We start from the raw sequence: 53,471 nt of genomic DNA, 5'->3' as shown, positions 1-53,471 counted from the left end.
GTGGGAGGACATTCTCAGCATCCTTCAGGGACCGTCCACTGTGTCTGTGTAATCAAGTCGGAGAGCTGTTTTCACCTGACACTGTCTCGCTTTACGCTGTGAATACACGAGTGGGTATATAAGTAATGCTTCACTGAGTTTCCCCGACCACATACAGAGAAATCATGCCTACATTTATGTTTTCTCATATACGAGCGCTGCACCGAACACTCTTCTCATGTACAGTTATCATTGTTTCATTGGGTTCCCGCTTTGAATTATCGAGTCGAGATGCTAGGTTCACTGAGGCTTTTGTACATAAATTGGGATCTTGACTGATCTGATTGATTTTCTGTTTCCTCAAGTTGTACACTGAACACTCTTCATTTGAACATTATTTTATTTCCGTTTGTAATACATTGTGATTTTATTTGTATGTGTTGAGAATAAATGCTTTTAATAAATAGCTGTGATGCCTTTTGTAATAACTTGACTTTCTGTCTCTTGTGATATTTGAGGAAGAACTAGCGAGGGATGATTACATGCGCCCTAAACGTCATCCGTAATCCGAAAATCCGGAGACATAATTGCGTCTCACAATATGATTTGATTTTACAGTGTCCCGTCACGATTGAACAGTCAAAATATTTGTGTTATGTTGTTCCAAATGAGCGGTTTCTCTGTTGTCTCCCTATTTGGAACAATTTCACAAGGGTTTGCCGGTCGTAGAATCTTGCTGATTGATTATGGACGACAATTTGTGTTTTACTTTCTATAGTAGCTGTATTCTATTTGTAAGAATATTTCCTGGTTTGAAGTTTGCAAATACTGGTGATGGGCTGTAGTGGTTCTCAGGTACAAAATCACATAGAGATGATACCAGAAGTTCGCGAAAAGGTATCCTGTCCCACTCGTGGCACCCGTCACAGACAAAGAAATGGTTATCCTATCCAGTCCTCTACACTTTTACCATAAAACATTTCGACAACTATCGAAGGATAATATGTGAAAGCTTTTGCATGCTGACTGCAAAGTGATAGCGGAAAAAGATTGGCATAATGACGAAACATGTGTAAAAACAGTTGTGACTGCACTTATATCTATGCACCATTGCAACAGATTTGTAGTGGTGAAAAATCTAGTTGTTTCGAAAATCCGATTTTATGTATTCAATAATATACCCTTTTAGATTCTACAAATAGCTTGATAAAGAATTCGAATGAAATACTACTAATGCTGTACTTTTCGATAAAAAAATCTCCGCTTCAGAGTATTGGACAGGCGTAGTCGATCGCCAAGTCATTCAAGAGACGACAACAACGTTTAATTGTCTCGTGACTTAGCTAGTCCGAAAATCCGACATAGTCAATCAGAGATTCTCCGTTCCAACTACATTTATTCACATGTCACAATTCCATTCAAAAATATCAATGCATTTCAAAATAGTTATTCAATTGTCAGTTATTTAAGATCCAACACATGCTCTGCAATAACCAAAGAGCACTTCACCAACTGTAACGTTAGTATCTTATCTAAAACATAATATATTGAGTCTTTTTGGTATAACGTGACATTGTTGTACACTATAGCCATTTTTCTATATTCCTCTTTGTAACCAGTACATTCAATCCAACAGGATGAGAGTATAGCAGATATTCCTTTATCATCACGCATGTAACTTTAATCACAACTTGATGTGTAGGGCGTTGATGTGAGATGATTCAACTGCTGTCTGTTCACATCGAGGTCAATCAAACAGCAGAAGGTTCCGCCTTCACAATCAGTTCAAGTGAAGCTCTTCGCTATGTTGTTATATCCCATTGAGCTCTCAATGCGAACTGACTTACTCACCTATATATGTTTATCTTATATTATGTACTATTGAAAAGGACAACCTTCAAGTGTGTTGGTGCTCACTTACATGACGAGACAGCTTACTTTGGTTAACAACATGATTGTATCATTTCCACAGTATGCAAATCCACACCACCACTATTGTTCCCTCTTCTGTAGCTCTACGTGTTTTCAAGCCCATACAACTCGTAATTTTGTCCCATTAAGTATTTCCTGGATATAATACAATGTGGTCCTTTTCAAATTTCATTTTTGCGAAGGAAACATTCTGCAGAAAAATCTTCATGAAATGTTTGAAGTTGTTGTTGGTCATTTGTCACACACACACACACACACACACACACACACACACACACACACACACACACACACACACACACACACACACACACACACACACACACGCGCGCGCGCACATACTTATATCATTCATGTGACAATTATACTCACAGTATACAGGTAGTAGAGACAGCATGACCACACAACGCCACATGTTGACTACGAGGTATAGAATCTAATAAACTCTGTGTGTGTCAAGATATAGTATATAAGACACTTCCGTGTTGGGGGAATTCCCAAATTGCGATGTGACGCAGCGTGTTTTTTTGGAAATGTTTGAACAAAATTTCAGTTGTATTACGGCTCGTTTGTTGACACACACATGCATGCATAATACTGTTGTTTTGCCCTGGTCTAATCACTGCGAAACGAGCTAACTATGCCCAAAACAAGAGAATGCGGGATTACGAGATCGCGACATTGTTCAAGTATCGCGACCTCGCGTTCTCGCGTTTTGCTTCAATAAACGCCCGTGGAAAAAAACGCGGCGGTTTTGGTTTTCTGCAACAGAAATTATTGTCGACAAGTTTAGGGAAATCCCCTTCACAAAGCCTACATATAAATATCAAGCGATTGAACGGACAGCAGTTCAGTAAAGCAGAGGGTAAAACGTATGTACAGAGCGGATTTGGGTATCGGGTAAGTGAACTTTAATTATTAGAAACTAACGAGCTCATTGTTTGCATGTCGATGTGCGCGTTTGTGGTTGCATGGTCTCATACAGTCTGTCTTTATTTCTCTGTGTGTGCGTGCGTGTGTGCGTGCGTGCGTGCGTGCGTGCGTGCGTGCGTGCGTGCGTGCGTGCGTGCGTGCGTGCGTGTGTGTGTGTGTGTGTGTGTGTGTGTGTGTATGACAGCACGAAAAGTATATATGACATAAGCTTGCAACATTTAAGTTTATACATGACATGTGATGGTATAAACATCTCCTTCCAGAGACTTCACCAGCCCCACAACAAGATGATCCGTTCATATAATCCATTGGTCACATTGACAGGTTCGTTTATTTAATGTCATTCAATGTGTCCTTTTCATCTTTATCACTTTGATTATGTTAAATATACAATATGAACGTCGCATAATATCTTAAGTACACATATGCTATACTGTAGACGTGGAGAGAATATGTATTCTCCTCTGCATATATTAAGATGTACTATGTCTCGCAACATACTTTCCGTATCTGTTCTGATTTGTAAAGTGTTTGTTAAAATAAAATTTTGAAAAGTCAAAAACAAAATTAGACAAAACTCAAGACTCATCTATAATTTTCATTCACATTTGTTTTGTAGGAAATGAGGAAAGACTGAGAATCCCTGTTTCTCAGAAAGGTGTCGGCCTGGTGGCAAATCATATTGGGATCGGGTTTGAATCTATTGGAATCGAACTTGGACTCAATCTTGTGGCGGTCGAACAAGGCAAAGTTTCACACCCACATTCACTCTATATGCAGACCTTACACATGCTCACCAAGTGGAAGGAGAGGAATGGCAGATCTGCCACTGGCCTTGTGCTCGTCAGAGCGTTGTGGAGATGCAGAGGTAGATGTACGCTCGAAATGGATGCCATACTAAACATTCTCCAATCACCATCGACTTAGTGTGTCATTCGTACTGCACACCTGACCTAACAACAACACTGTCGACTCACTGCTCTAGTATATGTTAAGAATAACGTACATGTTTGATATTTCCTTATGTTTCACGAATAAATGTTGCTTTTTTAAAACTACAGGTTTTTGTGTTCATTTATACATTGCACATATGGATGTTTGTGTCTATGTTAGTCTATGTGGTGTTACTGACAGTCTGATAGTAGTTCCAAGCGTCCCAGCTTATGCTACTGATGATGATCATGTGATTATACTACATTGCATCTGCCCTGTGTATAATCCGGTGATGAATAAGGCACCAGTATCCTATGGTTGCTGCAAGAGCTGACTGGAGCGAATCAGGTTGTCAGAGTTGGTCACTTAGCTGTACGGGTGTCATCCGAACCCAACGGCGTCGTATGCTTTCAGATAAACCTTCATGTTGTTTGTAAGGGGGTTTCCTTCATCTCCATTACATTTAATACCACTTAGTTTTCATATATACCTCAGGGCCCAGCCTGTACATAATGCCTGATGAGCAGTATAACATGAGGTCCGTATCCTACCTAGAACTAACTGCTTGTCTCAACCACAGTGTTATGAACTGATTTTGACAAATAAACGAAACGTCATATGCTATGTCGGATTGTCGGATTGTCTTGTTCACATCTTGCATGAACTATCTGCCATATAGCTGCCCGAAGTGTGTTTCGTTTCGTTTCGTTTTATTGCGTAGTGCCCACAGACAACCCTCATTTCAGACAAACCAGAATTGTCCCTAGTTCGATAGATAGATTAGTATCTGCAGTGAGAGTATGCACAATTGGGTCATATTTTCGAATGAAATTGAAACGTTTATTCACTCCGGAAACGACAGGAGAACATCTGACAATCTAACACTAATATCATCATTATTACTGGAGAAAGTGAGGAAAGTGCAGAAATCCTGCATACGTGTCAGTGTGCCTGTCCACTTTACCGGATTCCCATGATAGGAGACAATTAATTGATACACCATAACTTATATTGATTGATATACTGCTCAACATCAACATATTGTGTTATCCCACACGAATTTAGGATTTTCGAGTACAATAAAACCTCATCACACATATATACAAAAGAAACAAATCATATATACGAGTTTTATTGGTAATAATATGGCGTCTCTCGTCTCAATACTATGATCAAACACGCTTTTACGGCATCTGAAGTAGACAGCTTACTCCACGTGGTGTTGACATTGAGAAGATTTGATAAGCAGCCTATAACCACTGAGTATGAATGAACACATCCCCCCCCCCCCCCCCCCCCCCCCCTCACCTCCCCGTTGTGACAACTATGTAACTGAATGACATGGCGATTCATAGCCGAAAATCCGGAAATCCGAAGTCCGTGATTTGGAGAAATGACAGCAATTTGTTGATTAGATACGTCTGAGATTTACAGTGTGCCGGTAAATTGTACAAGGGAGTCTCCCCCCCCCCCCCCCCCCCCCCCCATCAGTTATGCATGTATAAACTGGGCTGGCTACATTGTGTTAGCTGTGTCACAATATCACACGCTGCGGATTCGAAGATCATGGGGAATATTAGATAATGCTTGTCAGGATTTAGATATCGGGTATGCCTTCTTTATCAACTGCAGTGCATGTGAAAGAGACGGCCATCACAGTGTGACACATATAAGGGTCATACTTCGTGTCATGCATGTTAAGTGTCGTGGGACATACAAGGAACTATTATATGTAAAGACATGACGCTACGGTGGTGTCAGAAATACAATGTTTGGTGACCTACGTGTAGTATGCTGATAATACGGGCATAAGGTAAGGATGTGCTGAGATCAGAGAGGGACGTCAGGGGTTGCATCATATGTTTCCTGTGCATGAATGTGTTCGAATGTGTGCACATGTATATGTGAATGCACGACTTTCTCAATATTGTTGGTGTTTGTACATATGAAAGACTCGTAAAGATGCGATTACTGTTATATATTAACGGCTATCAAAAATGTTTACAAGTATACAACCTTTGAGTTCCACACACCAAGGAATGTGTTTGAGTCTTTTGTTCTTTCCCGAGAATTGGCACGAAAGATAACCCATCCTTCCTTATTAACCACCAGTGACCGGCACAGAGCGGTACAATGATTTCATTTGTGTTCAGCGTTTTCTTTTGCTTTCATTGAAGTTGAACACATTGAGCACATGCTTATGATGTGCGTATAGTCGAGATCTATTCCAATTACAGAAAGGGTTTTATTTAAAGATGACGTAATTGAAGAATTGTATTCCATGAGGTCAAGTACGTGTGTTTCCAAATGTCATTCCTTTACAATGCCACACAACTGATGATAAGCTGGTATTGGGAAAAGAACAAATGTCATATATAGTAACAGGATATATATATCGTTTCTTCACCTCGTGTGTGATATGATATGCGACGTTGACTGTAACCTACATGTAACAAATGTAGTAGAATTATAATTCTGTGTAGCTGACGATGGGTGGGTGCTTAGTTTTGGTCTGTGCAACGAAATTTATCTTTTCTGAGCGACTGAATAATAACATCAGCGAATCGAAGATTACATTTTCTGCATGCTACGTTTCACACTAATTATATAAGATACCGTCAGCATGCATGATTTACTGTCATCTGGGCTTCAGAGCTACACATTTTATCTGCCCTAGCTTAACATACATGTTCAGTTGTTTCACAGATATTCTACATATCAACAGCAATAGAAACGCTGTAGTGCAGCTCTGGCTGGAGACCACATTATAACAATTATCATCCCAGAGAGACATTAAAATTGAGCAACTGCTAATTATCCATCCGTCTTTCGAAACAACTAGTCACTCTGCCTCATATGTACACGGGGAAGAGAGAATGAGTGATGGTGTAATGTTTACGCAGCTTTTAGCAATATTTTAGCAATATCACGGCGGTGGGCACCAGAAATGGGCTTCACACATTAAACCCATGTGAGGATTCGAACCCGGGTCTGAGGCGTGACGAGCGAACACTGTAACCACTGGACTACCCTACCGCCCCTCACGGGGAAGAATGGGCAAGTGATAACTAATTGTGTTCTTCTGTCATTAGCCATCTGAAATTCCGGAAACTGAAATTGATGTAACGAACGAACTGTTAATAGAAATGTTGTTGATCATCACATTACCTGCGTTTGAAAGATGTTTTACAAGGCGTAGGAACAAAGAAAGTCAACGATTAGAATGTATGTGAAATTATTGTCAACAAAATTCATGATACGTGGACCTTGCAGTGGACATTTGGAAGAGGTATGATAGTGTGTCCGTCTGTCCGTGTGGACGACTTGACTACAGCTGAAGAAGATCCAATCATGATTATAGTCCAATCATGGACATTTTCGTATTGCTGACACGTCTAAAATCAATTTCTAATCCATTCTATGGTCTTGTTCTTTCAGTTTTTAGGCTGCTGATTGCAGTTTACAAAGCCTAAAATATATAGAAAATATCTGTAGACAGCAATATGTTCCTTAAACACGCTACCTATTTATGTTAGCCGGTATTCCATATCAATGCCAAAATAACGCCCACATATATCCTACACGTTGACCAGGTCACCCAGTACCCACAATGTACCACAGCTTTTGTACACAACATGTATTTAGTTTTGTCTTGCATTATCACAGATATTGTCATGATTTCTAGATACTTATTTAGATTGAGACCTATTATCCTTTTAAAAAGACTATTTTTGTGACAATAATCCCATGTCTATTGTCTTCGTTGCAAGACTAACATATAAGTCATGACACCTTGAAAGGGCTGGTTTGGTTATTGACTGAACAGCTGGACGTAGTGGAGAAAGGCATCTCAGTGAAGTTGTCACTGCTCTCTTATCTATATGTGTAAGAGGCATACTGAACCGCATGTTGCTTTTGTGACCACACGTGAATTATCGACACTGCTGTGATGTTATTTCTTTATTATTGTTGGTCATAGTGTGTGACAACAAACTTAAAATGCACGATAAGAGGTATAACCCCCACATAGGTCTATTATAATCTCTTTCACATACACACCATTTTGCCAAACTCCGCCTTTATATCAGTTTTGAAATCCGAAAATCCGAAATTCCTAAATCTTTGGTTGAAGCTATTGCGAGAGAGAGTGAGACGTTGTGTCCCCTCTAGTGCCGGGGCATCCCGCAGTGCTCACATATAGCCTAGAGTTTTTGATTTAGTCATACCAGTTGAACACACAGAGTGGTGTACGTCAGTGTCATATATGTATAGGCAGCATGGGGAATATTGCCTCGTGCTTCTCCGGACTTCAGTATCAGGTACGTCTTAATAACGCCCTTTTAGATCTGTTCATTAAGGTACACTAATGGTAGTAATATATGTACACATCATTTAACACTACACGTGTGGCTTTCTGTATGCTTAATAGTGGATATAAGGTAACGAAAATACTGTTCAAAGTCTTTATATACTCACTCCTGTTCCGGCAGACATTGTCTCTGTTTATCATTCCATATTCAGTGTTATTGTGTTGAAGTTTATCATTCCATATTAAGTGTTATTGTGTGGAAGTTTGATCCCACCTGAAAAATAATACTGTATTTGAGTTCAACGCCTTTCAGGAAATACTACAGCATATCATCTCAACACACAATTGATTGTGTGTGTTTTTCGTTCTAGAGAATGCACCAGTCAAGCAACGAGCTGATCGAACAGATCATAAGCAGAGGTGCGTTAATTATAACTGCCCATTAAATTGATAATTTTGTGTGACTTCTTTATCATGATTTGTTGATTTCATTTCAGAAATTTGGCAATATATGCCATATTTTGATCGTTATTTTGATGACATATATGTATATGGGACGATTTTGGCAACTTTTTTTTCTGTCAATTTGTATTGCTTATTTTGAATATCGATGAGCATTGGAGATGAATAAAGGTTAATTCGATACCACATGTCAATCACACAAAACAGAAAGAAACCTGTTTATGTGAGCCTTTGTGGTAGAATTGTTGTTACATCAAGTAATACAGATTTCTGTGTAGGTTCAAAACGCTGTGTGAACGAGAGACTGAAGACTCCTGTAACTCCACGACATCTCGGCCTTGTTGCGAGACATATCGGGATGGGATTTGAGCACGTCGGGATTGAACTTGGGCTCAGCGTTGTGGCTATCCAACAGGGCAGAGTTGCACACCCATGTTCAATGTATATGCAGATCTTGATTATGCTCACTAAATGGAAGCAGTGGAATGGAAATTCGGCCACCTATCTGGAACTGGTCAAAGCACTATGGACATGTAAAGAGAGATGCACGATCGAATGGGAGGACATTCTCAACATCCTGCAGTGACGGTCCTCCTTGTCAGTGTAATTGCACCTTGGTAGAAGAAATATTATATAAATATGAAAACAAACTGTGTTTTTATCATTCCGACCATACGTTTTTACCTTGTTCCGAAATATTGTAATCTCAGGTCTACTATACAGCAATCAGTAAACAGGGTCATATCAACAGTCATCATGTTTGGGAAATAAATATATTTATCAAATCACAGTTTCTTTGTGTTTTCTGCATTTGCAAGTTTACCCTAAGAACACGTGGAGTCAGATTGTACCAATGGCGGCTCCTACACGTGGAGTCAGATTGTACCAATGGCGGCTGCTACCTGTTGGGCAGGACATGCGTGCACTTTCACAAGACGTGGTTTCATCAGTGATTATCAGTTATCCATTCCTATAGTTTTCCCCCCTATTTTGCCTTTTACGCCCAATGGAATGTGTTTCGGTAGATAATTAAGACTGGTTATTCTCTGGCGCTGTATATTTATTAAGTTTAGAATGCTACGGATTGGGGCTTACATGGGAAATATCTCCCGGAAATAATGAAAGTCCGATCCATAGTGATGCTTTTAATAAAGTCAGAAACGTAAAATGGAGTCGGCTTACAACAGAGATTTCTTGTGATTATGCAAAGGGTTTTGTCGCTCTTATCCGTACAAACATCTCTGACGAATTCAAATACCTCCACCTCACAGTGATAATGATAAATTACTCAGAAATTCACAAACTTTCTAAATTAAATTGAATAAAAAACTGATTATTCAAGTCAGTAATCAGAACATATTCGTAATTCGTAGTTCGATCACAGTGCTATACAACCTTCATATCGTACATCGTTTCAAATATTCAAATCGTACCTCTGTTTATATCACTAGAGACCGCCTCCGTGGTCTTGTGGTAGAGCGTCCGCCCGGAGAGCGGAAGGTCCAGGGTTCGATCCCGGGCCGCGTCATACAAAAAGACGTTAAAAGATTGTACTTGTTGTTACCCTGTCTGGCGCTCGGCATTAAGGGGCTAAAGCAAGGACTGGTCGGCTCGGAGTCAGTATACTGTGTCTGAGTGGGGTATTCATGTTAAACTGCGGCATGGTATCTCAGTGAGCTAGCACTATAAATCGGCATTAGTCCGGACTAGAACAAGCAGCCACACACACACATACACGTGCATGCACGTCGCTATATAAGTGCGATAATCTTGGACGCGACGTTAAACCCAATTTCACCTCACCTTATATCACTAGAAATAGCATAAGTAAGCGTAAACGTTTTCTCTCCCTTTCTAACAACCTGAACAATAGGTAACAGGTACAATGGTTGTGGTGATCAAAAGATCCAAGTTTCATGTACATGAGATGAAGAACACATTTCGTTCATGGTATGATTTAAAACAGGAAAATACTATTTCAATTCTGGAAAATGAGTTCAACACAAAACAGAACATTTAGAGCTGTTAAAACATCAGTGCACTTCATTTCATTGAACCTTTCGTCATTATTACGTACATTTGCCACATTCAGACACAAAGACATATTAGCCCAGTACGAATAGCTACAGATGATGCCTCTATTGACAATACGCCTGTAAGCATTTTACCCACAGTATCCAGGTCTCGTCAGGATAACTTCCGTACTTTTCAAATGCTAACATAATATCTGAAAACAGAGTTGCCTCCCTTTGACCAGCTACCATAAACGTGGTATGCATTATTCAACCTTTTCTATCCCTGACATTGTCTACAACTGACTTTGTTGACTTGATGCAAGACAGGATAATGTTTGTAACGGCGGTGGCAGTGCGGCTTGGGATAATATTTAATTGAAATGAAATCTTGATAACCTGAGATCGGCAAGGGACAATCCCCATGTTTCGTCAATATCGGGTGTGAGTGGGGCTGAATCTAATTTCCTTTCTAATTAAATCTCCAGAGTGTGTGAGTGAGTGAGTGAGTTGGGTTCAACGCTGCTTTTAACAGTATTCCAGCTATATCATGATGTGTCAGCTTAATGTAGGAGGAAAGCCCGAAGTGATGCAGGTCTCAGACGTTTACCACTTCGTTGAAACCCAAGAGGACGGGTATGGTGCTGACAAACCTAGAAACATAATCGGGGCGAACCGGGATTCGAACCCACACTCACAGGTTTCTCGCGTGCACTGTACACGTACACTTATAGTAGTAATATATGGACTCATCATTCAACAGATAGCGTATTACATTCTACATGCTTAATAGTGGATATAAGGTAACGAAAACATTGTTCAAAGTCTTAATATTCTCACTGCTGTTCCGGCAGACATTGTCTCTGAAAAGTGGAAGTCACCATGCACTGGCAACATGTGTATGTATGTTGTTTGTCATTCCATGTTCCAGTGTTGCAGTGTCAAAGTTTAATCCTATCTGAGGAAAGCTACTGCATTTGAGAGAAAACTTTCAATGAAAACTAATACTTCAGCATATCATCTCAACACACATTTAATTGTGTGTGCTTTTCATTGCAGAGCATTCACCAGTCAAGCAACGAGCTGATCGAGTACTGGATCGAGCAGATCATAAGGAGAGGTGTGTTAAATTCCAACATTAAATTGAGAATTTTGTGAGAAACTTTTTTATCCTAATTTGAGAATTTCATTTCAGGAATTTTATAATATACTAGTTTCAAATGTGTTCAGTGTAACTATTACCATATTTTACTCATTATTATGATGATATAAATCAGTATGGAGGACATAGGCCAATTTCAATTCTTTAATTTTGTAATGCTTATTAAGAATATCGATGAGTATTTGAGATATGGTAAAACAGAAAGAAACCTGTTTATGTGAGCCTTTGTGGTAGAATTGGTGTTACGTCACGTAATACAGTTTTCTGTGTAGGTTCAAAACGTTGTGTGAACGATAGACTGAAGACTCCTGTAACTCCACGTGATCTCGGACTTGTTGCGAGACATATCGGGATCGGCTTTGAGCATATCGGGATTGAACTTGGGCTCAGCATTGTGGCTGTCCAACAGGGCAGAGTTGCACACCCATGTTCAATGTATATGCAGATCTTGATTATGCTTACTAAATGGAAGCAGTGGAATGGAAATTCGGCCACCTATCGCGATCCAGTCAAATCACTATGGACATGTAAAGAGTGATGCACGATCGAATGGGAGGATTTTTTCAACATCCTGCAGTTACGGCCCTCCTTGTCAGTGTAATTGCACCTCGGTCGGAGAAATATTACAAGAAATGAAACTTTGTTTTTATCATTTCGAACATGACTATCGTCACACCTTTTTACCTTGTTCAGAGATATTGTAATCTCACCTCTACTTTACAGCGATCAGTAAACAGGGGGCATATCATCAGTCATCATGTTTGGGAAATAAATATATTTATCAAATCACTGTTTCTTTGTGTTTTCTGCATTTGCAAGTTTACCCCAAGAACACGTGGAGTCAGATTGTACCAATGGCGGCTCCTACCGGTTGGGCAGGACATGCGTACACTTTGTGGAGACATGGTATCATCAGACTGAATGATTTTCAGTAATCCATTCCTATAGTTTTCATCACTATGCCTTTTACGCCCAATGGAATGTGTTTCGGTGGATAATCAAGACTGGATATTCTCTGGCGTTGACGTTGTATATTTATTGAATTTAGAATGCTACGGATTCGATTTTACATGTGAAATATCTCTAAGAAATAATGTAAGTACGTAGTAATGCTTTTAAGTCGTAATATCTTAAAATGGAATCACCTTTTAGAAGAGATTTCTGATGATTTTGGAAAGGATTTTGTCGCTATTATCTGTACAAATATCCCTGTCGAATTCAAATACCTCCACCTCACAGTCATAGCAATGATAAAATACTCAGATATTCACATACTTTCTAAATTAAATTGAATAAAGAACAGATTATTTAAGTCAGTAATCAGAACATATTCATAATGTGACCTCAGGTTTTCCTTTCACTGAAACCTGCCTTCCAACGGCAGTCCGAAAATCCGGCATCACTGACATCTGTCCCCGTCCGCCCGCTGAAGACTGATTTCATGGTTTACTGTCTACACACACAAGTTAACTGTCACACTGCAGCACGACTTGAACCATAATACACAGCAGGACCAGAATAATGACATCAACCAATGGCTTGTAAGCAATCAATGTTCAACATTTTGTTGATGTAATTATTAGTCAGTTTCATTTATTAATTCCATATCACGTAAGGGGCACCAATAATTATCTTAAAAATTATTCATGTTGAGAATGGAACCCCGTCTTAGCCGTGGCGAAGCCAATGCCTCAAGCACAAAGTGACTCCACAACTACGAACATTAACAGAAGCAGGGACTCTGTTGCTCGGCAAACGTCTTCTTTCTTTATTTTCCCTGATGCGTGTGCGGTGCATCAAGTATAGTCAAATATAGAAAATGTGCCAATGGGATGTGACGATTACCTGAAAACTTGGAACTGTTCATCTTCACCAGTGATCACAGTGCTACAAAACCTTCACGTTGTACATGGTTTCAAATATCCAAACCGTCCCTCTGTTTAGAAATAGCATAAGTGAGCGTATACGTTTTCTCTACCATTCTCATTACTTGAACAATAGGTTACAGATACAATGGTTGTGACTGTGAAATGGGCTTGGACCACATCAAAAGATCAAACTTTCACCCTATCATGTAAATGAGATGAAGAACAAATTTGCTTGATGGAAAACAGGAAAATACTGTAATCATTTTCCCACAGTATCCAGGTCTCGTTATGAAAACTTCAGTACTTCTGGCATAATATCTGCAAACAGAGTTGCCTCCCTTTGACCAGCTACCGTAAACGTGGTTTGCATAGTTTCTATGCCGGACGTTGTCTACAACTGACTTTGTTCACTGGACACAAGACAGGATACTGTTTGTAAAGGCGGTGGCAGTATGGCTGGCGATAACCTGCGATTGAAATGTAATCTTGAAGGATTTGAGATCGGCAAGGGACATGCACCATGTTTCATCAATGGCTAGTGTGAGTGGGGCTGAAAACTAATTTCCTTCTCAATCTAATCTTCCCATATGACTTCACAAACGATATTCAGTACAAATACGTTTGCCAAGTATAAATAAGTAGGTTTTTTATTTGATTAAGTCTTTTAAGTGAAATGGAGTTTAACGTTGCGTCCAAGATTATTGCACTTTTACAGCGACGTGTATGCACGTGTGTGTGTATGTGCATGTATGTCTGCTCATATTAATCCGGACTTATGCCATTTTTACAGAGCTAGCCACTAGTACAAGATGCCGAAAGTTTAAAATGAATACTCCAATCAGACACATTTCTGAGACATAAATACAAAGTTTAATTAATAAAGTCTACTCTCAATGTTTGCATTGATAATTAACTCTTTAGTTAATTTAAAGATTTACAGTACATACTATTCAAAACGAACACCCGATTCTTTCATATGATTATGGTTAGTCATTAGAGAAAGCGATAGAGAGATAGTGAGAGAAAGGGATAGTGTGAGAAAGCAAAAAATCGATAGAGCGAAAAAGCGATATTTCCCATAATGCAATACATTAAAACGGTGTTTCCTAATATTCAGTGATCCATTCATATAACTATCACCGCTATTTTGCCTCTTATAATTATATATGGTTAGTCATTAGAGAAAGCGATAGATCCAGATAGCGAGAAAGTGATAGAGAGATAGAGAGAGAAAGGGATAGTGTGAGAAAGCAAAAAATCGATAGAGCGAAAAAGCGATATTTCCCATAATGCCATACATTAAAACGGTGTTTACTAATATTCAGTGATCCATTCCTATAACTATCACCGCTATTTTGCCTCTTATAATTATATATGGTTAGTCATTAGAGAAAGCGATAGAGCCAGAAAGTGAGAAAGTGATAGAGAGATAGAGAGAGAAAGGGATAGTGTGAGAAAGCAAAAATTCGATAGAGCGAAAAAGCGATATTTCCCATAATGCAATACATTAAAACGGTGTTTACTAATATTCAGTGATCCATTCCTATAACTATCACCGCTATTTTGCCTCTTATAATTATATATGGTTAGTCATTAGAGAAAGCGATAGAGCCAGAAAGTGAGAAAACGATAAAGCAATAGAGAGAATAAGAGGGATAGAGCGAGAAAGCAAAAAAACGATAAAGCAATAGATCGAGTGAGAAAGCGATATTTCCCATAATGCAATACATTAAAACGTTTTTTACGGATATTCAATGATCCATTCCTATAACTATCACCGCTATTTTGCCTGTTATAATTAGATTTGTTCAACATCTTGTAGTAGATAAATAAGTTACATATGCATACATGTACATAATGTTATCGCGTTTAGTGTTTATTTTCTTGTAGTGTAGTAAATAAGCAAGATTCACAGACTACAACAGAATAGTCGCTGTTCATATTTTCATTTTGTTCATAAAACACACACACATACACACACACATTCTTTCATCAATCTTAAAACTGAAACTTTAAAGGTTAAATTGAACTGGCACAAATAATGATTTACATATAGATCATAATATTGACAAATAATTGTCAGTATTATCAGCCACTGTTTGTATTGTTTGTAACGTCCAAAGAATTATTTTGTCGGTCATCAGATTTCAAGTTGAAGCCCTAATGTGTGTTCGTCCGATTGCGGGATCACAACTGCATTGATAAAGATGCATGTACATCATGCAGAAAAAAAGTTATACATTTACACAGTTATGTTTCCCTTCTGAATACAGATGGATTAGATATATATTAGGTATATATACACAGACAATGAGTCAGACACACACACAAACACACACACACACACATATATAATTATGACAAAACTAAACTTAATATATTTACATAAAATATTACAATGGTAGCTGATTTAACATATGTTATAGATAATCATAGTAATGCACTTCATATTGTTATCAACGTTAACTCTGTGGCCACACTAATTAGGATGTCTCTCCATATGTGTAGTTTACACATGTACACATATTAACTGTGATAACGCCACAACGATAGGGGGCAGTGGGATAGCCTAGTGGTTAAAGCGTTCGCTCGCCACGCCGTAGCCCGAGTTCGATTCCCCACATGGGTACAATGTGTGAAGCCCATTTCTGGCGTTCCCCGACGAGATATTGCTGGATTATTGTTAAAAGCGACGTGAAACCATTCTCACTCACTCACAGTGGTGTTTATCAAATTACTATATGCAAGTACATATACTTGTAGATGTGCATAAAACAAGAGACACAATTCAAATTGATCATACAGCAAATGTCAAAATGAATATTTACGGACATTAGTATGACATACTGTAACATCATACACTACCGAAAACAAGTTATAGAACACCCACATTTATAAGATTGTAGTTTGCAATACAATCAGCCTTGACTAATTAACCATAGTCTTCTGAACTTCTTTTGAAAAAGTATATATTTAGATTTTAACTTGATTTATTTAAAGCGTATTTCCTTGATCCGCAACACGCTTTCGACGTGATGGTCAGATAAAACTACATAGGGCCATAAACCAATCACTTAAATTGTACGCAAAAATCTGTGGAATGTTTTAAAATCACCTACGACTGTAAAGTTAAATAATGTTTTAAGTAAGTTTAAGTATGTACTTTTAATTCTGCTTCATTCACATGTGCAGTTTAGCTCATTTGGTAACGTCGCTGACTGCGGGTGAAGGGAATACGAGTTCGAATCCAATTCTAATGTATGTTTTTAATATAAAAACAAGTATTATGCACAAAAAAAAAATTGGGGGGACAAAAATAACCAAAATCATCTTAATAATCTTCATTTTATTTACACCTTTCAATTTTGTTATGCTCTGGGCATAGATAGGTGATGTTTTGTAAATCAGCCACTTTCCTGACGTAAATCCCGATGCATTCCCAATGCACCCAATAATTGCAAAAGGTTTCCTTTTAGTCACAACCAATCCACTTGGCATTATTGTCCACAGTGCACCCATATAAACTGTCACAAATAGGACAAATAGTTTGGTTATGACTGCTTTGTTTTTGTTTACGTCTTTTGTTGGACCTTTTTGTGATGTCAGTTGTGGTTTCAACCGTGGGAGTTCTTGACTCGGGGTAAGTGATAGAAGTAGATGTTTGGGGTTTGAAGTTGACCATACAGTGTTGGAAGCGGTTCAGGAGTTTGGGTACTAACATGCGAGGTTGTTGAAATTGGTGCAGCCTGAGTTTGCGAAAGATGTGTGGGTTTCATTAAATGAATCGTTTCATTGTTAATTGGAACGCGTTTGTTAAGCTGGAAGAAAATGAAAACATTAATATATGCATATTTGCGGTTCATTAAACCTACATAATGTGTTTTAAATTGATTGTAAAAGTTTGTAAAATTTATAGTATATCACAACATGTGAAATGCCTTTGGGACTCATTGATACCCCGGTGTGGCCATCTGATGGGGATCACTTGCATCAGATCCTCTGATCTCCAAGTAGGCTTCTATAATCAATAATTTTGTATAACAGATGAAAACCAACATACTGATGCCAGTTGGTGATGAGCTACTGACAATTCCCTGTCGCCGGAGATAGCAGGGTGGAGATCTTGGCTTAGAAAAAGCAAGCATTTAGAGGCAAGCCCTTGCACACCCCACCTGACAGGCCTGGACAAAATCACGTGTTAGATCCAGATGTATAGCAGTGGCACGACGCCATTTTCTCTGACTCTGACGCACGCACGCACACGCACACGCACGCACACACACACATACACAGATTATTTTTTGTGTTTATTAGGAAAATAGTGACATTTATTTCCGAAATTATTTCAGAGAAATAATGATTAAGGAGAATCTTCTAGAAAAGGGTGGAAGACCCACAGTGAAGAAACTCTTCATTACGCCAGAAGATCGCAAAGAGTCAGAAAAGCCCACCCACTGCCATTGATTCCTCTTTGTGGATTTTTTTACTTTAACATCCTGAAACAAATTTTACCAACATAACAATATTTTATACTTCTTTTCATAAATAACAACGAAATTTATTTGTAATACATACACATGTATATTCAACAGTTAAATGTCCATAAAAACATTATGATACAGCACAAAGACTATGAATTGCCTACACTTATTGCTACTTTTAGCAATGCAGCGCGAACTATTTCAAAAAATTTCCATTGATCACTGACGCCAAGGCCCGAATTGGGCGTTACCTGACTGCCTGGACTGCAGGTGGCGGGTCAGAGTAGGAAGCATGGTGGACGGAGAGAGTGGTTGACAAAGTACATTTCAGGTAATTTTTGACTTTCAATTTAGTGTTTTTGACTGATTTAAAGCACAGAATGTGTCCAAATGGTGTCTTCACGTTACGCCGACCTTTAGACATTTGGGGTCAAAATAAACTTTAAAAATCATAATAAATTTTAATTTATTTTCATCAGATGGACTTCGAAGTCGCTGCCAGGAATGCTGCCATATCGCGGTTTCCTCGTGCCACATGGAAGGGATGCTTCTTCCACTTTGCCCAGTGTGTATGGCGGAAGACCCAACAGTGCAACATGCAGAAAGACTATACTGACAGACCAGAGATTACAAAGTTCGTCAAGCAGTGTGCAATAATGCCACTCATTCCTGTTGGCAATGTAAGTAGTAACCAGACCGTTAGATTAGACTCTATTAACTTGATATACGTAATATACATGTTAATGTGTAATATATTCAATATGCATGTTAATGTGTGAAACTGACAGGATTACATTTTTATCTTAAGGTTGAAGACTACTTCCTTGACCTAATGGAGCGCGTTCCAGACGATGAAAGATGTCAAAGACTTGCAGACTACATGACCAGCAAGTGGATCGAGTGCGATCTCCACATCAACCAGTGGAACCACTTCAACAATGATGGGCCAGGTACAAACAACTACCTGGAGGGATGGCACAGTCGACTGAAGATCACGTGAAAGGCACATCCCAACATTTTCGAAATTCAGAGCGCAGTACGAAGCAGTTCAGAAGAGACCTCCCAAGAAGAAGAAATACTCAGAAGTCGACCGCAAGATCGCCAATTTGAAGATGAGGCTGGAGAGGCAAGAAATCGACATCGTCCACTGTGCCGATGTTGCATCAGCCATTCTAATCAAGTTAAAAAAATGTAATAATTCATGTAAATCATGTTCTGTTCGTTGTACCAAATTGAAATTTGTCATGTCGCTGCTTTTGATACTATATAATGTGTGGAATAAACGACACAAAATGCATCATAAATCTGTTGTTTCTACTGTTAGAATGTGTCGTGAACACCATCCAAAAACACCATTCATTGCTTGCTTGTAACAACCTCGTGTGTTAACATAACACGCACACATCAAAGAAAAACCGCGTAACGCGAATAATCTTTTCTGAAAGTCGGCGTAACGCGAATGAACCGTCCAAATGGCGAAGAGGTACTCGGGTTCACAATAACCTGCGCAACAAACGGGGTAATATTATAAGAATCGATGAATGAAAGAAGTTTTCATAATGAATTTTATACGCACCATCATGCGCCAAGTAGTACAGACAACGCACGGACAAAACACCGCAAGGTTTTTGTAGCCACACAGGACCAGTTTATTCTACCAGTTGGGTTCATGGTCACCAGTTGGGTTCATTGTCACCAGTTGGGTTCATTGTCACCAGTTGGGTTCATTGTCACCAGTTGGGGGTTTTCCCCGACCTGATAAATCCAGTTCCTTCAGCCATTTGCTAAGATTTTTAACATATGGCTAGAAATTAAGATGGTCTTTAAAACTTATTCCCAAGAATTTGGCTTCCTTTTTTTAATGTGAGTGCCCGATGGATGTAATTCTTGGTCACTATGTGGTTTATATTTTGGAAATGAAATTCAATGCATTCAATTAAGAATTGATCTTCACTTTGTGCGAGTTCATTGGAGTATGAACCTTCATAGAGTGTAGGGCCAAACTGTATGAACGTCCGAGCTTGCGACTCTATGAGCAGGCATTGTTTGCTGAAGACCTAATTCTAATTCTCTTCACGGGCCGGATATTTTGTCTGCTGGCGTACGCGTGTTCTAGTCTTGGTAACTTATTCATTTTAAATTTAATTTAAGTAAGTTCAGTTATCAGTCAGACAAACTGATGTAAATCATGTTTTTCAACCAATCGGATTAAAGAACACAATCTTATTTTTAGTATTCCAGCCTTGAGTTTCACACAATGTACCAATGTGGGGAATCAAACTCCCAGAACGAACGGACACTTTAACCACTAGGCCACCTCTTCTCCCCAGAAGATGAAATGATTTAACAGAATCGTATAAACATTTAAAGTTTTATTTAAAAAATCCAAAAAAGAATAAATGTTCAACATGGTATTGTTTTTCTAAAGGTATGCACTTGGATTGTGAGTTTTACAAAACCAGTTATGACTCATAGGATAAAAGCAATTATTGGGTGCCATAAGAATGATTTCAATCATGAATCTATAACTCGGGGGGCACGGATGCGCCGCGATTCGCTGTGCAGAGTTGCGTCCCTTGGACACTGAATCTATAACTCAATATTTGACATTGATAACATAACTGAAAGTAGGTCATGTTCAGGTATTAGACACAAGTAACTCAATAACATTTTGTAATTTAGCTGAAAGGCACCAATAACATTCTCTGAATATTTCTTTTTATTATTCAAAGCATTTTAAATATCATTGGACAGTAATACAAATCAGACATGTATTTGAGTAAACGTTTCATGGTTTATATGAACCTCTGTCCATGAAACAAGGACAGTTGCGAAAACTGACATGGTAGGCAACTCCTATGACCTTGCAACAAATAAAAATCAAACCCGAAAGCGGACATAAAATCCACGTTATTTGAATGGCGCTGTTCTCCATGCACAAGCATACTCTAAGCTTAGACATTGAAAAGTGTTCACCCAAAAATCATTCTCAGCTCAATGGAGAGTATACAAACAAAGCTGCCTGTTAGGCGCTAGAAGGTTAACAACCACATTGCCATCTCATCCTACCGGGTACCCGCTCACTGCTGGGTGGAAAAAAGGGACAATTCGAACAAAGTCACTTGCCCAAGGAGACGCGACATCTGTTACACGTACTTCAGACTGTAATAGTAGTACTAAAGTTGGCTATTATTTACTCTTTATTCCATCCGTCCTTGTCCTCAGCTGTAATACTTGCACAATTCTTGACCAGAAGTGCGGCTACAGATTCATTCCCATTCAAACAAGCTAGATCTAGTGCCGTCCATCCGTCCTCGTCCTCAGCTGTAACACTAGCGCCACTCTTGATCAGTAGTGCGGCTACAGATTCATGTCCATTCTGACAAGCTCGATGTAATGCCGTCCATCCGTCTTTGTGTTCAGCTGTAACACTTGCACCATTCTTGATCAGAAGTGCGGCTACAGATTCATGTCCGTCCTGACAAGCTCGATGTAGTGCCGTCCATCCGTCCTTGTCTTCAGCTGTAACACTTGCACCACTATTGACCAGAAGTGCGGCTACAGATTCATGTCCATTCTGACAAGCTACATATAGTGCCGTCCATCCGTCCTTGTCCTCAGCTGTAACACTTGCACCATTCTTGATCAGAAGTGCGGCTACAGATTCATGTCCATTCTGACAAGCTAGATGTAGTGCCGTCGATCCGTCCTTCTCCTCAGCTGTAACACTTGCACCATTCTTGATCAGAAGTGCGGCTACAGATTCATGTCCATTCTGACAAGCTTGATGTAATGCCGTTCGTCCGTCTTTGTGTTCAGCTGTAACACTTGCACCACTCTTGATCAGAAGTGCGGCTACAGATTCATGTCCATTCTGACAAGCTACATGTAGTGTCGTCCATCCGTCCTTCTCCTCAGCTGTAACACTTGCACCATTCTTGATCAGAAGTGCGGCTACAGATTCATGTCCATTCTGACAAGCTACATGTAGTGTCGTCCATCCGTCCTTGTCCTCAGCTGTAACACTTGCACCATTCTTGATCAGAAGTGCGGCTACAGATTCATGTCCATTCTGGCAAGCTAGATGTAGTGCCGTCGATCCGTTCTTCTCCTCAGCTGTAACACTTGCACCATTCTTGATCAGAAGTGCGGCTACAGATTCATGTCCATTATGACAAGCTACATATAGTGCCGTCCATCCGTCCTTGTCCTCAGCTGTAACACTTGCACCACTATTGACCAGAAGTGCGGCTACAGATTCATGTCCATTCTGACAAGCTACATATAGTGCCGTCCATCCGTCCTTGTCCTCAGCTGTAACACTTGCACCATTCTTGATCAGAAGTGCGGCTACAGATTCATGTCCATTCTGACAAGCTAGATGTAGTGCCGTCGATCCGTCCTTCTCCTCAGCTGTAACACTTGCACCATTCTTGATCAGAAGTGCGGCTACAGATTCATCTCCATTCTGACAAGCTAGATGTAGTGCCGTCCATCCGTCCTTCTCCTCAGCTGTAACACTTGCACCATTCTTGATCAGAAGTGCGGCTACAGATTCATGTCCATTCTGACAAGCTACATGTAGTGCCGTCCATCGGTCCTTCTCCTCAGCTGTAACACTTGCACCATTCTTGATCAGAAGTGCGGCTACAGATTCATGTCCATTCTGGCAAGCTAGATGTAGTGCCGTCAATCCGTTCTTCTCCTCAGCTGTAACACTTGCACCATTCTTGATCATAAGTGCGGCTACAGATTCATGTCCGTCCTGACAAGCAACATGTAGTGCCGTCCATCCGTCCTTTTCCTTAGCTGTAACTCTTGCACCACTCTTGATCAGAAGTGCGGCTACAGATTCATGTCCATTCTCACAAGCTTCATGCAGTGCCGTCCATCCGTCCTCGTCCTCAACTGTAACACTTGCACCATTCTTGATCAGAAGTGCGGCTACAGATTCATGTCCATTCTGACAAGCTACATATAGTGCCGTCCATCCGTCCTCGTCCTCAACTGTAACACTTGCACCATTCTTGATCAGAAGTGCGGCTACAGATTCATGCCCATCCTGACAAGCTTGATGTAGTGCCGTCTGTCCGTTCTTATTAACAGCTGTAACACTAGCGCCACTCTTGATCAGAAGTGCGGCTACAGATTCATGTCCATTCTGACAAGCTACATATAGTGCCGTCCATCCGCCCTCGTCCTCAGCTGTAACACTTGCACCATTCTTGATCAGAAGTGCGGCTACAGATTCATGTCCATTCTGACAAGCTACATATAGTGCCGTCCATCCGTCCTTGTCCTCAGCTGTAACACTTGCACCATTCTTGATCAGAAGTGCGGCTACAGATTCATGTCCATTCTGACAAGCTACATATAGTGCCGTCCATCCGCCCTCGTCCTCAGCTGTAACACTTGCACCATTCTTGATCAGAAGTGCGGCTACAGATTCATGTCCGTTAATAGAAGCAAGAGAAAGAGCTGTTGTTCCATTTTCACTTTTGTCGTCAACATTTGCCTCGCTATTGATCAAAATGTGCGCTACATTCTCATGTCCATTTAAACAAGCAATGTGGAGTGGATATGCTCCTGCTAGATACGTATACTCCGTTCCTAAGACAGGATTGTACAATGTAAGTTGAGCTCTATTTTGTACGTCGCCCGTCCTCCTGGAAACCAGATCAGAGACAGCTTCAACGTGACCGTTTTCACAGGCACAGTGCAAAGGCGTCCATCCTCGGTCATCGGTACCTGCTACATCCTCCCCCTGGTCTATCAACAAGTGCATGCGTCTTATATCACCGAGGCTGGCTGCTTTATGCAAACTGTATCTCGTATCATCTATGCTGGTCGACATATTGACTATTGTATACGCAAACGCTCTGGCATTCGTTGACGCTGGATTAGTTGTCAGCTTTTCACATGGAGACTCAAGCACTGCAAGAAGGACAACGATATTTCAAATACAGAACGAAACAGGTTAATTCATCATTTAGCAATATATTTGAAATAAACACACTTTTAATCATTATATATTTTAACGCTTACAATGTTTACTACTTGAATCGACATTAAAGAGATTTTGGCTTTTGTACATGCTGTTTTCTTTGTAAATCTATGTATCAACCACAATAAACACCATTTGCCAACATATAAATATCACATATATTTGATGATCCTCTATGACCGTTCATGAGCATGTGTTTTTTAATCCCAATCAAATATCAGGTGTCCACGAAAAGGCGAACATATCCTGTCCTGCTGGTGATACACATCACAAACACATGCAAAGGCAAGTCAATTAGTAATCTGCGAAACATGGTAACATATGGTACAAGTGAAAACACGGAATTTAGGAACATATTTTAATAGTTGTCTTCCTTTATCATAACCGACATACAACCCCTCTACATTGTTATATTTCGTCAAATCGGGATTTGTTGAATATCCTGTGATAGCAATATTAATATTAAGTTTTTGCCCATTGCGAATATAGAGGTCCGGACACTTTCCAGTATGCCAGGCTTCACTCGTACTTGAATAACAAGAAATATTACAAACATTTCAATACAACCTGTAACATGTACGATGTACTTGCTTTAATATTTCACTTCAACATTGGAAATAATACCAGTCGTTACTTCATCATTAAAACCATGTGAATAATAAGTGAGTGAGTGAATGACAATATTCTCTCAGCAATGTATCAGCAACGATGGTTGACTGATATCTGAGACTCTGATAGAAGGAATTGTCCAAAAGTAATCAAAACAAGCAGAGGTCTGTGACCTTTGGAAAATGGACAAATTTTAGGAATGTGCAGTCAAGTGGAATTGCAGAAAAAAAGGATTTATATAACAAAGCCAAAAGCCATCCATGAAGATATGAATACAGCACTAGGGAAGTATGTCCCACTGTCAACATAACGAGTTAAGCAGCAGAGTTTGAGTGTAACAGGGAGTGCCTTGAAGACGACCCCCGTCCTGGAAGGCCTGTGAAGTCAGCAACACCAGAACTGATACAGAGAACCCACGTTGTGGTGATGACCGACCGGCGAATGACCGAGCGTAATACAGCTAATTCAGGAGCAGTGGATTCGCTACTGGTTTTAGTTTTTCGAATAGCTGGAAACAAGCCAGCAGCGGGTGTCAATCTAATAACTCACGTTAATGTCTCTAAGCATTCTAATGCAATTTGTCTAATATATAGTTATTCAGTACTATTGAACTACTTAAAAACCTAACCATCAACATGCTTGATATTCAGTTCAGCACAACACATGTAACAAATATTAGCTTCCCATGTTTGACTGTAAAAGGCGACTATGCTTGTAACGGGATCGGGTGGTCAGGCTCGCTGACTTGGTTAAGCATAACAGCGTATCCCGATTGCGTGAATCGATGATCATGATATCCATCACTGGATTGTCTGGTCCAGACTCGATTATTTACAGTCCGCAGTCATATAGCTGGAATATTGCTGAGTGGGGCGTTAAACAAACATATAAACTGAACCGCTTTATGAATTGTCCCTAACTTGCGTCTTACAGTACATAAACGTGGTACGACAATGCTAGATTTAGCGGGAAACGAATAATAACAAAGTTTTCTGACATAAGAAGTACGCCCAGTGGTACGTGGGTTTGGACATTCTAGTTTTGTTGTGGGATTTATATTGCTATTGGCAGGATATGTTCACCTTGTCGTGAACACACTATTTGGTAGTGATTCATAAACACATGCCAATGACATGGTCGACTCTGATTGTGTACCATGAATATGGAATGGTTTTTGTCTTTTGTATGTATTTAGGTTTTGAGGTATATTTGGAAAACAATACTTATACTCACTATGTGTGTCAGTATCAGGCGGAATATGTTCACCAGCATATTCTCGCAACCTGCGCCAGATGTACTTCCTGTACCAGACAGTGTGGCAGCTTCTCATGACACTGGGAGGCACCTCCGATAGTACAGCTTCTGCTGCCTGTAACAATATAGAGCCACTGGTGACGAATAATTGACAAAAAAATAAAGCACTGTTCTTCAGTGTTTGACCCCTAAGGTGTCTATAGTGGCAGTATACGGTGTCATATTAGGTAAGGAGAAAAACATTGGGCAAGGCGTGTTTCCGATACAACGCTCTAATGTAAACACAAACGTTAACAATGGAATAAATAAAGCACTAAACGTTAACGTTTAAACAAGATAGAATTATAATAAAACTGACCTATGTTAACAGGAGTCTGGTGTCAACTGTAACTTGATAGCAGTCCGCTTATCCCTAACAATGGACTTCTATCTGGTCTACTGCTATGTGACGTTATTGGCGTTGCGTTTCTTGTTCGTGACGTCATCTTTTATGTTCAATGACCTCTGTTGTGAGCCTTTTTCCTCTATTAATTTTAGTAATGAAGTCACGAACGTAGTTGTTTTAAAAATTGATGTCTTTGCACATCACAATTAATTTCATTAATACACAAAACCGTGTCAAATAACGGATTTCTGTACCAGAATATTCTTGTGAAATATGTGAAGTTGGTGTATGAAAATCCTAAATGGCTGTTACTGACGGTATACGGTCTCATATCAGGTCAGTGGGGTGGGGTAGCCCAGTGGTCAAAGCTTTCACTCATCACGCCGAAGATCCGGGTTCAATTCCCGGGTACAATGTTTGAAGCCCATTTCTAGGGTCCCCTACCGCGCTATTGCTGGAACATTGCTAAAGGTGGCGTGAAACCAAGCTCGCTTGCTCACTCACTCACTCAGAGCCTTTTTCCAACAGCATGATCCCGTTGAATGTCGATTTAGAGTGCCAGAATACATTGTACACATTGAAATATATTATATTTAAAAATAAAAGTCCACATTGTCTTCTTGCTTTTGTTTTTAATACAAACGTACTGTATAAAAAAACTTGTTAGAACTATGGAAATTTAAGTAAATACATATCGTAGAAACGGATCAGTATATTAATACTGATATGGTATGTTAAGATACTACTAGAAATATATTTTGATAATGACACATTTGAATGGCAAGTACCCAAGAGCATGCTCATGCGATTGACATTTGTAATATAGTTCCCATGCTGGGTGGAATTGCAGAAGATTTAGTGAAAAAAGTGGAAATGTTGAGAAATTTAAACTGTATAATAAATTATAGCAATTCATCATGTTTAGCTGTATATGCTCTTATCATTGATATTATTCAATAATGAAAGATTTATATATCTTATCTAGCTCACGTACCATATTCACAAACACGCCACAGCTATGTCCATCACTTTGACTCAGTACTGGATATTCTGTCTTTGTCCATGTGATCACTGACCCATCACCTCTCCTCAAACAGCGTGTATATTTTCTGAAATAGATATAGGATATAGTTTACGACCTCTATTTGTTTCCCCTGTCTCAAACCCACCTACAACCTAGCGCTATACATTTAGGACTGATTAACTATACATGTTTGTAGCTGAGCCAGATTGCAGCTTTTGTTTCAAAATCGGTAGCAGACATTCATCAGTGTGTACCTCAGCCCTGGTCAGCGCAGTAGTCTTCATCAATTGTAGGCTGTGAGTTGACCACATCACCTGTTCGGCCCACCTACTTACAGTGTTGTTCATAGAGAATCTCACTAGAGTGTCTTTTAGAGTAAAAAATATCAACGAGTGTTGATATATTTGACATCAAAAGACACAAGGGTGAGCTTTAATTTATCATCCAACATCATTCTGCCAGCTGTTTCAGTTTGTAGCAGTAATACGCAGTGTCTTTAGTGTAAAAAGTATTGCTAACAGCTTCAGTAGCAGTCATTAGTGATGTCATTTGTGACGTCGTGGTAACCAATGACGTCACTATGGTCTGCAAAACAGTGTGATGCAATTATGTTGCAGCAATATCTAAACTATATATATCACTTGATCTCACCCAAGCGATATCAGTTTTGGATGATAAAGGTTTATCTCTACATATAGCTGACCACGCCCTCAAATTACCTCCAATGTTGTATAAGTTTGTCCCCTACATCAAGGACAGGCTTAGAGTTGACCACGCCCACTGTTCCATCCTGGACATTGGCGACCAGAAGCACCCAGTGTTGATTCAGTGGCATGTTCACTGGCATCAGGATCCACGTGTAAGTTCCAAGTTCCTCCTAATATAAAATAAATCCGCAAAATCATTGCCATAATTAAAACAAACACCTTGAATGATACCGACTATATCACGAGCATGTGCTAATAAATCACTGGCAAATAGTGACAATACCAGTTCGCAAAAGGTGACCGTATTCTGTCCACCGGTGGCACCTGTCACAAACACATGCAAAGACAAGTCAACCGGTCGCCCGAGAAACAGAGACATAATTATTGTACAAAAGTCAAAACATGGAATTGCATCGTGTTTGTCACTGATACAAACCAAACATTTTAATGCTTTTCAGACTAACGCCTGGTTTCCAAAAAAGGAAAGAAGCACATACATTTATATTAAAAAAGGAGCTCCACTGAGATGGGGGACAAGCTAGAATGAGGAAAGGGTTATGTCGCTTTTATTTACAGTAAAGGTTTTGGTGAAAAGGAAAATAATATGGTCTTGAATGTTTTACCCTGATCAAGCAAGGTTCATTTGATGCTCTTTAACCACATAGACGTATGTCTATCTACAGATTACTGTATTATAATTTACAATAAGTTCTTTTCCATTTGATCAAGTTTACTGATATTAGCATATCCATACGATTACTTCCCTCTGATTTGGATACATGCGTATGATACTTATGTTGAAATGGCTATGATATTGAACATTTCAAACTCAATAACTAAAGTGGTTAATGTCTGAAACCTGCATCACTTCTTGCTTTCCTCCCACATTAATCTGACACACTGTGAAATAATTGGAACACTGTTGAAAGCAGCCATTAAACCTCGTTATAACCGTAGTTTACTGCACATAGCATGTTGACATATGTCCAGTGATGATATTCTTGGAAAAGGAAAACTGCTGCTCTAGATCTTCAATGAACTGTCTCCAAAACCGACCTCATATCTCTTAGAGCCTAAAGTAGATGCTAAACAAGGATCCATAACCGAATCGAAGATCTTCAAAAGTCTCTTTAATTTCCATCTTTGGACGAAAACCTAATACCAGTACTTTACTCATCACTTTATACAATGTACATGACTATGCTCGTCCAACCTTGCAGGGGTGCACGTCATACTCGTCTTTCTCCCAATGGTTGACAAGGAAGGAATCAAGTACAGCGCAGTGGCGGCTGTGGATCCTATTCCACGTGGTCTTCAGGACATGCATGTATGCATTCATCACCTGCAATGGAGGTTAAAGTACGGTTATAACGAACACGCTTATAACGAACTGACGGATATAACGAACTTACTTTTTTGGTCCCGACTATTTGCTGTAGTTATGCTATATATATGCTTATAACGAACTACGGTTATAACGAACTAAAATTAGCAGTCCCTTTGAGTTCGTTATAACCTTCGTTCCCTGTATACAAAACCCCTTCGTCACGTGTTACAACCAGCAATTTAGAAAAACCTTATTGCAACATATATCCTGTCTGAACTGCTCAAATAACGATTGAGCGAGTTAATGTTATTTGGCCTGTAAGCAATTTCAACTATTGGAACAAATGGTCTTTTTATCATCTATCAATATTGTACAATTTTCATTTTTAATAATGTTATTCCTGATATCATTATTTGACATGGCCTACCGACCACGACCGAGAAGGAAGATGGTCCTGGTCGATTTTGTACCTTTAATTTGTCCAAGTAATGTTAAACTTTTAGAAAGGATTTTCAGAATAAAATTATATAATACATAAAGAGCAAAATATAAGCTACGAAATCGTAAAAATTACCTCATCGCCAAGCCATGCTGTTTGATCGAGGAGATGATTCCTCTGTATGTTGTGGGGCCCCACCTTGCACATCTGAGGATCCGTCCCATCGTCGTCATCTGTTAAGGCGTTGTCACCCATCACATGTGATGGGTACATATAGAGGGTGTCAACAAACTCTGTGATGTCCGTCTTCATGTGATATGCACCTACTATGACAGCAGATACCAGTCTGTGATACGTCTCCTTGCACTGGTCCTCGCCGAGAACATCCGGGCTAAGTCGTGACCATTTCAACCTGCCACTGACTTCTGTGAGGTCATTTCTCCATTTACAGTCGATGTCAGCGATTAATGATAAACATGGACTGTCAAAGGTAGAAAAGCTGGTGCTTTTCTCCCAGTATTTTGTCTGCTTCAACAGACGTCTTGCGATAACGATATGAGTACGTTTGTTCAGCAAATATTCGGTGAGTGACTTGAGGCTGGTCGCTCTTTCATCATGTTGATGACTAACACATTCGGTGGTTATGTCCATCAAAATCTTTTCTATAACTCGTTCGTTTTCTGAACGTTTAGGAGTTTTCACACGATTTACCATATCAGGGTCATGTGTCCTTTTCCTTGAGCTAACTTCATCTAAGGAAGCCAGGAAAGTAGGAGAGTTAGTATTTGCACGATCATGATCACATTCCATTACCCTGGTCTCCCAATCTCCACCATCTTCATCTCCAGAACCAGCTATTCTCGCGTAACTGTTCACTATCTGGGATTCATGGTGGAGGGCTGTATTCAAACGCTTCTCATATTTTGGATCGGATAATGCTACGGTGAATTTCCCAATGTAGTGTACTAACATATATTTCACGTCTCCCTCGAGCAAGTTGTATGCCTGTCGTTTAAAAGCCTTGGTGGTGCTGCCATCACTTTTATAAGCCACGAAGTACTGCTTGAGAACCTTGGGTGCAGGTTTGGGCTGTTCACGAGAACCATTATGCTTGAAGTAGTAGTTGTCATTTTTCCAGGAGTCTGTAGAGCAAGACGAAATGAATTACAAATGTCAATAACTTAATGATTACAAGACGTCATTTCGGTCGGTTAGGTGTTAGTTACGGTTGTGTATTTGGGATATATATTTGGGTTATATATTTGGGATCTGCTGCAAAAAATAATTCATATAATATACATACAGATTCGATCATGTTTTTCCCGTAAAATTCGCGTCAGTTGATTCAATGTTTTCTGGTTTATAGTTGGTATCTGCTGCAATGATCATAATTTAATATAAACACAGAATCAAGCCTACATCCACGTCCACCATCAAACAGAATTTTCAATAACGAACTATTATTAAGGACACAATGTGAAGGTTATAGTCAGTGTCTACTAATGACAAATCTGGATGTCACGTTGTTCACGGCAAACAGTCTAAATCCAAATTTAAAAGGTGGCTTTCTTCAGACCAAAGATGACAAGAACACGTTCTAATTTATGAATAAATTGAAACTTGTAAATATGAGACAATGTAAAAAATATCACAAAATGTTAAATAATGTTGCCACAATATTATGTACAAGGGATTTGCAGTGCATCTGCTTCCTGATCAGTACCGCACATGCAAGCAAACTTTCATAGTGAATATTTGCCATTGGCCCAAAAAATCAACACATTGACAATCAACTTCCTCGTATGTTCTTTAAGTGCAATACTTTAGTTGTTTTGTTTTTCTGCATCAAAAGTAGCGTTTGGAAAGAGAAACTGCCAATGCTATTTAGCGTACAATGTTTTCATTATCACTGCCTAGCTACGTGCAATGATCTGCAACCTGAATCAATACAAAGAGCTTGGTTGTGCGTTGCAAGGCCTCAGATCGGGGTGCTATTTACGAGTTGCAGTCGGGAACGTTTTTGTCATTACAGGTAACACGAGTACGTATATTGCCTTGCAAGATCCGGCTCATGGCCACGAAGCGAACGATGAGCTGTCATTCCCTATGTACGTGTTGACTGTGTCAATAGCGGGTTATATTTAAACCTTACGTGTGTGTAAATATAACTGATATCACGATCGCGATCACAGCATACTAGTATGTGAACGTTTAGTCAACTATATTTGTATTTTTCATTGGGATAAGTGGGTCTAGTAGGTCGCTATTCATCTCTACATTGTGAAGGCTAAAGCATGAGTAAAGTAACATTTGGTAAAGTGGAGTGGTGGCGTAAAATTGCGTAGATCTTCATAGGTCATCGACGTTTACAAGCCCAGAATCACATAAAAGACAAATCTGAGATTCGAGCCCAGGACTATTATAGAAACAATGACTACCCTCCTTCCAAATGCCACTCCGTTTTTTTGTTTTTTGTTTGTTTGTTGTTTAACGCCGAACCAAGTAATAGACCAGCTGTATGACGGCGGTCTGTAAATAATCGAGTCTGGACCAGACAATCCAGTGATTGATATCATGAGCCTCGATACACGGAATTGGGATTGACGACATGCATCAACCAAGTCAGTGAGCCTGACCACCCGATCCCGTTAGTCGCCTCTTACTACAAGTATTGTCGCCTTTTACGGCAAACAGGTGTTGCTGAAGACCTATAAATTCTTCCCCGGATCTTCACGGGTCTTTGGCTCGTTTGACTATTTGACACCTGCTACTTGCTCCCAGTACCCACCCATTCGACCCAACCACACCACATCCCACAACATGTCACATTACAATAAATAATACAAATAATCACATTTAGTGTTTCATTAATACTGTCTTATTTCATTATTAATCCTCCCTTTATTAATACTCATCAGCTTATGCATTTTTATTTATGTTTAAACTTCAAGACATGCAACCTACCTTCCGCCGAGTCTGCCTCCACCCTGTACAAGTACCCGTCTCCTCCATGGGGTTTAGCAGGGGGTGTTACTATAGCCCGTGTGTCATCAGGGTTCTCAAGTATTTCCAACACTTCAGTCAGCTTCAGTGCCTTGTTCTTCCCCGTGAAGTACGGAGCTATCACCTCTCTGTCCTCTCTATCCATAGCTCTGTCTACGCAATGTCAGCCGTGTGACTTTGTCCTCACATCCTTTCTGTAAAACGCATAAGGAAAGAGAAACTAGGACTGTCCTATGTGTAGTGACGTGGCGCTTTATATACGACATGACGGTTGGCTGCCTGTATTACGGGTACATTCAATGAATACCGCTCTGCTGTAACGCCCTGTTCACAGTATACATTATACACATCCATGTCATTATCATATCCCAAAGCAGAACGGTTTGAACAAACAAGGAGACATTTGACGTCAGGCAACCGAGTATAGCTTCAGATTCATGAACCCCTGTTATACAGATAGACATGTTTATGTAAAACGTTTCATTATTTTCATGGATTTAATGCCTATGATATCCCCGTATCATTGCCTTGTATCTGAAACTCCGAAATCCGAAGTCCGCTGTACGTTGTCCAAACGTGTGCAGCGACCAGAAGTGGGAAAAACACCAGAGAACTTTTTACGTATCGCTTGTATTTAAGAAACAGTTAATAAGAGCACTACTATCTGCCCTACTTGTGTTGATTTAAACTGTCTTGCGATGTGCTCCGGTGGCAGTGTTATTGCGTCGTCGTCCGACATAGTTGTTAAAAGGAGCAATGTATGACATAGTAACGCTGAACAAACCCGGAATACAACTTAGTTTTGCTTATGAATACTTTCTTATTTTCATGGTTATGTGTAATTTATGAATAATTATTGACTATTAAAGTATATCTTTGCATGTGGGTATTTGTATGAGCAGTTCAAATGGAGGAAATTAGTCACAGGCACTGTGGTAAAAAGGCAAAATAAAGTATTAAATATTTTCTAACCAAAACAAAATAGATTTATATGTTTACTTTTTTAAAGAATCCTTTGACGACAGGTGATGTTTGCAAATATTGCAAAAAATGAAGCATAGGAAGATAAATATTACCAACAAATGTATTATGTGAAGAAATAATATATCATAGCCTTAAATGTGAGAATCTAGTTATATCCAATATATTATAAAACGAGTTTATTATGCTTTATGATGGCGTGGACAATCATGAAATTGTAGTTGAAAAATATACATGTCAATGATATAACAGCTTACAGCTGCGTAACTGAAATGATTTTGTTCAACATTTTTTGTTCTGAAATTTCAACATTTCAGGACAGGATGATATGTGTGATAGTATTTAAAATGTTGTCGTATAAAGTAGCAATCTTGGCCTGTGACCTTTCAGACTCATATTAAGTACTCAAAGACAGGTATTGGCGTGAGTAAAGCTTACACTACGGCCGATCATTAAGATTAGCAACAAAACAAGTAACTGAATTGAATGCACATGACAGGAACCATACTAATGATTCATGTACGCAAACATGAAATTGCGTAGTAGACAATTTAATGAAAAACGATTACATTCAATATCCAACTCTTTTTTATACCTTCACAACACATGCAATTTACTCCCCTCACCCCAAATCGAAGATCATAGACTGGTATCCGGGATCCGAAATCCACTATTTCTCGTCCAAAGCGATATTTCCCGTCGTCGAAGGGGAATCTCCTTTGTGCACCACCGTACTACATGTACTTATAGCGGTTAGATTCTCATTCCAGCTTTACAAGATATTTTCCATATCAGGATTAGATGCAGTCATAGTGTATACATTTAAAATGGGAAATACTCTTCGATGTTGGCCTGGATGTCGGTATCAGATAGGTCTAAGGCATTCTTAAATAACCATTGCTTCCTTTACCTGTTAATGTTTTGAGGTACAGTGTAATATTTACATAACCAAAGCAGTATTAGGTCAATTCCACAATGGCAAAATTGGAATTGGGTGTGGTGCTCGTGTGTATATTAGTAATAACTTCAGGCTTACCTCCCTCACCAACTTGACACGTATTGATAAAGGCTTAATTTAAGTGCGTAAATTGTGTTAACACCACTTTGAACAGTATTCCAGTCATATCACGGCGTGTACTAAATCCCGAAATGATGCAAGTCTTAAACGTTTCTCACGAGCACGGGTACGGCGCTGACAAAACCTAGAACTATAGGAACCAATGGACGCAACTCTGCACAGCGAATTACGGCACCTGAGACGACTGGAAGCCCCCGTGCCCTACGTCTTAATATAAATGTAATAACGTTAACCAACACACACTCACTACTTTAACATGAACCCTTTTAACCCTACTCACTTATACTGAACAATCTATATGTACATTTTGTACATCTAGTATTCCATATATACAGTTAGATAACTGTTAACATTTCCATTACAGAGAATAGACACTGAGCCGGTTAACCACATTCAAGAGAGAGACAGACAAGGTTCGTTATAAATAATATATTTCTGGTTCGACTTGTTAGACGAAGCACTGCGTTGGTAATATTATCCTACAAACCACATAAATCATGTTCATCAATATCAAATGGAAAATGGTTTTAACACGGTATTGTTTGTGTCCAGGGTATATTCTTAATTACCGTTGAAAAAAGTGTATCTCTAATGTGCTTCTAATTAATCTTTGAATGTTGTTTAGTATATCAATTCAATCATGACTTAAGTCGAAACGATTTCGGCAAGTCTATCAATACAAGGTAATTGTTCCGAGCAGCAATGCGTCAACGAATTACCCTGCCAAACACTAAATAATACAGGATCTTTTACGTACAAATACATTGACATGTCTTACATGGCCATCAGCACTGGGGTGGCGAGTTATAACAGAAAATGATTCAATCTCAGGTGTAAATGACGGAGAGCTATCCGAATTATTTTATTATTTCAGGAATGTTTCGATGGCGCTATATATATGTGTACAATTCGAAATATCCGAATGTATGTTTATGTTAATTCAACGAATAAACCTGAAAGATACGGAACTGGCCTATCACTTCAAATATCAAAGCGCAAGCATAGGCTTCTAATATCTCATCAATATGAAAATAGTTAACAGCATTTCAATGAAATAAACAACTGCTACATTTTGACAGATACTCCAGTATCTCGTTTCACAATATTGTTGTGCCCCGTGGGGATTCCGGTTTAATATTCCGGGCACCTATATTATACCCAGGGCCAAGTAAACACCAAACTTAAAAGGATCCCATTCTTTGAGATGAATTGTTTAGTTGTAACATTCCATAAACATTTGTGTGTCTTACTTAATGGGATTTGTTCACGGCGAGCGCTCTCCTTCAACCTCCAACGTTAACGAAGGAAGTGAAGAGTCTTTTGTGAACTTTTGTAAAACTATCATGTCTTATATATCAATTTTCTATTTGAGTAAAGTTGAATTTCTTTTGTTTTGTTGTATCTACTGTGATGGCTTTTTCTTTTGTCATTTATATGACACAGACAGTAGCAGTAAACGAATGGGAATTAAGGGCTACACTTCATGTTACATATGTTTATTGATAAATCATAAATGTAAGGTTATAACATCATTTTCAGACACCGGGTATAATAACATGTACCCAATGCGTTAAACTGATATTGAAAAGTATACTTTTTGTTTAAACGCCACAGGCAGCTACATCCCATCTATGTTTCGGTGGTCTGTACAATATCGACTCTTGGGGTCTATTTTAACCTGCACACCATGGGGGCGTCCAGACACAATGTCTGTGGTAGATGTCCCATGTGTGCAAGTGTCTGTTATAAAAATGAAGTTGAAATCCTGATCTCACAACAGATGATATGGAAGGCCATACAGTCCTAATAGCATTCCCTTGGGGGATCTGCTCACAGACACCAACTGTTTCTTTTCATCCATCAAGTAACTCTCACATGATGTCCAAGAGTGATGACGTATCGCCAATTCCCAACCTGCGGACTCTCAGATGCGCAAAGAGTACCATGCTGTTCCAAGACAAGATCATATTGAGAGAGATATGAGTGAGTGAGTGTGTTTGGTTTTACGCCGCTTTTAGCAATATTCCAGCAATATCAAGGCGGGAGACACCAGAAATAGGCTTCACACATTGTACCCATGTCAGGAATCGAACCCGGGTCTTCGGCGTGACGAGCGAACGCTTTAACCACTAGGCTACCCGACCGCCCTAGAGAGATATGATAAGCACTGATGTTGATTCCAATGGCAACATGTCCAATTCTCATGTGCACAGACATCTGCTGATCTCCCATGACACCATGAATGATACCTACGTAGTTTGGCCTGGTCCGCAGATCTGAAATGATAAATGACAGTGTAGACTTCACTGCAACAAGAATACATCCCATTGAGGTCACTGTATATGTTAATATTAAAGTGGTTGCCCCCTGTTGTGCTTATGTAACAGACAGACAGTATTCATGTGCCTATTATACTCCCAGTATACGGGTAGGAGTGACAAAACACCGCCACATGTTGACTACGAGGTAAACAATCTTATAAACTCTGTGGGGTTTAACGCTGCGTACACGATTATATAGAGACGGATGTGATGTGTGTGTGTTTGATACTCTTCCGCAGTATTAAGATGGATACCACACTCGCATTTTCAAAATGGCCTGCACACGCACGCACGCACGCACGCACGCACGCACGCACACACGCATGCACGCACGCAAGGACACACACACACACACACACATACTTATGTTAGTCATGTGACAATTATATTCACAGTATACAGGTAGTAGATACAGCATGACCACACACTGCCACATGTTGACTACGAGGTATATAATCTAATAAACTCTGTGTGTGTCAAGATATAGTCAGACACTTCCGCATTGGGGGAATTCCCAAATTGCGCTGTGACGCAGCGTGTTTTTTTAAAATGTTTGAACAATATTTCAGTTGTATCACGGCTCGACAGCTTAGTGTTGGAAAACCTAGGAAAATAATCAAGTTGAATCCGCAGTGTGGATACACCACTCGCATTTTCAGAATGGCACACACACACCACAATAACTTCAGGCTTACCTCCCTAAGGAGACACGTATTGATAAAGGCTTAATTTAAGTGCGTGAATTGTTTTAACACCACTTTGGGCAGTAATCCAGTTATATCACGGAGTGTCGACTTAGTGTGGGAGGAAATCCCGAAGTGATACAGGTCTCAAACGTTTACCCAGAGCACGGGTATGGCGCTGACAAAACCTAGAAACATATAGGCACCAATGGACGCAACTCTGAACAGCGAATTACAGCACCTGAGACGACTGGGCCCCACGTCTTATAATAAATGTAATACCGTTAACCAATACACACTCACTACTATAACATGAACCCTTTTAACCCTACTCACTTATACTGAACAATCTATTCGTACATTTTGTACATCTAATATTCCATATTTACATTTATAATACTGTTAACATTTCCATTACAGAGAGACAGGCAAGGTTCGTTATAAATAATATATTTCTGGTTCGACTTGTTAGATGAAACACTGCGTTGGTAATATCACATTTCATGCAAGCTACACTGTAGCCGTTCCGAAAGATACTCAAAATGAGGTTACTGCTCATGTAGCATTTTTCAAATCATTTGATCATGCAAGATTCTATTTAATGTTAATCACATATTAATAAAAACATGTTTTCCTAGGTTCATCACACCGCAACTTGCCATACGATATTGACGAGGAAACACTAAAGATTCCTGTTTCAAGATCAGATCTCAATCTTGTGGCAAGACATATCGGTTTCGGGTTTGAGGTCCTCGGAACAGAACTTGGACATTCTCTCATTATAATAGAGCAAATCAAAGCTGCACACCCTTTCTCACTTTATATGCAGATCTTATACATGCTTGCAAAGTGGAAGGAGAAGAACGGGAGATCTGCCACCAGACTGGTCCTCGTCAGACACCAACTGTTTCTTTTCATCCATCAAGTAACTATCATAGGATGTCCAAGAGTGATGACATATGTCAAAATCACAACCTGCGGACTGTCAGATGCGCAGGAGTACCATGCTGTTCCAAGACAAGATCATATTTAGAGAAATATGATAAGCACTGTTGTTGATTCCAATGGCAACATGTCCAATTCTCATGTGCACAGACATATGCTGATCTTCCATGACACCATGAATGATACCTACGTAGTTTGGCCTGGTCCGTGCATCTGAAATGATAAATGACAGTGCAGACTATACTGCAATAAGAATACATCCCATTGACGTCACAGTATATGTTAATATTAAAGTTGTTGCCCCCTTTTATGCTTAGGTAAATGATACAGTTAAATGATACATACTGTGTGTTAAGACTTTGGGTACCTTAACATGTTCCCCATACCGCACCAACTACTTACTGAACATATAGGGACGTGAACTACCGTCACCTAGCAATTGCAATTAGTACGGATAATTGGAGTGGAAATACCTGCCAGGGTGGAGTGTATTTTCGGATTGTGCATGGTACCAATACAATACATCCATACGAATACACTGTCATTGACAATACGGTTAGTTCCATGACTGAAAAGGTTTGATGATTGAACTACATGTTGTTTATACATTATCTAATCTGTAGCCGCACTTCTGATCAAGAGTGGCGCAAGTATTACAGCTGTTAATAAGAACGGACGGACGGCACTACATATAACTGGTCAGAATGGACATGAATCTGTAGCCGCACTTGTGATCAAGAGTGGCGCTAGTGTTACAGTTGTTAATGAGAACGGACGGACGGCACTACATATAACGTGTCAGAATGAACATGAATCTGTAGCCGCACTTGTGATCAAGAGTGGCGCTAGTGTTACAGTTGTTAATGAGAGACGGACGGACGCCACTACATATAACGTGTCAGAATGAACATGAATATGTAGCCGCCTGTGATCAAGAGTGGTGCAAGTGTTGCAGATGAGGACAAGGAAGGGTGGACGGCACGACATAAAGCTTGCATAGTTTTTTTATTCTCAACTCCCTAGGGAGTTGACACTATTCTTGAAACCATAATATTTAATCAAATGAAATGCATATTTTCCAATAGTTCATTCGTATGAAAATAAGTATCTTCCGATTTGATTATTAAAGAAAATTACAAACACTTACCTCTAAACACTGGAACATGGAGAGCGACAGTTAGGAGCCCGCTGACACCCATACCGGATGAAACAAAACGACATTGGGCTCCTCCACAAACCTATTTATACTTTACTATTTATGTCCTGTTTCTATGATTCTATGTTACTTAGTGCTCTCTCTGTGTCTCTCTGACTGTTTCCCCGCAATCAGTCCGACCAGGTGTGCTGATACGTGTTACTGTGGCTGTGCATCCGTGTGTGTGTATTTGTATGTGCCTCTCTCTCTCTCTCTCTCTCTCTGTCTCTCTGTCTCTCTCTCTCTCTCTCTCTCTCTCTCTGTGTCTCTGTCTCTGTACGGCAGCTTATGCAAACAAAGGCATCAGTGGCGAAGCGTCGGGGATATGTGCGTGCTCATAAGCCCGCATACCATACGTATGAGGTCACCAGCCACAAGCAGATATAGTTACTTTGACAAGGCTGATATTACTGTTGAATGTTTATTAAAAACTTTAGATTTAGTTCATACAAAATAGTTTGCTACCGAAGTGATTATTTGTAATGTTTTTATGGTAAGGTCGTATATAACTTTTTGTGTCTGAAGAGAGTACACCAACACATGATAAAGAGGACATGGCCTGAACATATAAGTGTTTGTTCGGGTTAAGTCATTCAGAATGATATGTTTACACAGCCGATAGACGACTGGCTGTGTGACCCGATTTGACGCGCTCAACGTTGATCTATTAATAACACAGATGATCCCAACATTTGCCAACAACCTGTCCTCTCAAAAGCTGTCGCCGGTGAACTGTTTATAGCGTGACGTCACACGCACCTGGGCACCTGGGGCAGAACACCCCTTTTCTCATCAGTGAATGACCTGCGCTACAGTTTTCCTCCGAAATTAAATTGACACTGCATTAAATAACACAAACTTGAGATCTGATTGGTTCCCGTGATCTTGATAAAATACTATGTAATTTATCGATGTCACATTTGACGAAGCAGTATGTATTAGCAGTGTAGCAGCAGTATATCAACGGTATTATGACGTCACAAACATACTGATATCCGTCAACTATGATTACGTTTTTACGTCACCCTCTATTCTCATAAACTGTTACGCCACGACACAAATACTGCTGGGCGTCGCCTATACCCCGTTAATGTTTTCACCTAAAGGGCCGTTGGGCGGAGAAAGATTTTGTGTGCATAAAAGAGTTTTGACAAGCACAAATATCTACACAGTCCTTTTTGTATATTTGACGCTTATACACCTGAAGAAATTACTTGTTATCCATTTGACATTCCTAATCAGCAATACAAGCTGATTGAAAAAAAACACCTGTATATTTTGTCCCGTGTCCGTGCGTGCGTGCGTCAGTATGTTTCCTGTTTTCTAAGCCACATGATTGTAGCACATATGTTCCTTATGTATCAAAAGAGATGAAGAAAATATGCTAATTGGACGTGACATCAACCTACATATTTGGACATTGTTATCATCTTCATCCTGTGTACAAGGTGCTATACAGCCTCCATATTGTGCAGTGTGTATCTGTGCCTGTATACAAACTTGCTTCCCATTCTTACTACTTTACTCCAAGTCCACATGGATTTTTCTCGTTTCCTTATCCATGTTCGAAAATCTGGAAACAGAGTCGATAGAGTTACCTCCCTTTGATCAGCTATCACAAACCCACATTGACATTACAAACAATGTATTGTCTACGATTTTTCTTGTATTTTAGTGCACACTGGAGACATGTGAAAACCAGGTAACAACGACAATGGCAGATTGTGCTATATAGTGGATGATGTATGTGATAACAGAGGTTTGATGTGAAATTGGGATAGGTTCTAACGACATCACTTCACAAACAGTGTAAAGCTCAGGAGGTCAAATGTATACAAAAATGTTGTGTAGTCATCTCAGAAACACATGGTGAATGGGGGCCAGCATTGTTAAAGATGCACAGTGGAAAGATTTAATTTTAACGTCTGATGATTGGCTGCTGGTTATTTGAAAGAAAAGAAAGAGTTTTCGGTTTCACAACGTATATCAGTATATCACAATTTCTTATCATGGTGTACAAATATCATTCCCATTTAATAATGATAATCATTATACTAGTAATACTACCTTCAGTTTGTAAAGAACTCGGTTCTGATGGGTCAATCAGAGGCTATTAAATCACAAGAACCCCCCTCTGATTGAAACAGTTGGTTTGACGGTCGCTTCACCGCGGAAGCTAATATTCAAGGAATAGAACTTTTTTCAGTCATTGTCGGTAGGCACATTAAAATAATAACATCTACAATTACAGGTCACAACATGCTACAATATACAAAGTGTGTGTGGGAATACATTTAGTGCAGAAAAGACGATAGAAGTCTACAAAGAGACAACAGAGAGCTTAGAATTTGGCGCTTTTCTATTCTATGTACGACTTTGACGTCATATGTTTTGCGTCACAATGAACGATATGACTTCATAATGGTGGCATACGGTGTAGAACAAAAGCCTTGCAAAGCTTGCTTAGTTTTCTTTAGGGATGCTCACCTTATGTTAGCTTCTCAAGTTGCCGTCCTTATATGCTTTCAATGCCTGTCATATGTTCGAGTGAAATATTAAGGTGTTAACAAACTATTTTAAGATATATGTATTTTGTTTACAGGCTGTTGTAGCTGATTCCGTCATTGAGATTGACAACCCATTCAAAACACTTGACTGGATATATTTGCGTTTTATTTAGTCATGGTAGAATGGAGATAAACATACTGTTTTTACATTGAAGGGCTAGTTTACCTTAGATTTAACTTCGCAAAATTGAATTTGGAACTGAACGCGCAGTCTACCTCCTAAGCATAACAGCCGCCTCCTTGGGAGAGCGGAAGGTCCGGGGTACGATTCCCGGCCGCGTCATACTAAAAGACGTTTAAAGATGGTACTTGTTGTTACCCTGTCTGGCGCTCGGCATTAAGGGATAAAACAAGGACTGGTCGGCTCGGAGTCAGTATACTGTGTCTGAGTAGGGTATTCATGTTAAACTGCGACATGGTATCTCACTGAGCTTGCACTATAAATCGGCATCAGCCCGGACTAGTACAAGCAGCAACAAACACACACACACACACACACACACACACACACACACACACACACACACACACACACACACACACACACACACACACACACACACACACACACCATACCACACCACACTACACCACACACACCACACACCACACACCACACACCACACACACACACACACACACACACACACACACACACACACACACACACACACGTCGATATATGAGCGCAATAATCTTGGACGCGACGTCATACCCCATTTCAGCTCACCTCAAGTATAACAAATACATTTGCATAACGTTAGTTGTATCTAACACATGTCCTCAGCGCGTGCCATTTGAGATCACTTGTTATAATTAAATTTCACTTTATTCAATCCAACACCATCAGTTGAACCTTTACAACCTGGGGATATCCCATTCCGAGACACACTTTTCTCTGCTTTACCATATGAATGTATAACTCATCGAGGTACATGTATTGACAGCAAGTCAGAAAGCTTCACCCTGACTCAGTATACCTTCATATTGGTGATACCACTGATGACCAACTGCCAGTGCCCGTAATCTTGGAATCACCTTTGATTCAACAATGGCCATGGACACTCATATTTCACTAACCAGCAGAGCATGCTACCATAGCATCTATAACATCAGTAGAGTCCGCCATCTACTTGATACTCCAACAGTTAAATTGTTGATGCAATGTCTAGTGACATCCAAACTGGATTACTGCAATGCATTGTATGCTAATCTTCCCATGAAAGCCATATCAAAGCTACAACGCATTCCGAACTCTGCAGCTAGATGCATCTCTAAAGTTCCAAGATCCAATCATATCAGTCCTATCCTCAAAGCACTACATTTGCTTCCAGTCTCCTTTCGTATAAACTATAAGATATGTATCATCACTCACGACTGCCTCAACAATAGCGACTATCCAGACTATCTCAAAGATCTTATATCCCTGTACTCTCCGATCCTCTGGTGATACTGTATCAGCCTCTGTCAACTTCTGCTATGTCTGACCGTGCCTTCTCCTTTTTTCAGTGCACAGTTATAGAACTCTTTGCCTTTGAATCTGAGAAACTCTGCTTCTAAGGAAACGTTTAAGGCTCTCCTCAAAACCCACTTCTTCACTTCAGCTTTTCAATAGATCTCCTGATTGTTGGCATATGTACATGTACATAGACATTACTTTTTAACTTTGTCACAGCGCCATTGAGCAACTGTCGATGGATATTAGGCGCTTTACAAATCAATTATTATTATTATTATTATTATTATTATTATTATGGTAATCTCTTCAGACAGTGATGCTGTTTTCTCTCTTGATAGTCTAGATGAATACCGATATTGCCAACCTAGACACGTTGTCATATGTCTATGAATGACTAGAACTATTAACTATGAATCCACAGGGTTTTCACATTTAATGCGACAATTGTGCCATCTGTCTTCACAAATGGGGTTCACTTTATCTAATGCTTCGTTTGGGTGTTTTACATCTCTTTAGCTTCTTCTTCTAATATATGTCACATATTATTAACATTATATCTTTGATCAATAATCCGCTTGTGCTAAGAATACAAAAATACACACCGTTGTGCTCTGTGTTATATACGCGTGGTAGAACTATTTGAAAAGATTGATAATTTGATTGAAATATTATTTAAACAACACTTTCGATAAAACAGCCTCGGCTTTAGAGCACATATAATACAGACGTAGTCGATCGTCAAGCCATTTAAGCAAACCAGTGTCCTGGTACACAAGAAATACCTTTTATTTGTAGATTGAACATTTCACTTCATTGGTCTGAAAACCCAAGACCTTCAAACAGACATATACTTGCCTGTAACAGGCCTGTCCAATATTCTAAATGTATAGTTTATTCAATCATCAATTCCTTAATATCTGACACTTGTTCTGATGCTCACTTCGCCTGTGTAACGTGGGTACGATATCGTAAACATATAAAATTGAGTTTATCTGGGATAATGGGACATTGTCGTATACAATAACCATTTTACACATTCCTCTTTGCAACCTGCACAGTCAGTTGATAATGATGAAGTTTGAGCAGATTTTCTTTTATAAATACGAAAAAGGATTCTTTTGCTTTTGTCTACACATGCTCCATCAGTCTTTGCGGGATGTTTCGGGAGTAGATGTGAAGTGATTGAACTGCTTCCCATGCACATCGACATCAATCAAGCAGAAGACGGTTCAATCAGACTATTAGTTTCAAGGACGTTCTTTGTTATGTACTCATATCTCAGTGAGATATCATTTGTATCTATTCTGGCGGAAGTCAATTGTACCCGACGTATTGATCACTGCCTGATTATCTTATGCACTATCGACAATTAAACCAGTTAAAGAGTTTTATTGAACACTTATATGATTAGACATGTGAATGTATATAACAACGTATCATATCATTTCCTCAATATCCCAATCCAGATCATTGCTCATATTTGCCCTCATTTCTTCTTCAACTTTTCAAATGAATGTAGCACGTTAAAATGTATACACCCCGCTACTGACATATGTAATTCATAGTATATCATTTCTGTATCAGCACAGCAACATAATTGTTCCTACGTACTGTGATCAACTTGAGTATGACACTATATAAACAACCAACCTTCCCGCAAAGCCCTGACACAATGTGTACATTCCGGTATGAACAGTTCCTCCAGCGACATGTATTTATAGCCTTGTTCGGATTTTCGGATCAAGGATTTTTATCGTAATCGATCGGTTTAAACAAGGTTCACTTTTAATGTATCATATACCAGTGTCAGATTCCTGCACATACCGATTTATACATATCGTTTTCCTTGGTAATATTGCTTTGAGCCTATAATATTATGTGCAAACCCCTGAAGACATTAGGTCGGATGATATCTGAATGTGTATACTATTAGTTGGCTATTTTAGTATTTATTCAGTTATTGTCCGTAACATAGACTGAAGACAGAAGCATTTGTAATCGTAACCTCGAAGGAAATGTGATGGGATGTATTTAATGGTTCTTGTATACTGTGTATTGCTGATAAGGAAAATGAGGACGACAGGCTCATCTACACCTGAGCTGATGAAGGAGACGAATGAACAAGTGAACTGAATACACCAAGTAGTGAAATGGTAGCTATAAAAGGAATCAGCTCATTTTGGTTGAATCTAGGGGTCAATATCTCTGGATGAATTAAAAGTATTAAACCAGGTTTATGACAAATATTATCGAAGTAAACACAACCTTTAATAATCCCAATCACCATTTCCACTCCTTAGCCTAAATATAATAATCGTTTGTGGCACGCAGAGCCTTATTTAATCAATACCAATTTCAGTGAGTGGTTCAGTTTAACCCTGCTTACATTCCAGCAATCACGGCGAGAGACACATGACGTCACACATTGTCCCCATGATGGGAATTTTAACTGGATCTTCGTTGTGTTGAGCCAACGCGTCAACCACTTGGATAACACACCATGACAATATCAAATTACAATCTGATTTCACTGAACATAAGGTAACATAAACAGGTTTATTATTTGCTGCACCTGAACAAGACAGATGGCCAAGAAAGGACAAATATCCATATGACTTGTTGAATACTCTACAAGAAGACAGACATGAGATCACTATTTCTCTATTATTTGTAACGACGTTTCAGGACTACTTCTTGTCCCTTCACCTGCATCATCACCGGCCTATTTTACCCATACCCATCAGCCTGATATGAAATCCTAAAGTCCGAACTCCGCGATCTGCGATCCGAAAATCGGTAGTAAGTTGACTGTAGCATATGCCTGTGACTGACAATGTACCACACCACATCTCGTCAACAAGTAGGGGAATCCCCTTATGCTACTCCGATATATAAGGCCCGTCAGTACATTTGAAACTATCAGGTTGTGTAAGCTGGCTGTGGGATACACATGTGTGAAGTAGAGGCATAATTACAGACAGCATGGGTAATATTGTTTCATGCTGGCCAATATCCCGATATCAGGTGGGTCAAGATGTTATGTATACAGCCATAGGCATATTTCATGTGCTTTCCCTATTCGAGCATTAGCGTGTCACTGTTTATAATGCGTGTGTACATGTTTAAGTGAATTTGTCAATGCATTGTCTTGTTTATATCATGGAAGATTATCTTTGTTGTATTATTGCCATGATGGTGTAGCTATCAATCGTGTTTGAAACTGTGTTTATTCGATTCCAGAGACTGTCCACCACAGAGAACTCGATAAACTGCCAAAATGAACCCAATCTGACAGAGAGAGTTACATGTACGTTAAATTACATTTGTTTGTTATTTTGTTTGCTTGTTTTTTGTTTGTTTGTTGTTTAAAGTCACACTCAGCAATATTCCAGCTATATGACGGCGATCTGTAAATAATCGAGTCTGGACCAGACAATCTAGTGATTAACATCATGAATATCGATCTACGCAATTGGGATACGATGACATCCAACAAACATGTTAGCGAGCCTTACCGTCTGATCCCGTTAGTCGCCTCTTACAACAAGCATAGTCGCCTTTTAGTTTGATGTTTTAGTTATATTGAATTTAAACAATCTGTTTGTCTTATTATATTTCAGGAAGTTTAGTTCTATGTGTACCAAATGATTTCTCTTTACGTTACTTTATGTATGTACCATACTTTTTTGTTTAGTGAAGCTAATTTGGAATAATGAATGTGAACTGAATACTGTAACATCATCTATCAAACAAAATGTACACAAGTAAATAGGTAGTTTATTGTGAGTTTAATGTTGTAGGGCCAACACACTGGAACCATGCATATGCTATAAATGAAGAGATGTTGGATACTCCAGTATCTGGAAGAGATCTCAGCCTTGTTGCAAGTCACATCGGGATCGGGTTCGAGTCTGTTGGCATCGAACTTGGACTTACTCTCGTGGTTATCGAACAAGTGACTTTTGCACATCCATGTTCACTGTACATGCAAGTTGTACACATGCTCACAAAGTGGAAGGAGAAGAACGGAAGAACTGCAACCAGCCTGGTCCTTGTCAAAGCACTGTGGAGTTGCAATGACAGGTGTACCATTGAGTGGGAGGACATTCTCAACATCCTTCAGGGACAGTCCACTGTGTCTCTGTAATCAAGTCGGAGAGCTGTATGCACATGACGCTGTCTTGCATTACGCTGTGATTACATGAGTGGGTATATAAGTAATGCTTCACTGAGTTTCCCCGACCACATACAGAGAAATCATGCCTACATTTATGTTCTCTCATAAACTAGCGCTGCACTGAACACTCTTCTCATGGACAGTTATCATTGATAGATTGGGTTCCCGCTTTGAAATATCGAGTCGAGATGCTAGGTTCACTGAGGCTTTTGTACATAGATTGGGATCCTGACTGATCTGAATGATTTTCTGTTTCCTCAAGTTGCACACTGAACACGCTTCATTTGAACATTAATATATTTTCCGTTTGTAATACATTGTGATTCTATTTGTATGTGTTGAGAATAAATGCTTTTAATAAATTGATGTGATGCCTTTTGTAACAACTTGTCTTTCTGTCTCTTGTTATATGAGGATGAACTAGCGAGGGATGAATACATGTGGCCTTAACGTCATCCGTAATCCGAAAATCCGGAGACATAATTGCGTCTCACATAACGATTTGACTCTACAATGCCTGGTCACGATTGAACAGTCAAATTATTTGTGTAATGTTGTTCCAAGTGTACTGTTTATCTGTTGTCTCTTCTTTTGAACAATTTCACAAGGGTTTGCCGGTCGTAGAATCTTGCTGATTGATTATGGACGACAATCAGTATTTTACATTCTATAGTAGCTGTATTATAGTCCTGGTTGGAAGTTTGAAAATACTGGTTAATGGCTGTAGTGGTTCTCAGGTATGAAATCAAATAGAGATGATGCCAGAAGTTCGCAAAAAGGTATCCTGTCCCACTGTTGGCACCCGTCACAGACAAGGAAATGGTTATCCTATCCAGTCTTCTACACTTTTACCATAAAACATTTGGACAATTAGTGACTGCATTCATATCAATGCACCATTGCAACAGAGTTGTAGGGGTGACAAATCTAGTTGTTTCGAAAATCCGATTTTATGTATTCAATAATATGCTACCTTACATTCTACAAACATCTTTATAAAGAATTCGAATGACAAACATACAAGTCATATTCTCAATAATAGAGAAACCTGAAATACTGTCACTTTTCTATGCATAAAAAAGATGAAAATAGTGATGAAAAGTATATGAATAGATAACTGAAAATCAGTGATGACACCAGGTAATCCACAGAATGATTAGCATGTAATGCTCTACCAGAAGCCCCCACCACTCTCACAAATTTAATAAAAGATGTAAGCTGTTTGTTGTTGCCAAATGCCGCCACCAGCAATACTCCTGACATATCACGATGGCATGTAAAGTATCGAGTCTCGACCAGAGAATCCAGGGATCACTTTCATGAGCAATGACTCACGTCGTCGGGTTACTACTCCACGCTGTCAACCAAGTCACCAAGCATGACCACCCGATCCATTTAAGTTAGTGAGTAAGGAGGTGTGAAATCTCCCTGTAAATTTAAAGGTCATAGTATGGGATAGAATTGCAAATCACTTTGACAGGCAGCACGTCATATTTAGTCAAAAATCCACCTAATTTCCGCCATAATATTTCTAGAATGACTTGATCAGGCCTGTGATGCCGAACCTTGATTAAATTTAAGCTTAGTTTTAAGCAAAATGTGTCTTTCCAGGAAAGTTGAATGATATGCACATGGGTTTAAGTACATAAGCAACAGGGAAATGTAGATGACATAAGTTGAAGCTGAAGGCATATTGTTCCACGTGACATTCACTTTGAAACATCACTAGAACGAGATGTTTATATAGTTTGTACTATTTCTACACTAATGTACGTTACATAATACTAACATTATATCCAGGTACACTAACGTGGATGTTAAGTGCTTTTTACCCCTGGGGTTCAATAACATTGTCAAAAGCGGGAGTTTAACATTTTCCTTCATGTAAAATACCTGCAATATAACTATGAAAAACATTGAAATGAAATACTACTTACGCTGTACTGTTCGATAAAAAAATCTCTGCTTCAGAGTACAGGACAGACGTAGTCGATCGCCAAGTCATTCAAGAGACGACAAGAACGTTTACTTGTCGGCGGCAATTGTGACGTAGCTACTCCGAAAATCCGACACAGTCAATCAGAGATTCTCCGTTCCAACTGGATTTATTCACATCTCACAATTCAATTCAAAAATATCAATGCATTTCAGAATAGTTATTCAATTGTCAGTTATTTAAGATCCGACACACGCTTTGCAATAACCAATGCGCACTTCACCAACTGTTACATTAGTACCATATCTAAAACATATTATGTTGAGTCTATTTGGGATAATGTGACATTGTTTTATACTGTAACAATTTTTCGATATTCCTCTTTGTAACCAGTACATTAAATTGAACTGGAGGATATATTAGCAGATATCCCTTTATTATTACACATGTCGCTTTTATCAAAACTTGTAGTATAGGGAATAGATGTGAGATGATTCAACTGCTGTACGTACTTATCGAGGGCAATTAAACAGTAGAAGGTTCCGACTTCGCAATCAGTTCAGTTGAAGTTCTTTGCTATGTTGTTATATGCCATTGCGCTCTCAACGCAAACTGACCTGCTAACGTGTATATGTTCATATTATATTATGTACTATTGAAAAGGAAACACATTTAAGTGTATTGGTGCACACTTACATGACGAGACGGTTTACTTTGGTTAACAACATGACTGTCTCATTTCTCCAGTATGCCAATCCACACCAACACTATTTTTCCTCTTCTCTTCTATAGCTCTTCATGTTTTCAAGCCCATTCAACTCGTAACATTTGTCCCATTAAGTATTTCCTGGATATAATACAATTTGATACATTCAAACACACACACACGCGCGCGCGCGCGCGCACACACGCACACGCACACGCACACACACACATACACACTCATACACATACACACACACACAACTATATCTGTATGAACGTACTATTTCATAATCAAAGCTGCACGAACACCAACTTCACCCCCACACCACATTTTGTAATGGCAGATACAATCCGAAAATCCGCCGTCCGGGATCAATTGTAAGTAACATGTGAAGCAGGACAGTATCCTGGCAACTCAGTCAGTGTGTATGTGTGTATGTGTGAATACGTGTATGTGTGTATGTATTTGTGTGTGTATGTATGTAAGATTGCCCTACTTACAGCTGTCAATCGTGTTTTTAAACTGAGGGAAAATATTTTGATGCAACGAGTATTAACGAATATGTCTCATTCTGTCCGTTTTGATTCCAGAAAATATCCAAGACAGACAACCCCATAACCTGCCATTATAACCCACAGCTGGCCCAGGGAGGTAAGTTCAATCCTGTTATTGTTTCATTGAATTCAAAAGACGGATTGTGTGTTTTATAATGATTCATCAGGTCCAAGCTTAGCATAATTCCCATTTTTTATGTGTACCCCAAAATGTTTTCATTATATATTGTGGTATAATAACAATATGTTTTGTTCTTGGATTTTTGAGAGAATTTGATATTAAGATACGTTAAGATAATTTAGAATATTAATTGGTAATTTGAAATATATTACACAAAACACACGCACATGTAAAGAGTATGCTTATTGTGAGATGACTGTTATAGGGCCAACACTCTGGAACCAAGCATATGCTGTGAACGAAGAGATGTTGGATACTCCTATACCTTACAGAGATCCTGGCCTTGTTGCAAGTCACATCGGGATCGGGATCGAGATTGTCGGCATCGAACTTGGACTTACTCTTGTGGTTATCGAACGAGTTACGTTTCCATACCCATATTCACCATATATGCAAGTTGTACACATGCTTACCAAATGGAAGCAGAAGAACTGCGAAGGCATGTACCTGCATGTGCGTATGACATTCAGAGGAAACTCGCGCTTTGAAATATCGAGTCGCGATACTTGGTTCACTGACTCTTCTGTACATAATTTGGGATCCTCACTGATCTGATTCATTTTCTGTTTCCTCAAGTTGCACACTGAGCATTCTTCATATGTACAGTAATATCCTTGCCATTTGTTATACTTTGTGCTTCTATTTGTATGTCTTAAGAATAAATGTTATAAATAAATTGCTGTGATGTCTTTTGTGACAACTTGTCTTTCTGTCCATTGTGATATTTGAGGAAGAACTAGCGAGGAATGATTAGATGTGCCCTAAACGTCATCCGTTATCCGAAAATCCGGGGACATAATTGACTCTCACATAATGATTTGTGTCTACAATGTCCGGTCACGATTATTTTTTTTGGTAAAGTTGTTCCAAGTGTACTGTTGATTTGTTGCCGGTCGTAGAGTCTTCTTTCTGAATTATTATGGAAGCCAATTAGTGTTTTACTTTCTGTTAATGAACAGCTGTATTCTATATGTAAGAATATTTCGTTTTTGGAATTTTGCACATACAGGTCATTGGCTGTAGTAGTTCTCATGTATAAATCAAATAGTGATAATACCAGAAATTCGAGAACAGGTGACCGTATCCTGTCCCACTGGTGGCACCCATCACACACATTGAAATGGCTATCCAGTTTTCACCAGAACAAACACGGATCATATGATCAAAATAGGGAATTGCATCGGACTTCATTTTTGTCACTGATGCATCAAATTCAGAAATGTCCCTTACACTTGTACCATAAAGTATTTTGACAACTAGCGAAGGATAAAGTGATTGCTGATTGCAAAGGGATGGCGGAAAACATATGTTAATACAGTTGTGGCCGCACTCATATCTATGCACCATTGCAATTGATTTGTAGTGGTGACAAAACTAGTTGTTTCGAAAACCCCATATGTGTCATACATTCAACAATATCCTCCCTTACATTCTACAAATAGCTTCAAACAGAATTCGAATGACAAACATACAAGTCATGATCTCAATAATAGATAAGCCTGAAATACTGTCGCTTTTTCAACTGCTGCCCGAACACATCGAGGTCAACTAAACTGTAGAATGTTCCGCCTTCACAATTAGTTCAAGTGAAGCTATGTTTTCATATCCCATTGAGCTCTCAACGCAAACTGACCTGCTAACGTTTGTATGTTCATATTATATTTTGTACTATTGAAAAGGAAACACAGATAAATGTATTGGTGCACACTTACATGATGAAACGGTTTACTTTGGTTAACATTATGATTGTATTATTTCCCCAGTATGCCAATCCACACCACCGCTATTTTTCCTCTTCTGTAGCTCTACGCGTTTTCAAGCCCATTCAACTCGTAAAATCCCATAAACCACGTTAAAGTCACATG

The 53,471-nt window shown here is 39.3% G+C and overlaps 1 protein-coding gene across 1 annotated transcript; it reads right to left on the bottom strand.

Annotated features, from left to right (window-relative positions):
- Positions 1-20,430: 20,430 nt before the first annotated feature.
- Positions 20,431-33,031, bottom strand: LOC124114940 (serine/threonine-protein phosphatase 6 regulatory ankyrin repeat subunit B-like). Its single transcript, XM_048397199.1, has 7 exons — positions 32,785-33,031; positions 29,956-30,962; positions 29,268-29,396; positions 28,067-28,224; positions 27,318-27,432; positions 25,918-26,053; positions 20,431-24,005 (listed from the first exon to the last, which is right to left on the bottom strand). Exons 1-7 carry the CDS (start codon positions 32,966-32,968, stop codon positions 21,265-21,267), a joined length of 4,470 nt encoding a protein of 1,489 aa, XP_048253156.1. The 5' UTR covers positions 32,969-33,031; the 3' UTR covers positions 20,431-21,264.
- Between the last annotated feature and the right edge of the window lie 20,440 nt (positions 33,032-53,471).

Source organism: Haliotis rufescens, unplaced genomic scaffold, assembly GCF_023055435.1.
Source record: "Haliotis rufescens isolate VD_foot unplaced genomic scaffold, xgHalRufe1.0.p SCAF_163, whole genome shotgun sequence".
NCBI lineage: Eukaryota > Metazoa > Mollusca > Gastropoda > Lepetellida > Haliotidae > Haliotis > Haliotis rufescens.
Note: the sequence above shows the minus strand (reverse complement) of the source record. Positions and strands in the feature narration are given on the sequence as shown.

Excerpts from the sequence above, each read along its gene's own strand:
- LOC124114940 (XM_048397199.1), bottom strand. The coding sequence starts at position 32,968 with ATGGATAGAGAGGACAGAGAGGTGATAGCTCCGTACTTCACGGGGAAG. Across the intron at positions 29,397-29,955 it reads CAGCATGGCTTGGCGATGAG|GTGATGAATGCATACATGCA; the intron begins GTAATTTTTACG and ends CCTCCATTGCAG. Across the intron at positions 24,006-25,917 it reads GCCTGATACTGACACACATA|TGCTTGAGTCTCCATGTGAA; the intron begins GTGAGTATAAGT and ends TCCTTCTTGCAG.